Below are 72,089 nucleotides of genomic sequence, written 5' to 3' on the forward strand. Positions count from 1 at the left end.
TTTAGCTACTTGTGTAGTAAGATATTACGGTTTAACATAATTACAAATAAAATTTTACTAGACAGAATTAAGACTCGTGCTGATGTTAAGTCGATCCTATATACCTAAGGCGGGATAACCATAATCTAATTAGATTAAGACCCTAATAGGTGGGCAAGCATCGCGTATTGCACATATGACCATGATGAATTATATGAGTTGGTTCATTCGGTATGATTAGAATACTAGGTGCAGACCACGTGAATTTAAGACGTGACATTTACATTTTCGTTCGATTGCCCTTTGCAACTCCAATTTATCAACTTATTGAGAAAGAAGTTTCTTACTTAAAGTGCAAAAAAGAAATTGGAAAAACTAATGAAAAATTAATAGAACCATTTCTGATCATATTTTGCAATCTTGAAAGTACATTATTTTGTGGCAGAAATATGAGCCATCATCTACAATCCCCTCTCTCACACAATAGGCATATGACCTAATAGATATTAGGGAAAGGAAGTTAAACAAATAGATATGATACTTTAAATTGGCCAAGAAAGTCATATAATTAAAACTTTGCTTTTAAATTTTGCCAAGAAAGTCAAATAGTAAGATGTCAGTCCTTAAAGCTTATTAGTAGATATCGACATTAGCATTTAGCAGTTTTCTCTTTTTCTTTTATTAGCATCTTTAACGTTGGGTCCTCCGATCCACTTTACAACTCTTGTACGACAACAAAATGAAGAAATTAATTGCAAAAAAGAAGAAGAAGTTAGTAGTAACTAGGGATGGCAAAAGGGCTGATCAAGTCGGATATGGGCGAGTCAAAAATGAGTAATGCAAAAAACGGATAAATTATCCGACCCGATCCATATTTAATGCGGGTAAAAAACGGGTTAACCGGCGGATAATATGGATATCCATATTATACATGAATTCTTGAATATGATCATTGTGAGCACGTGATTTTTGCCCTATATATGAATAATTCCCAAAAATTCAAGATAAAACAATTTCTTTATTATTTCACAATTTTGTGAATTTTGTGCTATTTTCTGATAATTGTTTGCATTTATTTTTGCATTTTAATTCATATGAAAAATGCAAAAAATATATTTGCATTTAGGATCTAATTTCAGGTTCTAGGATTAATTAGGGGTTAATTTGTTTTAGAACAAAATCGGAAGAAAATAACCAAAAATAGTTCATTTTGTGTTTTACTTGTGAATTTGTCACGAAATAGTGTTAAATAATTTTGGGAGTTAATTAGTTAGCTTTGAAATACACTAGGGCTTTATTTTAATTTTTGCACCTTTTTAAAAAGTCAGAAAAATAATACAAAAGTTGCCTTTAATTGGAAAATCAAGTTGGGCCGTTTTGGCATTATTACCGTTTAGCCCAAATCAGCACCCCCGTCGACCCAGCCCAAGTAGTCCCAACCTGATCCAGTCCCCATCACATACGATACGACGTCGCACAATTTACATCCAAACCGGCCCAAATTTACATCGCACAATCCTCAGACCCCCTCACCCCTAATCCCCAACCAAAATCCCTCAAATCTTAGTGAAACTCAACGAATTGCGGATCTAGGGTTCATGGGTCGAGCCTGTTTTGGGAGGTTTCAAAGTCACTTGATGTTTGGTTAATGCTATATGCCTATTTCTGATGAATTAGGCAAATAACATCAACGGGAAATCAATTTCGACAAGGCGGCCTTATGGGGTCCGAACTCAGTGAGTGTTTCTTTTGTTTTTTATCATTTTTTTTGTTGGTTTCATGAGTTGTGGTTCTTGATAGTTTAATTAAATCTTGCTTTAAGTTTCTGGGTAATTCTATTTTTAGTCTAGCTTAATAATTCAATTGTCGTTTTATTTCTGTTATAATAAATGTTAGGAATAATTGTGATTACACATTTTTTTTAGTCAACTCTGTTTTCAATCTCTATATTAATTCTTTATTCGAGATTAATTCTATTTTGGGTCCTTATGTGTTTTTGATTTGGTGTTCAAAGGTTTTGCTGATTGTTGTTCGGTTATTTTAGTTCATGTTTGGCTTCAGTTTGATTAGTCGTCTAACTAGTTCTAATTAGTTTAGTTTGTTTTGGTCTGATTAAGGCTGAATTGGACTCTTTGGGAGACTATAATTGATTTGTAGTTAGGCTAACAGAGGGTTTGAGTCAGTTAGTTAGGGGTTTGAAGCTTAGCTTGTTTGGGTAGTAATTTCAGGGAGGAAATAAGGGTAGTTTAGGCATGGAAAAGGGTAGTTGTATTAAGAATAGTAATTTCAAAACTAAGATAAGGGTAGTATAGGTATTGTATAGGTAAAAGAACACCCTAGGACCTTCTAGAATAGGACTTTAGTGTAGATTTCAGTAAACTTAGGGCAGTAACTTGAGAAACAAGACAGAAATTGAAGGACTAATAGGGGAAATCTGAAATTAAAAGAGGAAAAATGTGTGAGTGCCATCTAGAACATTCTACCCTATTTGCGGACTATAAAAGGCAACCCCAATGCCTTCATTGAAGGGGACCCCTGAAAAATTCCCCAAGGAAGCTCCTCTCTGATTTTTCAGATCTGAACTTGAAGTTCAAAATATTCAAAAATTCCAAAAAAAAAAAAACAAAAACAACAGAAAATCTAATAGAAAAACCAAAAAAAATAGTTATTATTCCATTGGAATTTTCAGTTCAATTTCCAGTTTCCTAGTTTAAAATCGGATAGGCTGTGGTTTCAGAGAAATTTGAGATGGTTTCGCATGAGATTAGGTTTAATTAAGCTAAGTTTGATTGATCTTGGGTCTGGTCGAAAGTGTTGAGTTCATTCTGAGTGATTTTCAAGGTTATTTGGTCTGTTTTGAAGTTGATTCAAGTTTATCCATCACTTCGTCTGATTTTCAAACTTCTTTCTGGGCTATACTTCGATTTTCTAGGCTGTGTATTTGTTGCTGTTTGGTTATCTCAAAGTGTTGTTGCCTGTTATCCACTACTGCTGATCTTTTCTTCTTCTTTGAATCTTCATATCCAGGTACACGACTCGAGATCTCATGGCCGTAGGTTCACATGATTAGAACATGAAATAAATTAAGATTGGTTCTATTGTTGTAAATTCACTACTCCAGTTAGCTTTGCTATATTTGAAATGTCCTCTGTTGTGTTTTTTGTAGTAATTCGTTGACTGTAATTGGACTTAGACATCAGCTTAATTGTGTAGGATAAAATTAGTTCGGGTAATCATTTGAACTAGATTCGAACAGAGTTTGTTGTATATTTTGGACTGAAATGGGACTGTATGAACAAATGGACTTTTAAATTGAATTGGTTGTCTAAACTTGTTTTAAAATTCTGAAATTAGACAGTAGGCTGTAGTTTGAAATGCCACGATTCGTGATTAACTCAGTATGTTATCTAATTTAAGTGGATTGTTAGGCTAGTTATAATAGATATTTTCATTGGGCTTAGTTAATTCGGTTCAGGTTTCGTGCAATGCAATTGGTAAGATCAAAAGGAAAGCTAGCGTAAGAATTGGTTCTGAGTATTAATGCAGTGACATAGGCTAATCGTTCCAGTATTGTTGTTTGAGCTCGTCAATTAGTAGACTGTTTAGAATTTTAGACAAGTAATCACTGTTGTGGTAGGGAACTGGACATTGATCGTAGCCGCTGAAGGTATATTTGTTTTGCTGGGACTCGATCCCAAGATGGAAACACCACAGTTGTCTAAGTCATCATCCGCTCACGTTGGGCTTCAACTTTCAGCTAACCTGGTATAATTCAATGTAAAATTAAGTAGTTTTTTTTCAGAGATAAATAAAAATAGAAATTGTAGTCTCTTTTAGGTTGGCCTTTTAATAAAATGATGAGACGAGCCTCGCCAAATAAAATACGAAATGAGGGGTCCTCAATAAACGCTATGAATTTGGGAGGGCCGTTTAGCGAATTTCACGGCCTTCCCCAAAATAATAATACACAAGACTCTTTAAGCACGACTTTAATAAAATTACATTCCTAAAATCGGGTGCGCATTAATGCGACCCAAATCCAAATCTCAACGAAGTATAAATGTGTTGACAACTATGGGTGCATTGATTGTGACGTGGTTCGAGACGCATTTCCACAACGTTGCAATTCTTTTAAAATATAATGATAAAAGTGGTTTACGAATAAGCGGCACATAGGCTAGCATGTATTAAAATCAGATAAAATAAAATACAATAGGTGAGCGACCGTGCTAGAACCACGGAACCCAGGAATGCCTAACACCTTCTTCCGGGTTAACAGAATTCCTTACTCAGATTTCTGGTTCGCGGACTGTTAACAGAGTCATACGATTCCTCGTTTTGGGATACAACCGGTGACTTGGGACACTATTAATCTCCCAAGCGGCGATTATGAATAATAATAATAAATCCCGTTCTGATTGTTCTTTAATTGGAAAAACTCCTTTATGCTATTGCGGGTGTAGTGAAAAAGGAGGTGTGACAGCTCTGGCGACTCTGCTGGGGACATTTACCCAGAACTTCGGTTCAGGGTTTAAGAATTCGAGCTTAGAATAATTGTTGTGTTGGCTTTATCTGATCTCCTTACATGTTTCATGCTAAATGTGTTAAATGCTTTACCGCTTTGATATCATTTGAACTGTATATAAACTGTGTCGACACCCTTTTCTCTTCACCTCCAGGGATGTGCTTACTAGTTGAGACTCCCTATTCTATTAGTGTCATACCCTGAAATAAAAAAGAGTCTCGGATAAGTTGCAAAGCCGGACGATCTCGCGGGTCCCCGGTACGCTGCCCCTCCTCGACTCGAGTTGTCCGCTCGAGTGCACTGTTTAGAACACATACCCAGGTTTTGAACCTAGAATAACTTGACTTCATTCCGGATCCCTAGTAGGAGCGCTTAATTGCATCATGCTGCATTTGACTTAGGGGACTCAACACAGGAGTTGGGTCCGTCTAGGGCTAGCAACCTGAAATGAAAAGACCATCATGATGCATCGTATTTGTTCTGTACATATATTTGTTTCGAACCAGCATGTTGACCGGCTTTTGAATCTCGGGAATGTTGGAAAATTGAGAAAAAGAGGAAAAGAGAAAAGAGAGAAATAACAGTTAGGGGGTTAATTGATTATTTTAGAAAAACCAATGACCAAATACTGTCGAACCTCTGCTGAAATTTTGAGAAAATGAAAAAGAAAAATGCTTTATTTTTAATAGTCTATTTTACTAAAAGCAAAAGAAAAATAGAAAAAGAGTCTTTTATTGAAAAGGAAAAAAACGGTTTTTATTTTATTTTGGGAAAAATAGGTTGTTCATTGTTTGTCGAAAATGAAAAAGAAAAAAAGAGTCGTTATTTTGTCTTGTTTTCAAAAAAAAATAGAAAGGGAAAAATAGTTTGTCTTGCCATGGAAAATGAAAAAAGGGTCTTGTTTTCAAAATATAGTTAGTTTCTCGACCCGAACTACGCAGGTTTGATTCTCACAGAGCGTGAGATACGTAGACAACCCTCATCGGGTCCAACCTCCCCTTTGCAAAAAATAGCCAATATATATCAAATTTTTAATTTTCATCGTAAATGAGTTAGGTGATGCCGTTTTTGTCAAAAAATAGCTGAATGTTCCCGAAAGGGACGTCGAAAGGCTGACTTTGCAAAGACGACCATTTTTGGTCATTTTGATTTTTGACCTGTTGACTCTCACAGCCTGAAAATCTTTGTTCTTGGGAGTGCTGAAAGGTCGTGTTTGAAAACCGAGTCTTTCATTTTAAATTGGGAAAGGAAATAGTTAGTTTTGTTTTGAGTCAAATAAAAATTTTGTTTTTGCTTAAATCACTTATATAAATGTGTAGGATGAGCACGATGCAAAACGAACCTTTCTCTATAATGACTAAAATCTCTTTCGAGTTACGGCTATGGTGGAACGATTTAGGCAAAGAAGGACAAGACGAAGTCAAGAAGTATCTGAAAGGTCTTACGGGTTTATTAGAAATCAAGCCTCGGGGTGATATTATAAGAGCGTTGGTCACCTGCTGGGACCCGACGCACAATGTCTTCCACTTCTCAGATTTTGAGCTCACCCCAACTCTGGAGGAAATAGCTGGGTACATCGGAAATGCTGAGGTTCCGTTAAGAGAAAAATATTTGGTTGCTCCAAGAGCCATCACGGTCCATCGGTTAATAGATTCATTGAAGATACCCAGGACAGTCCATAATCTAGATTTGGAAAAAGGCTTCTGCACTCTGTGTTTCATATACGACATGTACGGCCACGTGGTAGGGTTTAACAAGACGGACATCAAGATATGCAGTAAAAATAACCGTAAAAAATGGGATGAGCACAGACGGGTGGCTTTCATGATAACCTTTTTGGGCCTCTTGGTGTTCCCAAGGAAAGACGAGAATATTGATATAAAATAGTCGGGGTCGTCAGTACCTTGCTTACTCAAGATGAAAGCACTCTTGCGCCTATGATCGTGTCTGACATTTTCCGAGCTCTCACTGCCTGCAAATCCGTAGGCAACTTTTTTGAGGGGTGTAACTTATTGCTACAAATGTGGATGACCGAGCATCTATGACATCGTTCCCAGCTCTTGAGTTATGGTTCGTCTGACAAAACCTGTATAGGAGAGTTTTACACAAGGATTGATGGGGTAAGTCTGCCTGAAGGAGTAACATAATGGATATCACACTTTTGTACTCTCACGAACAGTCAGATACAGTGGACGTTGGGATGGTTGCCTGTTGAAGAAATCATATACATGCCAGCAGCTAGGTCGCATTTTCTTTTGATGGGACTTAAGAGCATCCAAACTTATGCTCCATGTCGGGTTCTGAGACAACTCGGGAGATGCCAAACAGTGCCACGGGAGGAAGATCTTAGTGCTCAAGTAATTGAGATTAGCCCTGACGGACAGTTTCCCGAAGCAAAAGTCCGCGAGATTTGGAATGAATGTCAATATCTACAAGTAGATATTTGTGTGCAGGATCGGGCCAAAGGAGAAATGTCGCCAGAATACCTTGCATGGTACAGAAGAGAGCTTGAGCATCAGAGGTCAGCTAAAAGACCCCACATCCAGGATTTCACTGAATCATCACAAGAACAATGGGGTTGGCTAGCAAAAGAAGAAGGCTATCCGGCTGAAATCGGCAAGATAAAACAACAGATTAGAGCTCTGAAATTTGAGAATAGTGTGCAAGTTGCTGCTGATCAGGGAGAAAAGAACAGGTTGGCCCAAGAAAACGAGGCACTTAGGGCCCAAATCCAGCAAATGAGGATAGCTACCAATAACCAACAAAGGAGCCGGTCGGACGAGCGGTTGATAAAAGGGCTGAAAAAGGAAATTAGTGAGTGACGGGATGAGCTGAAAAAATCCGAAGGCACCATAGCAGAACTCCGGGCACAGTGGGTAAAAAGATAAGAAGAACGCACCCATTACATGCAACAATTAAAGAAGGATTATGAAAAGACCATTTCTAGTCTAAAAAGAAAAATGGTCACCCTTGAGGATAAGGCAGCTAAGCAAGCTAAAGCTTTTGAGACCGAAAGTGGACTATGCTATGACTTACTGGCCCAAATGGAAGTAGAAATACAGCAGCTGCAGGATCAGCATCTTCAGGATTCTCATATGTTGGAGGCTCGCAATAATCAAGTAAGGCGATTGCTTATAGAAAAGGGTCGAACAAGAGACAGGATTCAGACCATTGCCCACTCCATCCTCAGGAGATGTCGGGCATGTGAAGACATGACCTGCACTACCTTCTTTTTGGCAGTAATGATTTATGTCAAGCGAACCATGTATGAGCTGGAGTAACTTGAAAGGGATTTGGCACCTAAGCCCGCGGCGAGGCCGAACGATGCCCCGCAGGCACCCACTTTTGAAGCACTAATGTATGCATAGATCGAGTCTGTATTTTCCATTCTAGAGTTTGTTGTTTGTCAGTCTGTTTTCTTTTTGCGTCCAAGTATGCTAGTATGTTCGGAGTTTGTATTTGAGTATAGTTGGAGTCCGTTATTTTCCATTTCAAAATGTTTAGTTTGTAATAGAATGTTATGGTAATGAAAATTTGAAAATTCCCAAAAATTTGTTCCTTTATTTTGGCACTTATTTTCATGAACTACGCCTGGTTTGATTCGTGCGGGGTCACGATACGTAGGCAATCTCCACAGGATTCGACCGTAACCGAGTAAAGAAAAGAAAACAAAGAAAGGGAAAGAAGAAAGGGAAAAGATGAAAGACAAGAAAAGAAAATGAATGAAAATAAGAGAAGAGAGAAAAGAAAAGAGAAGAGCGGAAAAACAAGAAAGGAATAGAATAAAGGAGAAATGAAAGGAAAAAGAAAAAAAAGAGGAGAAAAGAAAGAGAGAAAATAAAAGAGAAAAGAAAACTAAAAGAAAAGAGAAAGCTTACAGTTGGAACTAAGGAAATGTCGGGATGACGCATGCGGTCGAACAAATGCATACTAGAAATGGTTAACTGTACAGGTGCATTCATGCCCAATGTGAGATTATCCAATCTGTTAAAGCCTAATCACTAACGGAATAGTTGTCTAAATGTGTGAGTTCAGGTAGGTGGTTAGTTGTTTGGCATTTTGGCAACTCATCCATACAACACCTGGTCTAAGGATAAAATGAACATGACTGGCCCAGAATCTGATACGTGTATTGTTGACCCATCGAAAGAAGTAGAAGAAATGGACGTTCGTGCAATGAGGGAGGAAATGTATAAATTGAAACAACATATGGTTGAAATGTACCAAGCCTGGGTGAAGGGTCATCCACCGCCAGTTTATCCCGCTAACCCCGCTTATATCCCGCCATTGGCTCAGCCTCAGGAACCACCCACCGTGAATTCATCTCCAGTATTTCCACTCTACCAACAATGACAAGGCACCACTTCTCATACATCACAAACTTCTCCATCCAAACAAGTCTCATACCCTCCTCCACCAATCACTCCCGTTTTTGTAGCACCTCCGCCTGCTACCCTACACCGATCCCCCAGCGAACCCCTGTTCCAGACACACGACAACCAGTATTATCCCCCTGAGCCTACCTTCAAAGTTCCAGAACCCTACTCTTTTACCCCTCATCTTGATCTCGCTGTAGGCACCGAGAAACCGCCCTAAAACCCTGAGCAGGAGGAGATGATCAGAAAGGTCAAAAGCCTGGAGCAATCATTCCGAGACATGAGGGGGTTAAGGGGCCAAGTAAGTGTGGCCTATAAAGATTTATGTTTGTTCCCAGATGTTCAGTTACCGGTCGGGTTCAAGATGCCTAAGTTTGATTTGTACGACGGGCATGGCGACCCAATAGCACATTTAAGGGGATTCTGTAGCAAGATGAGAGGAGCAGGAGGGATAGATGAATTGCTGATGGCATATTTCAGCCAAAGTTTGAGCGGATCGGCATTGGAATGGTACACTAGACAAGACCATAGCAGGTGGTACACCTGGGATGACTTGGCCCAAGCCTTCGCCTGTCAATTTCAGTATAATCTTGAAATCATCCCAGATCGACTGTCATTGACAAAGATCGAGAAGAAGCCCGGTGAGAGCTTTCGAGAATATGGGTTCCGTTGGAGAGAGCAAGTGGAGAGGGTTGACCCCCCGATGAAAGATAGTGAAATGGTTGATTATTTCTTGCAGGCTTTGGAGACCACCTATTTTGGTCATTTGGTGTCAGCAGTGGGCAAGTCCTTTAATGAAGTCGTGAAAATCGGAGGCATGGTTGAGGAGGGACTCAAATCCAATAAGATCATAAGTTATTCAGTAATCAAAGAAACCACCCAAGCCATTAAAAACGGCATTGGGGGTGTGCTTGGGAAGAAGAAGAAAGATGAGGTTGCAACTGTCGAATCCGGAGCATGGTCCAGGTATATAAGCCCTTCACCTTATTACAACCAACCCATACCCCACCACCCAAATTATCCGTATACCCCATATGGCCCTCCTCAACACTATTATCCACCACCAGAGCCACACTTTTCCATCCATCATGCCCAAACTTATACCCATCCTCCGGCTCACGCGCAATGGCGTGTGCCGGCTACCCAAAACACATACCCAGCTTCACATATCCACACCCGAGGGCTTATAGGCTAGGATCCGGCTTTCGCCCAAACCAAGCTTTTAGAAACGAGAGAATGCAGAAACAGAAAACATTCACTCCTCTGGGAGAATCCTATACCACTCTTTTCCACAAACTAAGACAGTTAGGCCTGTTGAACCCGGCTGAGGCCAAAATGCCAAATCCCCTCCCTAGAAATCTGGACCATTCAGTGAGCTGTGAGTATTGTTCAGGGGCTCCCGGATATGATACTGAGAAATGTTAGAGATTGAAAACTGCTGTGCAAGAGCTTATTGACACAAACAGGATCGAGGTTCAAGCCCCGGAGGCGCCCAATATCAACCAGAACCCATTGCCAGCTCATCATGAGGCCAACATGATTGAACTGATACATAAGGGAGCAGAGCTTAAGAAGCCCTCACAGACGGTCATGATGATCCGTTCTAGCGAAGCCTAAGTGAATGAAAAGTCAGCTAGTGTGAAACCAGCAGTTTAGTTGAAAAGCATAGAAAACAAGCCAGTTGTGGTGATGGGGAAAGGATCGTCCATTGTTGCGAAGAAACCAGAGTCGATCAAGGTAGTGGTTCGGGGAGTATCACGCACACCTGCGGTAGTCGTGAAAGGGGCTCACATAGAACCGGTTGTCATAAATCTAGTAAACCAGTTACCAGTAATTGACAGTAAAGTCGTTCCATGGAAGCATGAGCAGGTAGTTGTGACCTACAAGGGGAAGGAAATCAAAGAGGAAGTTTGTGAAACACAAGGTTTAACTCGCTCGGGACGTTGTTTTGCCCCCGAAGAGTTGAGAAAGGTTAGGGATCCCAAGGAAAATCCGGTGTCAGTTAAGAAAGCTGTTACGGAGGAAGAAGCAGAAGAGTTTTTGAAAAAGATGAAAGTGCAAGATTATTCTATTGTTGAGCATCTAAGGAAAACATCAACCCAAATCTCGTTGCTTTCACTGCTTATCCACTCATATGAACATCGCCGGGTTCTAATGAAGATATTGAACGAAGCTCATGTCTCCGATAAAATTTCAGTGAATCATTTGGAGAAAATCGCGAACAAAATCTTTGAGGTAAATAGAGTGACATTTTCTGATGATGAATTGCCCGTGGAGGGTACAGAACATAATAAAGCTCTTTATTTGACCGTGAAATGTGAAGATTCGGTAGTCACTCGAGTAATGATTGATAATGGGTCCAGTGCCAATATCTGTCCTTTGTCTACATTGAACAAGTTGAAGGTTGATAATGACAGAATTCATAAGAATAACATCTGTGTTCGAGGATTTGATGGTGGTGGTACAGACACACTGGGTGACATCATACTTGAATTGAAAATTGGTTTGGTGGAGTTTACCATGGCGTTTCAGGTGTTAGACATGGCGGTGTCTTATAATCTTTTGTTGGGGCGACCATAGATCCACGCTGCCAAAGCGGTGCCTTTTTCACTACATCAGATGGTCAAATTCGAGTGGGATAGACAAGAGATCGTAGTACATGGGGAAGACAACATGAGCACTGTAAGTGAGGCCATCGTACCCTTCATAGAGACTGATGATGATAAGGGGCCATGGGTTTACCAGGTTTTTGACATAGCCTCGGTACAAAAGTTTCCTGAAGGGAAAAGCATCCCAGTCCCTAGAATAATGGCTGCAACTGTCATTTTAGCCTCTGAAATGTTGAAAAATGGGTTTGTACCAGGCAAAGGGTTGGGTGCTGATTTGCAAGGTATTGTTCAGCCAGTTTATTTGCCCAAGAATCTGGATACCTTTGGGTTGGGGTTCAAGCCTACGACGGCGTATGTGAGACGAGCCCGCAAGATGAAGAAAAGAGTTTGGGTTCTTCCCAAACCAATTTCACGTCTGTCCAGGTCCTTCGTCAGGCCAAGTATCGGGAAGCAATTATTGGCAAAGGTGTCTGGTCCACTGATTGGTGCGGATGGGAACTTGGAGAAAGGGTTTGAGAGGGTATTTGCTGAGGTGAACATGGTTGAGGCCGGGGAAGGGTTGAGCAAAGAAGATATGTAGTACATCGGGCCACGTGCTAATGTCAACAATTGGGAAGCCACTCCTCTTCCATCTCGGAAGGAGTCGCGATAGTGGGTTTTGTTTTCCTTTTGTTCACCTGGATTATTCCAGGGTTTGTAATTCAGTTACTATGTTCTGTCCGTTTGGATGAGTTAAAACCCTGTTATCTTTACATTCAATGAAATGCAATTCCTTTTCTTTTCTTAATTCCTAATTCTGTTTCCATTTTTTTTCTTTTCTTTTTCTGTACAGTTCTTTTTATGTTGATATCAATGACATGACATGCATGAGGAATCTTCGGCCCAGTTTTAAAAGCCAATCTAACTCAGAAATAGTAGTACAAGAAATAGAGTGTGATGATGAGGTGGAATATGACGGTGACGAGGACTATAAGGAGATTAGTAAAGAATTAAATCACTTTGAAGAAAAACCCAAACCTAACCTAAATGACACAAAAGCAGTTAATCTAGGACAATGTCCATGAAACTAAAATAAGTGTTCATCTGGAGCCACAACTCAAGGAGGAGATAATCAAAGCATTATTTGAGTACAAGGATATTTTTGCATGGTCGTATGATGATATGCCAGGTCTAAGTACTGATTTAGTGGTTCACAAATTGCCCACTAACCCGGCATTCCCCCCTGTCAAGCAGAAGCTGAGAAAGTTCAAAACGGACATAAGTGTAAAGATCAAAGAAGAGATTACCAAGCAGTTCGATGCGAAGGTCATTCGTGTCCCACGGTATCTCACCTGGTTAGCTAATGTTGTGCCTGTGCCTAAGAAATATGGCAAGACCAGGGTGTGCATCGATTATCGGGATCTTAACAAGGCAAGTCCAAAAGACAATTTTCCGCTGCCGAACATCCACATATTGATTGATAATTGCGCCAAACATGAGATTGGTTCTTTTGTGGATTGTTACGCGGGTTATCATCAGATTTTAATGGACGAGGAAGATGCAGAAAAGACGGCATTCATCACGCCATGGGGAACATACTGTTATCGGGTCATGCCGTTTGGTTTGAAAAATGCTGGGGCAACGTATATGAGGGCAATGACAACAATATTCCATGATATGATACACAGGGAAATCGAGGTGTATGTGGACGATGTGATTGTAAAGTCTAGACAGCAATCTAACCATGTCAAGGATTTGAGAAAGTTCTTCCCAACGCTTCGCAGGTACAATCTCAAGCTTAATCCTGCAAAATGTGCGTTCGGGGTGCCGTCTGGAAAATTGTTGGGGTTCGTAGTCAGCCGCCGGGGTATTGAACTGGATCCATCAAAAATCAAGGCCATCCATGAATTGCCACCTCCGAGGAACAAGACCGAGGTGATGAGTTTGCTGGGGAGATTGAATTATATCAGCAGGTTCATCGCCCAGCTCAAGACAACTTGTGAGCCTATCTTTAAGCTATTAAAGAAAGATGTTGCGGTCAAGTGGACAAACGAATGTCAGGAGGAATTTGATAAGATAAAGGGGTATTTGTCAAATCCACCCGTGTTGGTTCCGCCAGAACCAGGGCGATCTTTGATTCTATATTTAACGGTATTGAACAATTAGTTCGGCTGTGTATTGGGTCAACATGATATCACTGGAAGAAAGGAGAAGGCCATCTATTACCCCAGTAAGAAGTTCACACCCTACAAGGTTAAGTATACTCGTCTTGAAAGGACATGTTGCGCCCTAACTTGGGTGGCACAGAAGCTGAAACATTATTTGTCATCTTATACTACTTACCTCATATCTCATTTGGATCCGTTAAAGAATATCTTTCAGAAGCCTATGCCCACAGGGAGGCTTGAAAAGTGGCAGATCCTGCTCACAGAGTTTGACATTGTCTACATGACTCGGACTGCGATGAAAGCACAGGCCTTGGCGGACCATAACGCCGAGAATCCGGTTGATGAAGATTATGAACCTTTGAAGACTTATTTCCCTGATGAAGAGGTGATGCATGTTGAAGAGTTGGAACAAGTTGAGAAACCAGGATGGAAACTTTTCTTTGATGGGGCTGCAAATATGAAAGGCGTGGGAATATAAGCGGTACTTATCTCTAAAACAGGGCAACATTACCCCGTTACAGCTCAGCTTCGTTTCTATTGTACGAACAACTTGTCAGAATATGAGGCATGTATCTTGGGGTTGAGATTATCTGTAGATATGGGTGTCCAGGAAGTCTTGGTCATGGGTAACTCGGACCTACTGGTACACCAAATTCAAGAAAAATGGGAAACACGGGACTTAAAGCTTATACTGTACCGACAATGTTTGTATGAGCTTTGTCAGCGGTTTCAGTCAATAGAATTCAAGCACATTCCAAGGATTCATAATGAAGTGGCTGATGCGTTGGCTACTCTGGCGTCGATGTTACACCATCCGGATAAGGCTTACGTGGACCCTTTGCCGATTCGGGTCCGCGATCAGCACGCTTATTGTAATGTGGTGGAAGAGGAACTTGACGATGATCCGTGGTTTCATGACATCAAGGAATATATCAGGATGGGTGTGTATCTGATACATGACACAGGTGATCAGAAACGAACAATTCGACGGTTGGCAAGCGGGTTTTTCCTTAGTGGAGGAGTATTGTACAAAAGAACTCCAGACCTCGGGTTGTTGAGATGCATTGATGCGAGACAAGCCACATCTATCATGACTGAGGTACATCCCAAAGTTTGTGGACCTCATATGAGCGGGTATGTTTTAGCAAAGAAGATTCTCCGAGCAGGTTATTATTGGTTCACGATGGAGCGGGATTGCATCAGCTATGTACGCAAATGTCATCAGTGTCAGGTGCATGGAGATTTGATTCATTTTCCATCCTCGGAATTACACACAATGACCACACCATGGCCTTTTGTTGCATGGGGCATGGATGTTATTGGGCCAATTGAGCCAGCAACGTCAAATGCGCACAGGTTCATTTTGGTACCTATAGATTATTTTACCAAATGGGTGGAAGCTAAGACATTCAAGTCTGTGACCAAGAAAGTTGTGGTGGATTTTGTGCATTCGAACATTATTTGTCGGTTTGGGATACCGAAGGTGATTATCACAGACAATGGGGCTAATCTTAATAGTCATCTGATGAAGAAGACATGTGAGCATTTCAAGATTACTCATCATCATTCTACTCCATACCGCCCAAAGGCAAATGGTGTGGTTGAGGCAGCCAATAAGAATATAAAGAAAATATTCCGGAAAACGGTGGAAGGATCTAGACGGTGGGATGAAAAGCTGTCTTTTGCATTGTTGGGATACCGCACCACTATTCGTACCTCGGTGGGGGCAACCCCTTACTCTTTGGTGTATGGCACGGAAGCAGTGATACCCGCAGAAGTGGAAATCCCATCTCTTAGAATCATTTCGGAGGCCGATATCGATGATGATGAATGGGTGATATGCCACCTTGAGCAGTTGAGTTGGATTGACGAGAAGAGATTGGCATCCATGTGTCATGGTCAGCTATACCAGCAAAGAATGGCAAGAGCATATAACAAGAAAGTGCGTCCAAGGAAGTTTGAGGTGGGACAATTAGTGTTGAGACGTATTTTGCCTCATTGGGCCGAAGCAAAAGGAAAGTTTGCTCCAAATTGGCAGGGACCATTCGTCGTAACCAGAGTGTTGTATAACGGCGCACTATATCTGACAGATGTGGAAGAAAAATGTGTAGAAATGGCCATCAATTCCGATGCGGTCAAGAGAAACTATGTATGATTTCTTTATTTTAATTGTACTTGCTTGTATTTGGCATATTTTAAAGATTGAAATGACGAAGGCATTTTGTTCTGCTATCTAAATACTTTTACCCCTTGTCATCCCCTTTGAGCCTTATTTATTCTCTTTCATATCCCTCTTTCGGAATCAATGGCACCATTAAGAAACACGAATGCAGAAGAAAAGAAAATGAAAACAAAAGTAAAAAAGAAAAACAAAGAAGAAGAAGGAAAAGAAAAGAAGAGGAAAATTGAAGGTAAAAAGAAGAAAGAAAAGAAAGGGAAAAGAAAAGAAAATCAAGAAAAGAAAGGAAAACAAGAGTAGAAAAGAAAAACAACAACGTAGTCTCTATAACGTGAACTATGTTTGACTTGATCCCGAAAGGATACATAGGCAGCCTCTCTGAGGTTCAGTCATACCAAGATAGAAATCCAAAAGTCCCCAAGCAAGAAACTGGGGCAGAAGTCGTGGTTGTTGTAAGAAATCCGATTTCGAAAGTTGTAATTTTAACCCATTTTGAAATTATTTTGAGCCTTTCATACCCTTTGTTTCTAGCCCCTTCCAAAGCCCACATTACGGTCCAAGAAAGACCTTCTGATCAATCTCTGAGAAATGCCAAGTCAAGCAGGTAAAGGTGATTCATGTTTGGGGCAACACTCTGGTTCAAGCAAGAAAAGCAAAAAGATAAAAATGAGAGAGTCTTATTGGTGAAAACCTGCACAGACACTGTAAGGCGATGGGAGTTAAGAGAAAGAATAAAACGAGAAAGTCTTATTAGTGAAAACCCTCGCGGGCACCTTGAGGCGAAAGTGAGTTGAGAAATGATTAATGAAAGAGGTATGCTAGTGAAAATCTTTCAAGGCACCGCAGGATGAACAAGGTTAAGGTTTGGGTGAAGTAATCAAGTGATGGAAATTCTGAGGCAATAAAGTATGGCAACTGAAAGCTGGTTAGTTGGACCGATTGGGCCGTTTAGTCCGAAATGCATGTCATGATCATTGGTACCAGTTGTTCCGGTTAGATAAGTTTCTCTTTTTTTTCCTTTTAACAGTCATCCGGTTTTGGATTCTTCTTATCCTTAATTCGTAAAATCATTGCAATTCATTTTCTTTTGGGGGTTTCGTCTATCTAAAATGTTCCAATGTTAGTTTTTGTTCAAAGCAAGAGGGAAAGGATTTCAAAGCTCACTACTAGCTTCCGAAAATGGTAATCATAATATGGTCAGAGCATGTCAATCACAACATGATGTAAAGTAGAATAGGGGAGGTCGTCGGGACTTTCATCGGTGGAATAATTGGAAAATGTTGTGGTAAATGTAAAGGTTCAGACCAAAGGGTCAGAGGTATGAAACAACAGCACGGGTACACGACGGTCGGGTTGTCAGAGGTTAGGGAATTTGAAAGTCAGTCAGAAAGTCAAGCGGTTCAGGGTCAGTTCAAGGAATTCAGTCAACACAAAGCAAGGCAGTTGAAGGATTTTTCAGCAAGAATGCCATCAACTAACAACCATTTTAAACTAACGAAATTTGCTTTGATTGAAACAGGGGCAGAAAAGTTGTTTGTTCAAGAGGAATTCTCCATAAGGGAAAAGCAAGTAGTAATCAGGTTTGACTGCAAGTGAGGTATGGTTAAAACACAAGATAAAGAAGAATAACATAGGAAAATGTAGGGTAGTCTCAAAGTTTGCATGTTTAGGACAAAATTTTAAGTTTTTAAGTGGGGAGCCCGCCCTTATAACAAGGGAATACATTTCAGTCTTTAAATTTTAAGTTTTGAAGTGGGGAGCCCGCCCCTATAACAGAGGAATACATTTCAGTCTTTAAATTTTAAAGTTACACTTCACTCTTATAGCAATTCAAGTTTTAGTTTTCAATTCTTATTAGTATATGGTAACATGTACCCAGTTTTCCAAACTGGGGAAGATATTTTTCTTTTTTCGGTTTATTTTGTGAAGTCAGGAGCCCGCCTGGATAACAGAGGAATACATTTCAAGTTTGAAGTCAGTAGCCCGCCTAGAGAATAGAGTTTTCTTTGTTGTGTCTATTTTGTGAAGTCAGGAGCCCGCCTGGATAACAGAGGAATACATTCAAGTTCAAGTTCAGTAGTTAGGAGCCCGCCTGGGTAAAAGAGGAATACATTCAATTTCAAAATTCAGAAGTCAGGAGTCCGCCTGGAGAACAGAGACATATAGTTCAAGTTTCAGCAATTGGGAGCCCGCCCAGATAATAGAGGAATACATTCGAGTTCAAGATTATTCAAGTTCAGCAATTTGGAGAGAAGGAATAACATCTCAGTTCACGATTTGAAGTAACAACAATGAGTTTCAACAAGAAAACACAAGACAACAAGGCAACAGGAAGTACAAGAGTAAGTTTGAAGAATTTAGATAGGACTTTTCTGTAATGCATAGTTCATAGTTTAGGCTAGCTTCTTTTGTTTTTGACACGATGTAATAAGGGAGGTCAACAAGCAGTAGCAGCAGCAATCGCAGTGAAATCACAGCTTCTGGTAGTCCCAGCTACCAGACACTCCCGAACTACACTGACCTGATTCCTATTTAGCCCAAGATATGTAGGCAACCTCTGAAGTAGGGTGCGGTCAAACGTTTCAAATATGCTTCACACAGAATTTTCAAACGGGCAAAAATCGCTCGTATTTGCTCACTTATCTTTGCCCGAAAACCTTTCATATTTCCGAGTAAAGAGGAGCAGCTGTGAGCACGTGATTTTTTCCCTATATATGAATAATTCCCAAAAATTCAAGATAAAATAATTTCTTTATTATTTCACAATTTTGTGAATTTTGTGCTATTTTCTGATAATTTTTTGCATTTTATTTGTGCATTTTAATTCATATGAAAAATACAAAAAATATATTTGCATTTAGGATCTAATTTTAGGTTTTAGTATTAATTAGGGGTTAATTTTTTTTAGAACAAAATGGGAAGAAAATAACCAAAAATAGTTCATTTTGTGTTTTAATTGTGAATTTGTCACGAAATAGTTTTAAATAATTTTGGGAGTTAATTAGTTAGCTTTGAAATACACTAGGGCTTTATTTTAATTTTTGCACCTTTTTTAAAAGTCAGAAAAATAATACAAAAGTTGCCTTTAATTGGAAAATCAAGTTAGGCCGTTTTGGCATTATTACCGTTTAGCCCAAATTAGCACCCCCCGTTGACCCAGCCCAAGTAGTCCCAACCCGATCCAGTCCCCATCACATATGATACGACGTCGTTTTGGCGTAGGGAAATCTGGACCGTCCATACCCCTCAATACAACCGTCCAGATGTGTTCAATCCTTTTAAATAAAACTGTAATAATTCACTTTACAAATTCAGAGACCAAACCTTCCATCCCCGTACTTACCACCACCCACCGTCAGGCCGCCATGGCCCCGCCATGGCCCCGCCATCCTCCGTCGTCCGCTGCCGGCCGAAAATCGCCTCACGCCGGCGGCGAAGATCCAAATGACCCAAAAAATTTCACAATCCTCTCCCTCCTCTTTCCAACCCCCATAACCCTCTCCAACCCCCATAACCCTTTTCCTCCTCTTTCCAACCCCCATAACCCTCTCCCTCGAATCACAATCCAAATTCTCGAATATTCGTTCGAAGTTCAGACCCAAATCGCAAACTCATCCAAACCGACCCAAATTTACATCACACAATCCTCAGACCCCCTCACCCTTAATCCCCAACCAAAATCCCTTGAATCTTAGTGAAACTCAATGAATTGCGGATCTAGGGTTAATGGGTCGAGCCTGTTTTGGGAGGTTTTGAAGTCATTTGATGTTTGGTTAATGCTATATGCCTATTTCTGATGAATTAGGTAAATAACATCAATGGGAAATCAATTTCGACAAGGCGGCCTTATGGGGTCCGAACTCAGTGAATGTTTCTTTTGTTTTTTATCATTTTTTTATTGTTTTCATGAGTTGTGGTTCTTGATAGTTTAATTAAATCTTGCTTTAAATTTCTGCGTAATTCTATTATTAGTCTAGCTTAATAATTCAATTTTCGTTTTATTTCTGTTAGAATAAATGTTAGGAATAATTGTGATTACATATTTTTGTTAGTCAACTCTATTTTCAATCTCTATATTAATTCTTTATTCGAGATTAATTCTGTTTGGGTCTTTATGTGTTTTTGATTTGGTGTTCAAAGGTCTTGTTGATTGTTGTTCGGTTATTTTAGTTCATGTTTGGCTTCAGTTTGATTAGTCGTCTAACTAGTTCTAATTAGTTTAGTTTGTTTTGGTCTGATTAAGGCTGAATTGCTAATAGAAAAACCAAAAAAAATAGTTATTATTCCATTGGAATTTTCAGTTCAATTTCCAGTTTCCTAGTTCAAAATCGGATAAGCTATGGATTCAGAAAAATTTGAGATGGTTTCGCTTGAGATTAGGTCCAATTAAGCTAAGTTTGATTGAGCTTGGGTCTGGTTGAAAGTGTTGAGTTCATTCTGAGTGATTTCCAAGGTTATTTGGTTTGTTTTGAAGTTGATTCAAGTTGATCCATCACTTCGTCTGATTTTCAAACTTCTTTCTGGGCTATACTTCGATTTTCTGGGCTATGTATTTGTTGCTGTTTGGTTATCTCAAAGTGTTGTTGCCTGTTATCCACTACTGCTGATCTTTTCTTCTTCTTTGAATCTTTATATCAAGGTACACGACTCGAGATCTCATGGCTGTAGCTTCACATGATTTGAACATGAAATAAATTGAGATTGGTTCTATTGTTGCAAATTAACTACTCTAGTTAGCTTTGTTATATTTGAAATGTCCTCTGTTGTGTTTTTTGTAGTAATTCGTTGACTGTAATTGGACTTAGACATCAGCTTAATTGTGTAGGATAAAATTAGTTCGGGTAATCATTTGAACTAGATTCGAACAGAGTTTGTTGTATATTTTGGACTAAAGTGGGACTGTATGAACAAATGGACTTTTAAATTGAATTGGTTGTCTAAACATGTTTTAAAATTCTGAAATTAGACAGTAGGTTGCAGTTTGAAATGCCACGATTCGTGATTAACTCAGTGTGTTATCTAATTCAAGTGGATTGTTAGGCTAGTTATAATAGATATTTTCATTGGGCTTAGTTAATTCGGTTCAGGTTCCGTGCAATGCAATTGGTAAGATCAAAAGGAAAGCTGGCATAAGAATTTGTTCTGATTATTAATGCAGTGACATAGGCTAATCGTTCCAGTATTATTGTTTGAGCTCATCAATTAGTAGACTGTTTAGAATTTTAGACAAGTAATCACTGTTGTGGTAGGGAACTGGACATTGATCGTAGCCGCTGAAGATATATTTGTTTTGCTGGGACTCGATCCCAAGCTGGAAACACCATAGTTGTCTAAGTCATCATCCGCTCACGTTGGGCTTCAACTTTCAGCTAACCTGGTATAATTCAATGTAAAATTAAGTAGGTTTGTTTTTTCAGAGATAAATAAAAATAGAAATCGTAGTCTCTTTTAGGTTGGCCTTTTAATAAAATGATGAGACGAGCCTCGTCAAAAAAAATCCGAAATGCGGGGCCCTCAATAAACGCTATGTATTCGGGAGGGTCGTTTAGCGAATTTCACGGCTTTTCCCAAAATAATAATACACTAGACTCTTTAAGCACGACTTTAATAAAATTACATTCCTAAACTCGGGTGCGCATTGATGCGACCCAAATCCAAATCTCAACAGAGTCGAAATGTGTTGACAACCATGGGTGCATTGATTGCGACGTGGTTCGAGACGCATTTCCACAACATTGCAATTCTTTTAAAATATAATGATAAAAGCGGTTTACGAATAAGCGGCACATAGGCTAGCATGTATTAAAATCAAATAAAATCAAATACAATAGGTGAGCGACCGTGCTAGAACCACGAAACTCGGGAATTCCTAACACCTTCTTCCGGGTTAACAGAATTCCTTACTCATATTTCTGGTTCGCGGACTGTTAACAGAGTCATACTATTCCTCGGTTTGGGATACAACCGATGACTTGGGACACCATTAATCTCCCAAGTGGCGACTCTGAATAATAATAATAAATCTCGTTCTGATTGTCCTTTAATTGGAAAAACTCCTTTATGCCCTTGTGGGTGTAGTGAAAAAGGAGGTGTGACAATCACTTTTAGAGAATTCCAAATCTTCCAAACTTGAGAAACCCCCGATTTGAGGCTTTACAGATATAAAAGTTAGAATCCATTAGTTATCTATTGGTTATCCATTTTCTAAGTGAATAATATGGTTCTTTATCCATATTTGTGTAATGACCTGAACGGTTATTTTGAGCATTTATACTTCGTTCGGTAGTTTGAGGACATGAGTAGCTCCGTCGGTTTTGGTTTCAGGTTATTCAGGATCGATTTGGAAGAATGAATTTCATGATTGAAGCTTTAAGTCGGAAGAGTTGACCAAGTTTAACTTTTTAGTATTTGACCTCGAATGAGAGTTTTGATGGTTCTGTTAGGTCCGGATGATATTTTGGACTTGGGCGTATGCACGAATTTGCATTTGGATATTTCTAGAAGGTTTCGGTGCGACTTGGCAAAAGTGAGAAACTTGAAGGTTTGGAAAATTAATATGTTTGACTGGGAGTTGACTTTGAAGATATTAGATTCGGATTGCGGTTCCGAAAATTAGAATAGCTTTTTTATGTCATTTGGGGCTTGTGTGCCAAATTTGAGTTCATTCCGAGTTGATTTGATATGTTTTGGCGCGAGCTTTGGTAGTTGAAAGTTTATTAAGTTTAATTTGCGGTGCGATTCATCGTTTTGACGTTGTTATGCATGATTTGAGGCCTCAAGTAGGTCCGTTTTCTGATATAGGACTTGTTGGTATATTCGGACGGGGTCCCGAGAGGCTCGGGTGAGTTTCGGACGAGGTGTGGATTATTTTGTTGCATGTTGCAAATTGCTGAGGCTGCTAGTTCTGGTATAACCACATCTGCAAAATATTGGTAGCAGAAGCGACTTTGCAGATGCGATGTAGTCTTCACAAAAGAGAAAATGGGATGTGTTTGGAGTTATCGCAGATGCGAAAGTTGGGGCGCTCTTGCGATCCCGCAGAGGCGAGGAAAGAGCCGCAGAAGCGACGAGATGCGCAGAAGCATGACTGGTTTGTCGCACTTGTGTGTGTGTGTAGCAATGAGGAAAGTTCCACAGGTGTGAAAGGCTGGTATTCAGAGGGCTTCGCAAAAGCATGATTTTACCGCAGATGCGACAATATGACCGCATATGCGGAAATGAAGGGCAAATACTACACATATCGAGGGTTGGCCATTTTTATCACATATTGAGCTATAGACTTCTAAGTTGGGAAATATTTTAGGCGATTTTCACCACATGGATAGGAATAAGTATTCTCTATTTAGTTTTTGTTATATTTCATGAATCTATCTTCGATTTTGGCATTTGGATTATGAATTTTAAAGATACATTTGGGGGTTTTGCCTAAAATTTTATAAAGCAAAATTTTGTGTTTTGAACGTCGATTCGGAGTGCATTTGTGTGAAACTAGTATGGTTGGATTCGTAATTGAATTGGTTGTCGGATTTTGTGAGTTTTGTCGGGTTCCAATGTACAAGCCCAGGTTTGACGTTTTGGTTGAATTTGGGTTTTTGATTAAAGATTCGACCTTTATCATTTGGAATTGTTTCCTTAGGCATTATTTCATGTATTTGAGTTGCTTTTGGATAGTTTTGAGCCGTTCGAAGTTCAACATGCGTGGGATGGTATTTTTTAGCATCGTTTGGCTTATTCGAGGTAAGTAACACTTCTAAACTTGGTGCTGAGGGTTTGAAACCCCGAATTATATGTTATGTGATTGATGTGAGGTGACATACATTCTAGGTGATGGGTGTGTGGGCGTAAACCGTAGGAATTGTGATTCAGTCGATTCCATAGAACTTTGTAGCTATCTTATCTGAACATTTTTACTGTAATCTATGTGTTAGTGCACTTGAGCTGTGATTTATGCTAGAAATCATGTTTATGCTATATGCTGGTACTAGGGGTGTACAAAGGAAACCGACAAACCACATCAACTCGATAATCCGAGTCAAACCGAGAAAAAAAACCGACTATGGTTTAGTTTGATTTGGTTTGGTATTGGAAAAAAAACCCGACCATAATTGGTTTGGTTTGGTTTTAACTAAAGAAAGTCAACCGAAACCAAACCAACCCGACATTACATATATAGAAATTTTAGATATTTTATGTATAAATATACTTATTGTGATGTAATTTATAAATATTTCTTAAAAGATTTCATAATTTTATCTTTTAAGATATTATTTCAAGGTTGGACTTAGAACTTTTGAATATTCCAATAAGTTTTATAGCCATTAACATTAGTAAATTATATAGTACTAACAAAATCCCAAACCAAAATCAAATCAATACTAATACTAACAAAATACATTCAATTCAATACTACGAACGGGAATGTATTGAATATCTATTTTTTGTTTTGCAATAATTTAGATAAAAATGCATAACCTATTTTTATTTTTTCTTTAGCGTTTAGTCATGTAATTAATACTCCCTTATTAGTCTACTTATTTTAGCATGACTTAGTACTTTTAGATTATGTTTATTTTTATTATGGCTTTTTAATTAGCAATATTTATATTACATAATTTTATTGTCTTTATTGTTGAATATTTTAGGATAATGCCATGACATATCTCATATTTTGTATTATTTTCTTGAAAAAAAATTTATATAGTTCTATCTTACTAGGAATAAATAAATATTTTGAGCACAATTTATATCTTTTGTTCTACGAAGATTTTACAGGAAAAAAAATCCCAAAAAACCCGAATAACCCAAAAATCCGAGAAAACCCGAGGGTGAAAACCCCGAATTTTATTGGTTTGGTTTGGTCTTTAGATTTAATAACCTGACATAATTGGTTTGGTTTGGTAATTATAAAATCCGAACCAACCCGATCTATGTACACCCCTAGCTGGTACTATTAAGACCACAATGGTCGTTCTTTGATGTTGAGTTATTTGCTTAATTGTAGTTATCTACTTAGTCGCATTCATCATTATATATTATATCTCAATCTCTGTTATCGTATATTGTTACATCTCTTATCTTTGATTTGGGCTGCTTAGCATGAGTGTTGTGAGCCTAAGAGACTGGAGAGATTGATGATTGAGTGAGGTCGTATGGGATCGGGCACGCCGTAGCAGACTTTATTTATTCATGCCAGGATTTGGCTTATTATAGCGCTTGTGATAGATCTATCCCTCCATAGTCTACATGCCCACAGTGAGTGCAATTGCTATTGATCTTTGGGCTGGATTTGCCCTGGATTCATTTGTATTGGGTTGGATCTACCCTGGATTTATTTACATTTGGACTGGATTTGCCCAGTACAGTATTGAGTGACTGAGTGTGAATATTTACTTATGTTTGGGTTGGATCTGCCATGTACAGTACTGAGTGACTGAGCGTGCTGAGTATTGAGCATAGTGAGTGAGAATACGAGACATTTTGAGTACTCTGAGAGTGTGAGTACATGAGTTCATCACTAAGATGCATTGCTTTTGACATACATACTTGAGATACAGGCATAGATATGCATTTCATAATGATACCCGGTTTTGGTGACATTCATGATTTCACTTGAACATCGACATGTAGGTGTAAAGATGTACTTTCCTCATGATATTTGAAAATGAAACACCTTAATTATTGTTGAAAGATTTTAGGGAAAAATCACAGTTTTTAGACTTACTCATATCTTTGGTGATTTGGTGAAATGAATTAAGTTTTACTAACATCTTTGAAAAACATGCTTATTTTCTCATAACTATGAACAAGTTGAGCATCATATTTTTGAGTTATTCCTTGAAAATTTTTATTATGTTATTATGAATTGTTGTTGGTTATTGGAGTTGGACTCTGACCCTTGTCCCAGCTTGTCACTACTTTCAACCTAAGATTAGGTCTGTGACTTATTGAGTACATAGGGTCAGTTGTACTCATACTATACTTCTGCACCTTACGTGCAGATGTTGGATGTTGATATGGCTGTGTATGACGGGAGTTGGATTTGACGATGTACCTGCATTCCAGCTATGGCTATCACTTGTCTTTGGTAGCATTAGATTCAAATTCTATTCATTTATATTTTAAACAAATGTTGTAATTATTTCAATTCAATTTTGTAAGAATCTAAATGTTAGAAGTCCATGATTTGTACTACATATCCTTGGAAAATGTGTAAAGGTTAAATTATTTTATCATTCATTTGTCTCAATAAATTTCATTAATTTGGATAGCTGTTAATTGACTTACCTAACGGGCTGGGTTAGGTGCCATCACGACTAGTTGGATTTTGGGTCATGACAAGTTGGCATCAGAGTCCTAGGTTCATAGGTTCTACGAGTAATGAGCAACTTTCTAGTAGAGTCTTGCGGATCAGTATGCTGACATCCATATCTATTGTCACGACCTTATCCTCCCTCTGTGAGATGTTATGACGGCATATAGTCACTACGACTAGGTAATCCAAACATTTGTGTAAATAGCCAAATTGAAAAAAAAAATAACAACTAACAGCAAGAAATATTTAAATAACTGATATAATGTCGCTCGGCATGTACAATAACCAACTCTCGGATATACACAAAATTTCCCAAAAACCGGAACATCATAAGTCACAAGCTTCTAAGAATTTGTCTAACTATTTTTATACATCAGTAACTAGAAGAAGTAAAGGAGGAACAACATAAAAAGGATAGAGGGGGTTTCTAAGGTCTGTGGACACAGACAGATATAACTTGAAGTTTCCGGAGCAACAGTAAGTACGCAACTAATAGCGGGACTGGTAGGAGGTACCTAGATCTGCATTCGAAAAATGTGCAGAAGAGTAGTATGAGTACACCACAATGGTACCCAGTAAGTGCAAAGCCTAACCTCGGTAGAGTAGTAATGAGGTCAGGTCAGGGCCCTACTGGTATATATAAATTAAATAAGGCAGAATAAAAATATTCGCAGTATAATAAGAGACTGGATTTAACAAAAAGGAAATCACACAATAATAATAGTACATTACAGAAGAATAATACAACAAGGGATCTCCCGAGATACAGTCTCGAAGTCCCAAAAATAAATATGTAGAGGGATATCCCGGGATACCGTCTCGTAGCCCCAAAGTAAATATGTAGGCGAATATCCCGAGATACCATTCCGTAGTACCAAAATAAATATGCAGGGGGATCTCCCGAGATATCGTCCCGTAGTCCTAAAGTAAATACGCATCTCAAAACAATGGATATAACATTTACAGCAAAAAAATCCTATAGTTTAAACCAACTACACGTCAAGTAAAAAGCAAGAAAACCACTAAACATGTCGCATAGAGTTCAGATAAGTATTTAAGGCACGTAGACATCCGATACTAGGCTAAACAGGATAACTACACATGCTAGTATAACTGAATTAAGATGAAACAGGTTATTATTCAGTAAAAATCGAATTTTACAGCAAATAGCCTACGTACGCACTCGTCACCTCATGTACACGGCACTCACATATCACAATAGTACCAAATCCTATGGGGAGTTTCCCCACACAAAGTTAGGCAAGCCACTTACCTCGAACCAAGCTCAATCAATTGGTAACAATGCCTTTTCCATGATTTTCCAACTTCGAATGGCCCAAATATAGCCAAAAGAAATTACATACCATAAATACAACTATAAGATACTAAACTAGATAATGAAATCAAGGCTTAAGCAAGAAATCATAAAATCACCCCAAAACGTTGACCCGGGCCCACGTCTCGGAATCGGGTAAAAGTCACAAAATATGCACACCCATTCACTCACAAGTTCACCCGTACCAAAATTATCCAAATCCGATTTCACAATCCGAATCAAAACGCAAAAACTTACTTGAAGAACTTTTCCCATTTTTCACCAAATTTCTCAACCAAATTCTTTAGTTAAATGATGAAATCAACTATAGATTAGTGGAATATAATCATAAATGGGTTAAGAATCGTTACCCAAAACCTTCCTCTGAAAATCTCCCAAATTTTCGCCCAAATCTAATCTCTCAAATCCCAAAATTGAAAATGGGATAAAACCCTCGATCTTGAACTTTTTCTGCAAGTGATTCCGCTTCTGCGGGCTTCCAGTCGCACCTGTGGAATTTCCATCACATGTGCGGATTCCACTTAAAGTCCAAAATCCCTTTCTGCGGTCATTTCTCTGCATCTGCGAATGCGTAGATGCGGCTCCTTTTTCGCGCCTTCTCCTACAAGCCAATTCCTCTAGACCGCACCTGTGGTCCTTCTCTCGCATGTGCGTTCCCGCACCTATAGTCTCCCCACCGCAGGTGCAAAAATACCAGAAGTTAGAAAGATTCAGCAATAGCACAAGTCCAATTTTCGATTTGTTAAGCATTCGAAACTTACCTGAGGCCCTCGAGATCTCAACCAAATATACCAATAAGTCTTAAAACACCATACGAACTTAGTCGAGCCCTCAAATTACATCAAATAATGCTAAAACCATGAATCACCCCCCAATTCATACTTAATGAACTTTGAAACTTCAAACTTCTATAACTGATGTCGAAACCTATAAAATCACGTCCGATTGACCCCAAATATTGCACACAAGTCATATTCAACATTACGGGCCTATTCCAACTTCCGGTCAATATCAAAAAGTCCACTTCCGTTCAAAATCTCCAAAAATTCAATTTTTGCCATTTTAAGCCTAAATTAGCTACTTACCTCCAATTCATAATAAGGACACACTCCTAAGTCCAAAATTACCCAACGGACCTAATGAAGCCGATGAAACTCCATTCCGGAGTCGTCTTTACACAGTTCCAACCACAATCAAAGTCCTAAGACTTAAGCTTCTGTTTTAGGGACTATGTGTCCCGAATCACTTCGAAACCACAAACAAAACCTTCTGGCACGTCGCATAAGTAGAAAAAGATACGGGGAAAGCAGTAAATAGGGGATTTGGGCTATTACTCTTAAAATGACCGGCCTGGTCATTACACCTATCTTTGAGAAGCTACAAGGAATTTAAGATAAACTTTTCATCATTTTTTTCCTTATTGCGCGGCATTGATTCAGCTTAAAGCGTAAATTTTTGAATTCCTTCCATGTATTCTTATATGCATATGAGCGCTCGGTATTCGTTGTGCATCTACGTCTTGTGATTCCATAGATGAGTTGCGAGATATAAATTCTATGTGTTGATGATGGGCTAGTCTAGAGGACTTGAGGCCAGGTTTTGACTGTAGCTTGAGCACGTGGATTTCAATTATGTGAGCATGTGATTTTAGGCTTATATGTCCGGTACTTTTCTTATGTGTGGAATTTGAGGCTCGACGTATGGTTGGATGGCTATATGATGGGTAAGATGTGATTGTGGGAAGCGTTCAGATGGTTTGAGTGTGACTAAAATAGTTTGCTTGAGATGTAAAAAGGACTATTGGGTGCTTGATTTCTATCTTGATGTGATGTATAGTCTCGAGTTATGAGTGAGTCTAAGTGTCTTTCATGTTGCCTAGTTGTGGAACAAATTAGATTCTCAGGCCTTTTTGATTATTTCACACTCAGGAAGATTAAGTGAATGCATAGTAGTTGTGACTGTGAAAAGTGTATAGAGAGATGTCAGTTTGAGGCCAAGCATGTGGGTTACAACCTACGGGATAATCTACGAATGTGTGATCCTTATGATGTTGTGTGGAGGTTTTCTTTTTACCAGTGGGTTATATTTGTGCGATTTAAGTTTGGATCAGTTGCAATAGTTGAATTGTCCGTCACGAAGAGGAATGCGAGATTTGCATATGATTTAAGGTATTAGATGGTTTGTATTACCTGAACTTATGAAGAATTTAGTTGAATCTTACTGCGGGATTATGGTAGTAATGGGGTATGGTTATTGTAAGTTATCAAATATTTTATTCCATGGCTTTGAGCCAAGTGGGGGAGTCTGCCATCGACGAGTACGGTTATGTGTTGTGTCACTTTTGGCCTGAGGCGCACTTATGGATCAGTTATGACTTGCAGAATCTGATTTTGAGGATGACTTAGGCAAGGAAATACTTGGATGCATGATGTATTACACTTTATGGGTATATGGTAATCATGGAATGATTGAGTTGTTATTCCTGAAGGATGTAGTGCACATGTATTAGGAATTTGCTCGGTTACTTAGAGGTGTGGATCACATTTTGGGTGTCGTCGTGCTAATAGGACACAGTTCGTTTGGTCCCTTTAGGTGGTGCAATTGAGATTTAAGTAGAGTGGATGACAGTCAAGGAGGTTCTAAAGAGTTTAAGATTCATATGTGGTATTTGAGGATTTTTCAGATGTGTATATGGCTAAGATTTGAGATTTGCGTTGGATGGTGTCGGAACTTGTAGTATGTCTATATCACTATGGATTATATGTCTCTGTATCAGTTAGGTAAAGCTAACAACTTTAGATTCATAAGAGGTCTCTGTCACACCTCCTTTTTACATACCCGAGAGAGTACAAGGGAGTTTTCTCCAATTAAAGAACAGTCGAAACGGGATTTGTTTGTTTGTTTTAGAGTCGCCACTTGGGAATTTTAAGGCGTCCCAAGTCACCAATTTTAATCCCTGAATCGAGGAAAATATGACTCTGTTTATTATTCTGCGAACCAGAAATCCTGAGTAAGGAATTCTGTTAATCCGGAAGAAGGTGTTAGGCATTTCCGAATTCCGTGGTTCTAGCACGGTCGCTTAACTGTTTTTATTCTTGGCTTAATTATCTCGATTTTACATTTTTTTATTACATGAATTTGTTATCGCTTCTGTTTAGATTGTTTATAATTAAAGATCCTTCTTCGAATCGAATCACGCATACGTGTATCCGTTTTATATATTATATATTTTTTAACATGAAAAATCGTGTCACGCGTACATATACACAATGATATTGATAATATAATAATTATTTTTTTTTCAAATTTTTTTTTATTATAAAAATAAACTTAAGTTCGAAATTGTGCTTAAAATAAAATTAAGAACGCATGTCGCTCTTGTATGATTAAATAGTGAACTGCACATCTCGGGTTATATGAAATTAATTTGATATTCTCCGAAGAACCCCCTTTTTATTAAATGTTTGCTCGAAGTTGCGCGAACGCATAATCCGAATTGCCTTTAGAAATATAATCAGGCCACGCGAACGTATCCCTAATCACACAAGATATTCTTGATGGTAGTATAAATTTTCCACAAATTGTTTATTACATCCATACATTTTTATGTGAAAGTCATAAGAAATCACTATTTGAGATGCCTCTAAATTCCTTGAAAAGAATTCACAATTCATTAAGTGTTGACCGCAAATTATATTTTTGCGTGGGAATTATATTCCTCAAAAACCATTCGAGTTTAAAGAGTAAAAAATAAACAACGCGTGTGATTAATACTACCATTTGTAGTGAATACATTATTTGCCTACCCAAATAAACAACGTACGAATTACATATAAACATTGGGAAAGAATTGATGTAAGAAAGGAAATGATATTTTCCAAGAATTTTCATTATTCTATTTGAGGCGAATACTATTTTTTTATATTTTTTAAAATGTTATAATCTATAAACCCAATCACCTTCTACATTACTTGTTTTTAATCCAAAGTTGTAATCGTTTGGTTAATTTGTTTACGATGGTAGATATGCATCAAGTTGATAAAAAAATTATTATACAAATCGATTCAATAAAATTGCATTACATGCAACATAGTTGTACGTCTGAACCGTTCATAACATTCTAACATCGTAACGAGCTATATCAACTCACCTTCCACATATGATTATATATATACTCATCATCATGCCATATATGAACATACAACTTATATCAATCTAAACCAAAATCAGATTTTTTACAAGATATACTAATAATGTAATTTCTTGATACTTCCATTCTACTTTACATTTAGCTAACAATATTACGGGATGTAATTAATGGCCCATTTTATGCCATGTTCCCTACCTTGATAATTCAATCATGACTTCACTTAATGAAAATTCCGAAATAGGTGATATTATTACAACACTTATACGAACTTTAAGATGTAACAATTATCTTATATTCATTACGTCAAACGTACTACTATATTAATCAACTGAAACAAAACCAAATTTTAAACTAATGAACTTGCACGAATGGAAAACAGAATTATAATTCCCGAACTTCATTAATTTGTCATGTTGAAGCTTTTCATGACATGAATTTACAGATATGTACCTGATATTGGAAGCAAAAGAAAATGAAGATGAGAATCAGCAGCAGTAATAACAGTACAACAGCAACAACTGCCCAGCAACAGTAACAACCCAGTAACAGACCGGTAGAGTAGTAATCTCAAAAACAAAAGCTTTAAGCTTTGAATGAAACAACAACCATTGATACTAATTTCAAACAAAGAAAGAAAGCAGAAGATTTTTTAGTTTTTATTTTTATTTTGAAAGCTTAAATAATTTTCGGAATTTTTCTTTCTCTTAAATGTTCAGCCCTTTTTTTTTCTCTCTTCTATTCTCTGTCCGTTTTTTTCTCTCTATCTGTCTCTCCTTAAATCTGATTTCAAGACTTCCTATATATAACTCATCCCATAAATCTTTCAATTAATTAAAATCAATACTTTTTCTCTACCCAACCCATTATCTTCCCACTCATCCTCATTACATTAAATAAACATAGCACACCACCCCATTATATTTTGTCCCCCATGCCTAACATAAAATAATACAAGATTCCCCCACTAAATTTTGTCTTGTCCTCCCCTTTATATTAAGCAACTATATCACAACCCACCCCATTTTATTTTGTCCCCCATGCTTCATATAAACAATTACAAAATGTACAATTCCTAAACTACCCCTCCGACCCTATTGCAAATTACTATTTTACCCCCCGAAAGTACTATAAATTACTAAACTACTCATCAGCTATAACACATCAATTAATCAAACTTAACCAAAATATAGGCAATATGATTAATTTCTAACAATGTTCAAACAACAAATTTCATGAACATGATTTCTTCAACATTTCAACAACAAATCACATGAACATGATTTCAACAACATTTCAACAACAAATCACATGAACACAAATTGAACAACAAAGAACAACTAAAATTTGATTGATCAATATTTTAGCAACAAACAATCCTATTTTCGGATTCAACAACAACAACAAACAAGTATATTTAGATTTCTAAATTCAATAATATTGAACTTAAAATCAACTCTAACAACATTACAACCAACAATTCCTATATTAAACTTTAAACAAGATTATGAAACAAATTCAAGAAATAATCATAAATGATAAACAAGAAATCAAACTATACAAATTTCGGATTCAAGATCATCCAAACAAAGTATGAACATGAATGAATCTATTTTAACACAACAAACATGACGGATTAAAACGATTAAATCAATATATTTCCTTTAACACAACTAAATTCTTTTTAGACAAATAACAAGATCGACGAATAAACAATTATGAACTTAAGCTTGAACTTAACAATATTAACAATTTCTAACAATACATAAACACATGAAACAAATTGAAGAAATAGTTAATTAAATTTCAATTTGAATCTAACAAACATCAAACTAACAAATATTCACTTAAACAATAATACAAACATGAAATGAATATGAAAACAACTAATTAAACTTCTATTTTGAAATCTGAAAATTAATTTTAACAAAGCACATGAACATGAACAAACTAGAAAAATGATTTCAACGATGAACAACGAACAAAACAAGAATTGAATTCTTTAACGATTTTGGATCCGGAAAATATCAAACAAAAATATGGACAAAAATAAAACTCAAAAACAACTAACCGGAGATGAATCAACGACGAACTTTGATTGTAAACAAATCTGTCCGAGAACGAATCTCGCACCAAGATAACTTGACGTCGAAGACGACTACGAACGGACGACCAAAGAAGGTGGTCGTTTGGCATCGTTTAAAACGAACAATGGCAGCCCGCCACAAGCAGAAGGCAGCAGCAGCACGGAACAGTAGCAGCAGCAGTGTCGGAGAAGATGCAACGGCAGCCATGGGAGCTCGAGTTCGAGCTCGATGAAGCTCGTCCATGGCTGGACGCGGCGGGCAGCAGTTGTGGTGGTTTGTTTGGACGACACAGCAGCAACATGAAGGATGAAAAACGCAGCAGCAGCAGTGTTGGAGAAGAAGAAAACGCAACAGCAGGAGGAGAAGCAACTACGGGCAACAATGGTGGCGTAGAAGTTGCTCGACGAACTTGAAAAACGCAGCCATGGCAGCGAGGGGATGTCGTGGGGGTGAGAGTGGTTGTGTTGTGTGTGTGTTGACGTGAGGGGGGCAGGGGTGTGAGGGGGGAAGGTCTGCCATGGGAGGAGCTTGGGGAAGCTTGAGGAAGAAGAAGAAGATAGGAGGGGGCGGATGGATTTCTTAGGGTTTTCTTCTTCTTCTTTTCTTTTTGGTTTTGTTTTTGTTTTGTGTTTTGAAAAATGAAGAAGGGTGTTGGGTATTTGGGTTAATGGACTGGGTCGACCCAGTTCGAAATGGACTGGGTCGTAGGGAAGATTGGGCCATTTTTTGGGCCTATGGCTTGAAATCGAAGAAGAGGCCCAATTCCGACTTTCTTTATATTTTCGCTCTCTTTTCTTCTTTTATTTCTCTAAAACTAAATTATAAAAATACTTAAACTATTATTAAGAATTAAATTAAGTTATAAAAGCGCAAATTAACTCCCAATAACAATTAACGCACAATTAAGTAATAATTAAGCATAAAATTGTATATTTGGACATTAAATGCTAAAAATGCAAACGATGCCTATTTTTGTAATTTTTAATTTTTGTAAAACAAATTTAATTACTAACAATTGTAGAATTAAATCCTACATGCAAAATGCGACATATTTTTGTATTTTTTATTAATTTAGCAAATAAACACGCACAGACAAATACAAATAATTATTCAAAATATCACAAAATTGCACACCAAAGAAAAATCATTTTATTTTTGAATTTTTTGGGAGTAATTCTCATATAGGGCAAAAATCACGTGCTTACAGCTGCCCCTCTTTGCCCGAAGACACGAAGGGTTTTCGTGCAAAGATAAAGCGAGCGATTTTTGCCCATCCGAGTACTCCGTTGAAGCATTTTTTGAAAAAGATTTGACCGAACCTTTGCTTCAAAGGTTTCCTACATATCCTGGGCTAAACAGGAATCAGGTCAATGTAGTTCGGGAAATTTTGGTAGCTAGGACAGACTTGCTCTGATACCAAGTTTGTCACGACCCAAACTGAAGGGCCATGACTAGCACCCGACCACACTTGCCGAGCACCAACGTACATTTCATCTAACCTTCATTATTATCTTTTAAGGCTAAAGAGATCAATATAAATGGTAGACCTAGATCATGGACAACCAGCAATAAAATATGACGGCATGAACATACATAGCAGGGGATGACCAGACAATCAAGAAACTACATATAAGGTATGAGCTACCACGCTACTATGAAAGACTATACAACAAAAACTAGCCGACAAGGCATACCAAACTATACATGAGCCGACACTTGTCTATGAGCCTCTAAAAGAACATAAGTGTTGCAACATAGCCGGAACAGGGCCCCGACATACCCATAATGTCTATAACAAAAATTGCATACCAAGACCAAGGCAAGTCCGGAGAAGGGATCTCGCCAATCACCGCTGAACTGGACAGTCTACTGTGGTGGGGGAGCTGCACCTGTCTGTCTATCAGGACCTGCAGCACGACATGCAGCGTCCACAAATAAAAGGACGTCAGTACGAATAAAGTACTGAGTATGTAAGGCAAGGAACCATAAATACGATCAGTAATGTAAGCAAGGATAAAGAATATACCACCTGTAACATCTTAGTACCTCTGAGGGCTACTTACATGAAATGCATGATACATATGTATAAATACATAAACCTTTAAAGCATTCGCCTCTGTGGGCATCATCATCATCATATCGTACCCGGCCATAATAGGCTCGGTAGAATCGTACCCGGCCACGTGGAGCTCGGTAAAACCCAACTGATCAGTGGTTGCACAATAGGTGCCGTACCCGGCCAACTATAGCGTGGCTCGGTAGAGTAAAATAGATACATATATATAATGCATGCTCGACTCATGGAATCACATTCTAAACCTTTCGGAGTGACGTAAGGTCGGTATCCTCTGTACACGTTATTAGGACTAACTCTTCACTATGAACCTTATAAGAATCAGGAAGTACCAATAACATTGATAACATAAGAATAAGAGAAGCAACATTAACATCAATCGTTCCATAAGAGGGAAAACAATGTAAGTACTGCTAGCTTCTAAGAGTGGAGTATCTTTGAAGATCGTTCATTACATTATGTGCAATCGGAGTCGTGCAAAAGAAGGAAAGGGATAGCCTCACATACCTTGTATATACTTCCCCAATCTCAAGCTATGCAATTGTCAAAACTCCTTAGTCTACAATAAGAGAAACGATACTATCGTTATCATTTAAGCGTCATAACTATTATGTATCGACCACAACCTATTTTACGATGAAACGGACAGCACCTCCCCTATATATATGACCTCACACCATTCAAAATAGTCACCAAACAGCCCAAACAACATCAATAATAAACATATTGAGCCTCCCAATATAGTCCACACACAGCCTAATCACTCCATACATACGACGACCACCATAGTCGTGTCAAACAACCTGGAAATGTTACGAATAACTATCAGCCCATAAACCTACATATATATGGTGTTTCTCCACACCCTTCCTCCTCCAAAACTCCACAATATAGTAGTAAAATATGCAGCCCAACAACAACGCAAAACAGTCCACAAAACAATAACATTACTACCAAACCTTTCGATATAAATCTCACAAGTTCTAGCTTCAATGGCTTAGCCGCAACTTGGATAATCTTAAATACATATAGAGTAAGAGGTTCCTTACCTTTATACAGAAAGAACAACTCCAATTTGACCTTAAATTTCCAAGAAATATCCCTCCAATGCTGCCACAACAACAAAACAATGAAACTAGCGATCAATTAGTGTTTTTCGGCACTAGAATCACTTTAGAAGGCTTGAAATCACCTAGGATTGATATTAAGAACATTAGGGAGTATTTACAGAACATAAACCCTTTAAAACAACCTCCCACACGAGCTGGAACAACACAAAAATGAGCAACAACAAGAAGAACAAGAGACTTACTAGCGCCACGGAATTCCCGACACTTGATTTGTGTTGTTTGCCCTTTTTTTGGGTCTTGAATCTTGAGAGAACCTTGAGAGGATGTTCCTAGGGTTCTAAGGTCTGAAAATAGTGAAAAGAAATGACTTAAAACGGGTTGTAGTCATCCTATATAGGTCCAAATATCTTAAACCGACTTAGTGGGCCCCATAGAGAGGTGCTTGGCGCAGTCTCGCGAAAACGCGAATATCTCTCTACTCCGAGATCGTATCGATGAACGGTTTAATGCGTTGGAAACTAGACTCATAGATATTTAATTTGGTGGGTAGATCACCCCGTAATTCCTTGTAAATTATGAGAAAAGATTAGAAACATTTGACCTAATGTTTAAGTAAAATTATGAACCTAAGTTGCGACAACTTTTGTCGACTTTTGTTTCATAACTCGTTTGACTTCAAGACTTATGATACGGATATTATATGATTAAAATACCTTAATAAATGACCTCTTGAGTGTATTAAGCACCGCTAGATTACCTGAAAATACGAGTTACAACATCCTTGATTCGTTTAACTTCTAATACTGGTTAATCACCCTTATACACTCTTGTATCACTTAAGACCAATAGGATTGACTTCTTATCATCTCAAAGATAATTCCTTCTTGGATTTATGTTAACTAATATATGGCATGAACTAACACATGTGGATATGGGTTGTAACACCCTCCCCCCCTTAGGAACATTCGTCCTCGAATGTAAGGGTTTATGGGGAGTTTAAATCACCGTGGATTCCAATGGAAATTTCCGATCAATTTTCCCCTATAAAATGATCACTAGCAAAACTTGCATGTAATTAAGCCCAACATATGGCTTCACAAGGCTACACAAAGCATTATGCGTATTTACATTATCTACATATCACCATTTTGTATTAAGGAGGAGTATTCTCAAATTATTGCTTACCTCATAGAGCCGTTTCTTCTTCCAATGTATCCTGTCTTCCACCAGCATCCTTGTTATCTTCATTCTGGAATAAGTAAGGGTATTTTGACTTCATCTCCTTTTCTGCTTCCCATGTCATTTCTTCCATATTTTTGTTCCTCCATAATACTTTGACGGAAGCTACATCTTTTGTTCTCAGCTTGCGGACTTGCCGATCTAATATCGCCACTGGCACTTCTTCATATGATAGGTCCTCTATAACTTGTACATCTTTGATAGGGACGACTCGAGAAGGGTCTCCAATACATTTTTTCAACATAGATACATGGAATACCGGGTGGAAAAATTCCAATTCGGATGGCAATTCTAACTCACAAGCAACCTGTCCAATCCGTCGAAGAATTTTATACGGCCCGATATACCTTGGACTCAGCTTACCTTTCTTCCCAAAACGCATAATACCCTTCATTGGTGAGATCCTCAGGAAAACCCAATCACCAACCTCAAACTCTAGATCACGACGTCGGACATCAGAATAAGATTTTTGCCTGCTTTGTGCCGTCCTCAATCGCTCCTGTATCACTTTCACCTTCTCAATAGCTTGGTGAATCAAATCTGGCCCATATAATTCTGTTTCACCGACTTCGAACCATCCAACTGGTGATCTACATCTCCTCCCGTATAGTGCCTCGTATGGGGCCATTTTAATACTGGAATGGTAGCTATTGTTATAGGCGAATTCTATGAGTGGAAGATGATCATCCCAATTCCCCTTAAAATCTAGAACACATGCTCGTAGCATATCTTCCAGTGTCTGAATGGTACGTTCAGCCTGTCCGTCAGTCTGCGGATGAAATGCAGTGCTGAGATTTACTTGTGTGCCTAAACCCTTCTGGAAAGACCTCCAAAAGTTAGCCGTAAATTGAGCTCCTCGGTCTGATATAATAGATATGGGCACACCATGAAGCCTAACAATCTCCTTGATATACAACTTCGCATAATCTTCAGCCGTGTAAGTTGTCTTCACTGGCAGAAAATGGGCACATTTTGTAAGTCGATCAATTATCACCCAGATGGAGTCAAACTTATGATAAGAGCGAGGTAATCCAATAATGAAGTCCATATTAATCACCTCCCACTTCCAGGTCGGAATCTCTATATTTTGAAGCAATCCACCGGGTTTCTGATGTTCTATCTTTACTTGTTGACAATTGGGACACTGGGCTACAAATTCTGCAATAGACTTCTTCATATTATCCCACCAATATTGCTCCTTGACATCATGATACATCTTTGTCGAGCCGGGATGGATGGAATATCGGGATTGATGAATCTCATTCATAATCTTCTCTCGCAACCCTGCCACATTAGGCACACACAATCGGCTCTGGTATCTCAGTGCCCCATCTTTTCCGATCCTAAAAGCCATACTTTTACATTGTTGAATGCTTTCTCTTAATCGTACTAAGATAGGATCTTCATATTGTCGTGCTTTTACCTCTGCTACCAAAGATGATTCTGATGTATTCTGTACAGTAACACCTCCATCATCAGAGTCTAACAATCTGATTCTCATATTGGCTAGCTGATGAAGCTCTTTAATCAACCCCCATCTACCTGCCTCAATATGTACTAAGCTTCCCATTGATTTACGGCTGAGAGCATCTGCCACAACATTGGCTTTACCGGGATGATACAATATCTCGATGTCGTAGTCTTTCAATAATTCAAGCCACCTACGCTGCCTCAAATTCAACTCTTTCTGCTTGAAGATGTATTGTAAACTCTTGTGATCTGTGTAGATGTCAACATGGACGCCGTATAAGTAGTGCCGCCATATCTTCAAAGCATATATTACTGCAGCCAATTCCAAATCATGGGTTGGATAATTCTTTTCATGCTTCTTCAATTGTCTTGATGCATAAGCAATCACATTCCCATGCTGCATCAATACGCACCCCAAACCTATACCTGAGGCATCACAATATACCACATAACCTTCTGTTCCTTCAGGAAGAGTGAGCACTGGTGCAGATGTCAATCGATTCTTCAGCTCCTGAAAACTACGTTCACAAGTGTCAGACCACTGGAATTTGGTAGCTTTTTGTGTTAACTTAGTCAATGGTGATGATATAGAGGAAAATCCTTCTACAAACCGCCTATAATATCCTGCTAGCCCTAGGAAGCTGCGGACTTCTGATGGTGTTGTAGGTCTCGGCCAATTCTTTACTGCATCGATCTTCTGAGTGTCGACACTAATACCCTCATCAGATATCACATGGCCAAGGAATGCTACTGAGTTCAGCCAGAATTCACATTTGGAGAGCTTAGCATATAACTTACGATCCTGAAGCGTCTGTAATACTATCCGCAAGTGGCCCGCATGTTCCGCCTCCGAACGAGAATACACTAGAATGTCATCAATGAATACAATCACGAACACATCAAGATAGGGCCTGAATATAGTATTCATGAGATCCATAAAAGCTGTTGGGGCATTTGTTAGCCCGAACGACATCACCAAGAACTCAAAGTGCCCATATCTTGTCCGGAAGGCCGTCTTTGGAATATCCTTCTCCCTAACCCTCACCTGATGATACCCTGAACGTAAATCAATCTTAGAGAAATACTTGGCACCCTGGAGTTGGTCAAACAGGTCATCAATTCTTGGAAGTGGATACTTGTTCTTTATAGTAGACTTATTCAACTGTCGATAGTCGATACACATCCGTAACGACCCATCTTTCTTCCGCACGAATAGGACTGGTGCACCCCAAGGTGAAGTGCTAGGCCTAATAAAGCCCTTATCCAGCAAGTCCTTCAACTGCACCTTCAACTCTCGCAACTCTGCCGGGGCCATTCTGTATGGAGGAATAGAGATCGGTTGAGTGTCAGGCAACACATCAATGCTAAACTCAATCTCCCTTTCAGGAGGAAGGCCCGGGAGTTCATCTGGGAAAACATCTGGGAATTCGTTAACCACAGGGATTGATTGTAAAGTAGGCGGTTTCGCCTCCGCATCCCTAACGCGAACGAGATGATAAATGTAACCTTTTGAGATCATTTTCCTTGCCTTAAGATAGGAAATAAACCTACCTTTCGGTGTAGCAATGTTCCCTTTCCATTCAATGACGGGTTCACCCGGAAATTGGAACCTAACCATCTTCGTACGACAGTCAACATTTGCATAGCATGAGGCCAACCAGTCCATTCCCATTATCACATCAAAATCAACCATTTCTAACTCAAATAAATTTGCCGAGGTTTGACGACTACAAATCATCACAGTGCAACCTCTATATACCCTTCTAGCAATCACAGAATCTCCTATCGGAGTAGATACCGCGAGGGGTTTACTTATCAATTCAGGTTCAATGCCAAACTTATTAGCCACAAAGGGTGTAACATATGATAATGTAGATCCCGGATCAATCAACGCATATACATCATAAGAAAACACAGATATAATACCTGTAACAACATCTGGAGACGACTCGAGATCCTGTCGACCTACTAGAGCATAGGTTCGATTTTGAGCACCACTCGAACTCGGCACTGCACCTCTACCCCTACCACGACCTGTCGACTGCTGAAAACCCCGTGCTGGAGGTCGAACTGATGAGGAAGAACCAGACACAGATCCAGTCGGCTGAGCCATACCATCACCTCCTCTATTAGGACAATCCCGCATCATATGGCCAGGCTGCCCGCACGAATAGCATGCATCAGAACCTCGACGACACAGTCCAAAGTGGGCCTTGCCGCACTGATCACAATGTGGTGTTGGGGGTCTCATCTGACTAGTATCCCTGTGATGTTGCGAGCCAGATGCCCGTGAACTCTGACCTGGACCAGAATAGGATCGATCATATCGAGGCCTCTGAAACTGTGGAGGAGCACTAGCTACAGGTGGCGCCGAACTCCTCGAAAACTGTGGCCTGATGCGGCCTCTGAAGTCATCAGAATACCCTGCAAATCTCGCCCTCTTATGCTGGCCTCTATCCTGCTCCCTAACTGCCCTCTGCTGGCGCTTACGATCCTCTAGGGTCTGGGCATAAGCTTGAATACGAGAAATATCCATGCCCTCCACCAAGGAGGCTGTCGTACACTCATTTATTAGATGTGGTCCCAACCCATTCACGAACATATGCACCCTATCACTCATCTCGGCCACCATATGGGGAGCATACCTTGCCAAAGAATCAAACTGCATACTGTACTCTCGCACACTCATATTACCTTGTCTAAGGTTCAAGAACTTATCAGCTCTAGCTCGTCGTATCTCAACTGGCAAGTAGTGACGAAGAAAGGCCTCAGAAAATTCCTTCCACACAGCTGGAGGAGGGTTCGGACCCCTGGATCTCTCCCAACTATCATACCAGAGAACCGCTAAATCCCGTAGCCGATAAGAAGCCAAATCTACTGCCTCTGTATCACTAACATGCATAACCCGAAGTGTACGATGAACCTGGTCAATAAAAGTCTGTGGGTCCTCCTTGGGGTCTGATCCGGTAAACACTGGAGGGTCTAAATTAATAAAATCACGAACTCTTGTACTAACTGGTTTCTCAGCAGCACCTGTATTCTGCCTCTGAGCCTGAGCAGCTACCAAGCTAGTCAATAACTGCAAAGCACTCTGCATATCCTGGTCTGGAGTGCCAGACGGAGGAACTGGAGGCGCTGGGTGCCTTCTAATATCCTCTGGAGGAGATGGAGTAGATGAGGTATGAGAGGGCATCTCACTTTGAGCCTCACTTTGTCCTGCTCTGACTTGGGGCACCTGACTGGTACCCTCTCCCGCTGCTGTATCAAGCCGTCTACTAATCGTTTGCTTCCTAGTCGAAGGCATCACTGAAAAAAACAAGGTGAATATTAGAGACAAACACTTACGACTCAACTCTACGCACGATCTAGATTCAGGAAGAAGGTAACAACCCTAGATGTCATGTAGCCTCCTGATTATAAATGTGGCGCGCTACACATCCATAATCAAGACTCTACTAGACACGGCTCATAGACAACCCCTAGGACAGACTTGCTCTGATACCAAGTTTGTCACGACCCAAACTGAAGGGCCATGACTAGCACCCGACCACACTTGCCGAGCACCAACGTACATTTCATCTAACCTTCATTATTATCTTTTAAGGCTAAAGAGATCAATATAAATGGTAGACCTAGATCATGGACAACCAGCAATAAAATATGACGGCATGAACATACATAGCAGGGGATGACCAGACAATCAAGAAACTACATATAAGGTATGAGCTACCACGCTACTATGAAAGACTATACAACAAAAACTAGCCGACAAGGCATACCAAACTATACATGAGCCGACACTTGTCTATGAGCCTCTAAAAGAACATAAGTGTTGCAACATAGCCGGAACAGGGCCCCGACATACCCATAATGTCTATAACAAAAATTGCATACCAAGACCAAGGCAAGTCCGGAGAAGGGATCTCGCCAATCACCGCTGAACTGGACAGTCTACTGTGGTGGGGGAGCTGCACCTGTCTGTCTATCAGGACCTGCAGCACGACATGCAGCGTCCACAAATAAAAGGACGTCAGTACGAATAAAGTACTGAGTATGTAAGGCAAGGAACCATAAATACGATCAGTAATGTAAGCAAGGATAAAGAATATACCACCTGTAACATCTTAGTACCTCTGAGGGCTACTTACATGAAATGCATGATACATATGTATAAATACATAAACCTTTAAAGCATTCGCCTCTGTGGGCATCATCATCATCATATCGTACCCGGCCATAATAGGCTCGGTAGAATCGTACCCGGCCACGTGGAGCTCGGTAAAACCCAACTGATCAGTGGTTGCACAATAGGTGCCGTACCCGGCCAACTATAGCGTGGCTCAGTAGAGTAAAATAGATACATATATATAATTCATGCTCGACTCATGGAATCACATTCTAAACCTTTCAGAGTGAGGTAAGGTCGGTATCCTCTATACACGTTATTAGGACTAACTCTTCACTATGAACCTTATAAGACTTAGGAAGTACCAATAACATTGATAACATAAGAATAAGAGAAGCAACATTAACATCAATCGTTCCATAAGAGGGAAAACAATGTAAGTACTGCTAGCTTCTAAGAGTAGAGTATCTTTGAAGATCGTTCATTACATTATGTGCAATCGGAGTCGTGCAAAAGAAGGAAAGGGATAGCCTCACATACCTTGTATATACTTCCCCAATCTCAAGCTATGCAATTGTCAAAACTCCTTAGTCTACAATAAGAGAAACGATACTATCGTTATCATTTAAGCGTCATAACTATTATGTATCGACCACAACCTATTTTACGATGAAACGGACAGCACCTCCCCTATATATATGACCTCACACCATTCAAAATAGTCACCAAACAGCCCAAACAACATCAATAATAAACATATTGAGCCTCCCAATATAGTCCACACACAGCCTAATCACTCCATACATACGACGACCACCATAGTCGTGTCAAACAACCTGGAAATGTTACGAATAACTATCAGCCCATAAACCTACATATATATGGTGTTTCTCCACACCCTTCCTCCTCCAAAACTCCACAATATAGTAGTAAAATATGCAGCCCAACAACAACGCAAAACAGTCCACAAAACAATAACATTACTACCAAGCCTTTCGATATAAATCTCACAAGTTCTAGCTTCAATGGCTTAGCCGCAACTTGGATAATCTTAAATACATATAGAGTAAGAGGTTCCTTACCTTTATACAGAAAGAACAACTCCAATTTGACCTTAAATTTCCAAGAAATATCCCTCCAATGCTGCCACAACAACAAAACAATGAAACTAGCGATCAATTAGTGTTTTTCGGCACTAGAATCACTTTAGAAGGCTTGAAATCACCTAGGATTGATATTAAGAACATTAGGGAGTATTTACAGAACATAAACCCTTTAAAACAACCTCCCACACGAGCTGGAACAACACAAAAATGAGCAACAACAAGAAGAACAAGAGACTTACTAGCGCCACGGAATTCCCGACACTTGATTTGTGTTGTTTGCCCTTTTTTTGGGTCTTGAATCTTGAGAGAACCTTGAGAGGATGTTCCTAGGGTTCTAAGGTCTGAAAATAGTGAAAAGAAATGACTTAAAACGGGTTGTAGTCATCCTATATAGGTCCAAATATCTTAAACCGACTTAGTGGGCCCCATAGAGAGGTGCTTGGCGCAGTCTCGCGAAAACGCGAATATCTCTCTACTCCGAGATCGTATCGATGAACGGTTTAATGCGTTGGAAACTAGACTCATAGATATTTAATTTTGTGGGTAGATAACCCCGTAATTCCTTGTAAATTATGAGAAAATATTAGAAACATTTGACCTAATGTTTAAGTAAAATTATGAACCTAAGTTGCGACAACTTTTGTCGACTTTTGTTTCATAACTCGTTTGACTTCAAGACTTATGATACGGATATTATATGATTAAAATACCTTAATAAATGACCTCTTGAGTGTATTAAGCACCGCTAGATTACCTGAAAATACGAGTTACAACATCCTTGATTCGTTTAACTTCTAATACTGGTTAATCACCCTTATACACTCTTGTATCACTTAAGACCAATAGGATTGACTTCTTATCATCTCAAAGATAATTCCTTCTTGGATTTATGTTAACTAATATATGGCATGAACTAACACATGTGGATATGGGTTGTAACATGTTGCATGCTATTACTACTACTTACCGATCTCCTTGTTACACCTTGCTTAAAAGAAAACAAGAAGCTAGGCTAGAGTACAATTTGTTTTTGTTGCCTTGCTTCCTTGTCTGCTTGCATTTCTTCCGGTGCTTTTCTTCTTTTGACACATGTACTTGAGTTTGTACTGTGACCTCTTGTTGCAACCTTCTGTTTCCCGGTGCCGGGGAATTTTATTGTTTCCTGCTGGGGATTCCTATTGTAACCCTCTGTTTTATTGTCCTCTGACTTGATCTTGAAATGTATGCCTCTGTTCTATGGGCGGGCTCCCAACTTCAATACTTGAAATTAAAGACTTGAAATGTATGCCTCTGTTATCTGGGCGGGCTCCCAACTTCAATGCTTTAAATGTAAAGACTGAAATGTATGCCTCTGTTATCTGGGCGGGCTCCCAATTTCAACACTTGAAAATTAAAGACTGAAATATATGCCTCTGTTATATGGGCAGGCTCCCAACTTCAATGCTTGAAATGTAAAGACTGAATGTATGCCTTTGTTCTATGGGCGGGCTCCCAACTTCAACAACTGAAATGTAAAGACTGAAATGTATGCCTCTGTTATCTGGGCGGGCTCCCAACATCAATATTATCTTGGGAGAAAAATTTCATCAGACCAAGATTTTGACTCTAGGAGATAAATCGTCAGACTAGGTCCATTTTGTTGTGATCTTAGGAGAAAGATTCATCCGACTAAGATTTTATTATATTATCTTGGGAGAAAAATTTCATCAGACCAAGATTTTGACTCTAGGAGATAAATCGTCAGACTAGGTCCATTTTGTTGTGATCTTAGGAGAAAGATTCATCCGACTAAGATTTTATTATATTATCTTGGGAGAAAAATTTCATCAGACCAAGATTTTGACTCTAGGAGATAAATCGTCAGACTAGGTCCATTTTGTTGTGATCTTAGGAGAAAGATTCATCCGACTAAGATTTTATTATATTATCTTGGGAGAAAAATTTCATCAGACCAAGATTTTGACTCTAGGAGATAAATCGTCAGACTAGGTCCATTTTGTTGTGATCTTAGGAGAAAGATTCATCGGACTAAGATTTTATTATATTATCTTGGGAGAAAAATTTCATCAGACCAAGATTTTGACTCTAGGAGATAAATCGTCAGACTAGGTCCATTTGTTGTGATCTTAGGAGAAAGATTCATCCGACTAAGATTTTATTATATTATCTTGGGAGAAAAATTTCATCAGACCAAGATTTTGACTCTAGGAGATAAATCGTCAGACTAGGTCCATTTTGTTGTGATCTTAGGAGAAAGATTCATCCGACTAAGATTTTATCTTGGGAGAAAAATTTCATCAGACCAAGATTTTGACTCTAGGAGATAAATCGTCAGACTAGGTCCATTTTGTTGTGATCTTAGGAGAAAGATTCATCCGACTAAGATTTGATATCTTATCTTGGGAGAAAATTTCATCGGACCAAGATTGTATCGGGAGGGAAATTCATCAGACTAGGACTTTTTATCCTAGGAGAAAAATGTAAAGATCAATGATTTGAGAAACTTACCTTCGTAATTCCTTCTTTTCTTTTCTCCTTCCTTCGCGCTGCTTTGTTCTTGCTTGCTGGGGATAATACCACTGCGGTAGTTTTCTTTCTTCCCCTCCTTCAAATTCAATTTTTTTTCTCTTTTTTTTCTCTCAACACTGCTGGGGATAAAAGTGTTATCTTCTTGGGATAACGTCGTTGAGGATAATGCTGCTGGGGAATTTTATCCCTTCAAATCGATGCTTCATTCTTCTGGAAGCTCCTAGGGATGATAATGGATTTTGTTTTTCTGAGCACAAATGTCATTCCTTTGTTCTGTCTGCTGGGGATCAATTTCCTCCATTGGAAACTTATTATGTTGGGGCAACCCTGGTTCAAAGACCACTTCCTTGGTGCTATCTTTATTCTTCCCCAAATAGGTACCTGATTTTCCAGAAAATTTTCTAACTGAAAAGAAAATTTTCTGCCCCAGTTTGACAATCTTTCTTGTGGCATGCATTTCCGACATCAATGCCTTTCCTTTACCTGTTTTAAATCAAACAAAATTTGTTAGCTTAAAGCGTGGTAGTTGGTTGTGATACTCCACTGGGATGGCTTTTCCCTTTCTCCTTCCTTGCTCTGCATTCCACAAGGGATGATATTATTTGCTGGGGATAATCCTTTTCTGCTGGGGATATCCCTCTTCTTTCATGGCATGGCTCGGAGACTTGCATTTTCCCGACCTTTTAGTCTCGCATGAATATTCCAAGTCATGTTTATTGCTCTCATTGTTTGTCCACGGGCCTTGGCCTTGAGGTTTTAATAACCTCTGACTTTGGCAAGGATATCTCTCTTGACACTCGTTGATCTTTTTGTCAATTCCCTTTTGCTGGGGATATCTTTCTTGACACTGGCCTCGCGCTTGTTCCTTGCTGACTATACCATTTGGATGTACTAGTCAGATCTTATTTTGTATAATTGGAAAGCTGATGGCATATTTTGAAGTCAATTCACACTTGTTCTGACCAGACAGACTCTATTGGGGAGTTTTTCTATGAAAGGAAAAAGATAAAAGGGAACAGAATAAAAGGACAAAGGAAAAAGATGACTCTTTAACAAAAGAAACTATAAACAAAAACCTATCAAACGCAGACACCGATTCTAATGGTCATGACATGCACATGTGGCCTATCCTCCGCAGGCAAACATCTTTCAAGATCTTCAATTGGCAATTCCCCATCTGATTCTCAATCCTATTCGACTTGTAGTGCCCGAAGGGTTTTCACTCTCAAGTCTCTCTTATTTTTGGTTTGTCTCTCAGCTTTCATCGTCTTATGGTGCCTGTGAAGGTTTTCACCGATAAGACTCTCTCATTTGTATCACTTTTCAGCTGGGGATTTGGAGTGTTGCCGGTATGACTCTCTCTGCTGGAGATTAGAGTCCTTCCTGCTGTGGAACAGAATGTTATGTTCGCCGGTAAGACTCTCATTTGTCTGACTTGGCATCTTTTGAAGATTGGTCAGAAGGTCTTTCTTTGGACTGTAATGTGGGTTTTGGATAGGGCTAGAAAAAAAAAGGTATTAAAGGCTCAAAAAATGCATTAATTTTGGGTTATTAATTACAACCTTCGGAATTAGATTTATTTACAACACGCAACCTTTGCCCTAGTTTCTTGCTTGGGGATATTTTAATTGAATTTTTTTTTCATTTTTTCAAAACTATGACCGAGCCGTGAAGCGCCTACGTATCCTCTTTGAGGAATCAGGTCAAACGTAGTTCCCAATTCCTCTTTTTTCTTCTGACTTTATTTTGTTTTTTTTTTTTTGTTATCATTTTTCTTTTTCTCTTCTTTTTTTCTTTTTTTTTTTTGATTTTTTTTTCTTTACCTTCCAGGCTCGTATTTCCTAGTCGTTGCTATTGATTCCGAACGAGGGGTATGAAAGAAAATAAATAAGGCTCAAAAAGGGGTAACGAAGGATAAAGTGTTTAGGTAACAGAACAAAATGCCTTCGTCATTCCAGTCTTTAAAACATGGCAAGTGCAAACAACACAATTGAACATAGATTTATAGTCTCTTCCGATGGTGTTGGACTTGACAATTATGTTAAACACTTGCTTTTTCAATTGTCATTTCTAAAGCACTGCTGGGCGACACTCTCATTCTCATGAACGACCCTCAAGCCAATTTGGCGAATCTTGCATTTAACGATTTTCTTTACTCGGGCTTCAAATAATCTCAAACTGTTCTTATTTCCCTTAAATGCTTTGATAACCTCTCCAGGTTTTTATGATTAACTTTAAAGACCAAGCCCAAACTGTGTGCACATGTCATGTCACTAGAATCGGCGTTGAATAGAAGCAAAACAAAAGGGTAAAGAAAACTAAACAAAGAAGATGAAAAAGACCGGAATTTACTTTTAGACAAAAGGTAGAACCGTTTAAATGACAAAATAAACAGTTACAACCCTAAAACTAAACCAGATAACACCACATTAGGTACTAGACAAATAAAAGGATAAGGGAGTTTGACCACAAGACAATATCCGAATTACAACCCTGAAATAATTCGGACGACAGAAATGACAACAAAATAAACCACCAAAACTCCTCTCTGGATGACCAGGAGATGGAGCGCCTTTCCAATTGCCCAATACAGTGTTTTAGCCATCATCATTGCCAAGACCGTTACCAACTTCAATATCATTATCATCAGTTAGCGGGTTTCCAGGATGACTCTAAAATCCCATGTTACTAGGCATCCTCCCCATAAAGTGTGCATCATGATGTGCAGGTAAAGGATTTTGCGCGACATTCTGGGTGTCATTACCTTGGATCACAATCAGATTTTCCTGGATCAACCTTTCTATTTCTCTTTTCAAATCCCGACAACTTTCAACATTGTGCCCCTGGGCATTGGAATGGTATTCACACCTTTTAGAAGGGTCAAAGCTTCTTGCACGTGGGTCCAGATGATTTGGAGGAATAGATGCAATCATGTCGTGATGCTTTAACCTCTCAAATAAGCTTTCATAGGACTCTCCTATTGGTGTAAAATTATCTTTCAACCTTCGTTCCCCTTTATACTTCTGGCTTGGATGTGGGTTATAGGGCACCTGAAAGTTATGTGGAGGCTTCTGGAGATTTTGTGACGCTCGTGCTCGCCTTCTGGGGCGTTTTTGTGGCCGGGCAACATACTGAGGTGGAACAATAGAGTGTTGTGGGTTCTGAGGGGGATAATCTTGCTCAGGGGATTCATAGATAACTTTAGGAGGCTGCTCATACCTTCGAGATGTTCTCCTAGGACCTCTTCTTGACCCTGATATCATCATGATTTCTTCAGTCTTCTCATTTGTGTCGCAAAAATTATCAGACTCAACCCGGACAGCGTGAGTTGCAGCTTTAAAAACTGCTTGACTTATAATTTTTCCTGTCTTAAGACCGCTCTCTATTATTTCTCCCATTTTGATTGCTTCCGAGAAGGATTTGCCAACTGCGGACATCATGTTCTGAAAGTAATCTGGCTCTTGCTCTTGAAGGAAGACAGTTATTAGCTCGTGGTCATCCATGGGTGGCTTAACTCGAGCTGCTTGCTCTCTCCATTTAATGGCATATTCCCTGAAACTTTCACTTGGTTTCTTCTTCAGGTTTGAAAGGGAAATGCGGTCTGGGGCAATGTCGATGCTGTATTGGAACTGTTTGACAAATGCTTGTGCCATGTCGTCCCAGACATACCAGCGAGACGTGTCTTGATCCATAAACCATTCGGAAGCTACTCCCGTAAGGCTTTCCACAAAATAAGCCATCAACAATTCTTCATTTCTTCCCGCACCTCTCAGTTGATTGCAATACCTTTTCAGGTGGGCAATGGGATCTCCATGTCCATCGTACTTTTCAAATTTGGGAGTCTTGAAACCAGGCGGCAAGTGGACATCGGGGAACATACATAGATCTTTGAAGGCAACACTCTTTTGACCAGACAACCCTTGCCTGTTTTTCAACCATTGTTCTAAGTTTTTCACTCTTTGGGTCATTTCTTCTTGTACCATCTTTCGGGCAGGCTCTTCAATCTTTGCAGGAAGATCAAACGAGTACGGGTGGTACTTAGGAGAGTGGTACTGCTCTTGTTGTGTCGCAAATTGTGACTCATGACGAGGCTGTCCTTGCCCACTGGCCCATGCTTGACACCCTCCGGTCATTTGCTGTTTCAGTATTCTATTTTTCCCGGCACAGTAGACTCTTGTTGAACCCTCTGAACAAACCGACCAACTCAACTTTCTTCACAATTCAAAACAAAACATGTTAGAATGGACTCAGTCGGTTCTTATTACTAGCAACATCTTTTTCCTTCTTTTTTTCGATTTTTTTTCAATTTATTTTTTCAGTTTTTGTTGTGGTCGAATCTTATGGAGATTGCCTACGTATCATGACCCCGCATGAATCAGACCTTGCGTAGTTCGGACCAATAAAAGATAAACAATACTAAACATTTTTTTCAATTTAAAACACACTAGGTTTCAAAGGTTTGAAGATGACCTACAAACTCGAAAATCAAACAACCCACATATTCTAATTAAAGATTTATAACCTCAAAATAAAAAGGCTAGCTTCCTTTCCCCGTTTGACAAATGCAACCAAACGGCTATTTTTGCAAATGTGGCCCCTTCCAAATCTCACATGAATTTTGAGGCCGGGGAGGATTATTTTGTGACACTTTACACACTTGTTTGTTCTTTTACGAAAACAACCTTTTGACAATTGAAAGATACTCTAAGGCTATTTCGGCAAGAACGGTTTAAAACGTGGCCGAAGCTGGCTCGGCTTATTATGACAAAATTCAAACGGTATTCACCTGACTGCCGACTCTTTGTTTTTTTTTTCAAATTACAAAAAACAACTGGTGTTGCAAACACGGCCCTTCAGCGCCTCGGGGGCGAAGATTTTTAAGGCTGTGTGGGTTAACTGGACAAAAATACTACACAAGACCCAAAGGTGGCTGTTTATGCAAAGTCAGCCCTCCGGCGTCCCTTTCGGGAACATTCGGCTATGTCTTGATAAAACAACGTCACCCGACTTCTTAGAAATTTGACATATATTTTTTATTATTTGTTTTTGTCTTTTTCAGCAAAAGGTGGGTTGGACATCACCAGACTCATTTATGACGTGTTTTTTTTTATTTATTCGTTTTTGGCTTTTTAGCAAAAAAAAAGGGGGGTTGGACCCGATGAGGGTTGCCTACGTATCTCACATCCGGTGAGAATCAAACCCGCGTAGTTCGGGCAAATTAACCGAACTATTTTAAAACAAGATATATTTTTTTTTTCTTTTCATCCGCAAATAACAAAACCACTTTCAAAGCACGACTCTTTTCATTTTCATTTTGGAATTTTAGAAACAAATAAATAAAACTATTTCAAAAGTAAGACTCTTTTTCATTGTCATTTTCAAGGGAAGACAAACTATTTTCCTTTTTATATATTTTTTTATTTTTTTGAAAAAATAAGACAGAACAATGATTTTTTTTTTTATTTTTCTTTGCTTTTATTAAAACAAACTAATAAAACATTTTTTTTTTCTCGAAATTTCGGCAGAGTTTTGACAATATTTGGGCATTGGTTTTTTTTTTCAAAAATAAACAATCAATTCCCTAACCGCTATTGCTTTTTTTTCATTTCAAAATATTGTTCTTGATATTCAAAAGTCAGTCAACACACAAGTCCGAATCAAATAAATGCGCAAGTAGGAGCAAGTAAGATGCATCAGGATGGTCATTTTCATTTTTGGTACACCTGTCCTAGACAGACCCAACCCCTGTGTTGAGCCTCCAAAGTCAAATGCACGTGATGCAAACAAACGTTCCTACTAGGGATCCGGCATGAAGCTGAGTTATTCTAAGTGAAAAAAAACCTGAGGCATATTGTTCTAGCCCTGGCTTACCCAAGTGGACAGCTTGAGCCGAAATGGGGGCAACGTACCGGGAGCACGAAAGTCTGCCCGGCCTAGTTACTTGTCCCAACTTCGTCTTATTTGGTATGACTTCTAACAGAAAGGTGGGCCACGCGCACGTGTACACCATAAATTCAGAAGACTCAGAAAGAAGAAGGGTTTCGTAGCAGTTTTATATACACAATTCAGATAATATTAAAGCGGTAAAAGCATCATTTAGCACATTAAGCATATATCATGTAAAAATCAGATAATAAATAAAGCCAACTATAACAGTTATTTTAATCTCGAATTCTTGAACCCTGAACCAGTGGTTCTGGACTCAAATTCCCCAGCAGAGTCGCCAGAGCTGTCGCACCTCCTTTTTACATACCCGAGAGGGTACAAGGGAGTTTTCTCCAATTAAAGAACAGTCGAAACGGGATTTGTTTGTTTGTTTCAGAGTCGCCACATGGGAATTTTAAGGCGTCCCAAGTCACCAATTTTAATCCCTGAATCGAGGAAAATATGACTCTGTTTATTATTCTGCGAACCAGAAATCCTGAGTAAGGAATTCTGTTAATCCGGAAGAAGGTGTTAGGCATTTCCGAATTCCGTGGTTCTAGCACGGTCGTTTAACTGTTTTTATTCTTGGCTTAATTATCTCGATTTTACATTTTTTTATTGCATGATTTTGTCATCGCTTCTGTTTAGATTGTTTATAATTAAAGATCATTCTTCGAATCGAATCACGCATACGTGTATCCGTTTTATATATTATATATTTTTTAACGTGAAAAATCGTGTCACGCGTACGTATACACAATGATATTGATAATATGATAATTATTTTTTTTTTCGAAATTTTTTTTTATTATAAAAATAGACTTAAGTTCGAAATTGTGCTTAAAATAAAATTAAGAACGTCTGTCGCTCTTGTATGATTAAATAGTGAACTGCACATCTCGGGTTATATGAAATTAATTTGATATTCTCCGAAGAACCCCCTTTTTATTAAATGTTTGCTCGAAGTTGCGCGAACGCATAATCCGAATTGCCTTTAGAAATATAATCAGGTCACGCGAACGTATCCCTAATCACACAAGATATTCTTGATGGTAGTATAAATTTTCCACAAATTGTTTATTACATCCATACATTTTTATGTGAAAGTCATGAGAAATCACTATTTGAGATGCCTCTAAATTCCTTGAAAAGAATTCACAATTCATTAAGTGTTGACCGCAAATTATATTTTTGCGTGGGAATTATATTCCTCAAAAACCATTCGAGTTTAAAGAGTAAAAAATAAACAACGCGTGATTAATACTACCATTTGTAGTGAATACATTATTTGCCTACCCAAATAAACAACGTGCGAATTACGTATAAACATTGGGAAAGAATTGATGTAAGAAAGGAAATGATATTTTCCAAGAATTTTCATTATTCTATTTGAGGCGAATACTATTTTTTATATTTTTTAAAATGTTATAATCTATAAACCCAATCACCTTCTACATTACTTGTTTTTAATCCAAAGTTGTAATCGTTTGGTTAATTTGTTTACGATGGTAGATATGCATTAAGTTGATAAAAAAAATTATTATACAAATCGATTCAATAAAATTGCATTACATGCAACATAGTTGTACGTCTGAACCGTTCATAACATTCTAACATCGTAACGAGCTATATCAACTCACCTTCCACATATGATTATATATATACTCATCATCATGCCATATATGAACATACAACTTATATCAATCTAAACCAAAATCAGATTTTTTACAAGATATACTAATAATGTAATTTCTTGATACTTCCATTCTACTTTACATTTAGCTAACAATATTACGGGATGTAATTAATGGCCCATTTTATGCCATGTTCCCTACCTTGATAATTCAATCATGACTTCACTTAATGAAAATTCCGAAATAGGTGATATTATTACAACACTTATACGAACTTTAAGAGGTAACAATTATCTTATATTCATCACGACAAACGTACTACTATATTAATCAACTGAAACAAAACCAAATTTTAAACTAATGAACTTGAACGAATGGAAAACAGAATTATAATTCCCGAACTTCATTAATATGTCATGTTGAAGCTTTTCATGACATGAATTTACAGATATGTACCTGATATTGGAAGCAAAAGAAAATGAAGATGAGAATCAGCAACAGTAATAACAGTACAACAGCAACAACTGCCCAGCAACAGTAACAACCCAGTAACAGACCGGTGGAGTAGTAATCTCAAAAAAAAAGCTTTAAGCTTTGAATGAAACAACAACCATTGATACTAATTACAAACAAAGAAAGAAAGCAGAATATTTTTTAGTTTTTATTTTTATTTTGAAAGCTTAAATATTTTTCGGAATTTTTCTTTCTCTTAAATGTTCAGCCCTTTTTTTTTTCTCTTCTATTCTCTGTCCGTTTTTTTCTCTCTATCTGTCTCTCCTTAAATCTGATTTCAAGACTTCCTATATATAACTCATCCCATAAATCTTTCAATTAATTAAAATCAATATTTTTTCTCTACCCAACCCATTATCTTCCCACTCATCCCCATTACATTAAATAAACATATCACACCACCCCATTATATTTTGTCCCCCATGCCTAACATAAAATAATACAAGATTCTCCCACTAAATTTTGTCTTGTCCCCCCTTTATATTAAACAACTATATCACAACCCACCCCATTTTATTTTGTCCCCCATGCTTCATATAAACAATTACAAAATGTACAATTCCTAAACTACCCCTCCGACCCTATTACAAATTACTATTTTACCCCCGAAAGTACTATAAATTACCAAACTACCCATCAGCTATAACACATCAATTAATCAAACTTAACCAAAATATAGACAATATGATTAATTTCTAACAATGTTCAAACAACAAATTTCATGAACATGATTTCTTCAACATTTCAACAACAAATCACATGAACATGATTTCAACAACATTTCAACAACAAATCACATGAACACAAATTGAACAACAAAGAACAACTAAAATTTGATTGATCAATATTTTAGCAACAAACAATCCTATTTTCGGATTCAACAACAACAACAAACAAGTATATTTAGATTTCTAAATTCAATAATATTGAACTTAAAATCAACTCTAACAACATTACAACCAACAATTCCTATATTAAACTTTAAACAAGATTATGAAACAAATTCAAGAAATAATCATAAATGATAAACAAGAAATCAAACTATACAAATTTCGGATTCAAGATCATCCAAACAAAGTATGAACATGAATGAATCTATTTTAACACAACAAACATGACGGATTAAAACGATTAAATCAATATATTTCCTTTAACACAACTAAATTCTTTTTAGACAAATAACAAGATCGACGAATAAACAATTATGAACTTAAGCTTGAACTTAACAATATTAACAATTTCTAACAATACATAAACACATGAAACAAATTGAAGAAATAGTTAATTAAATTTCAATTTGAATCTAACAAACATCAAACTAACAAATATTCACTTAAACAATAATACAAACATGAAATGAATATGAAAACAACTAATTAAACTTCTATTTTGAAATCTGAAAATTAATTTTAACAAAGCACATGAACATGAACAAACTAGAAAAATGATTTCAACGATGAACAACGAACAAAACAAGAATTGAATTCTTTAACGATTTTGGATCCGGAAAATATCAAACAAAAATATGGACAAAAATAAAACTCAAAAACAACTAACCGGAGATGAATCAACGACGAACTTTGATTGTAAACAAATCTGTCCGAGAACGAATCTCGCACCAAGATAACTTGACGCCGAAGACGACTACAAACGGACGACCAAAGAAGGTGGTCGTTTGGCATCGTTTAAAAACGAACAATGGCATCCCGCCACAAGCAGAAGGTAGCAGCAGCAACACTGCTGGAGCAGCAACACGGAACAGTAGCAGCAGCAGTGTCGGAGAAGATGCAACGGCAGCCATGGGAGCTCGAGTTCGAGCTCGATGAAGCTCGTCCATGGCTGGACGCGGCGGGCAGCAGTTGTGGTTGTTTGTTTGGACAACACAGCAGCAACATGAAGGATGAAAAATGCAGCAGCAGCAATGTTGGAGAAGAAGAAAACGCAACAGCAGGAGGAGAAGCAACTACGGGCAACAATGGTGGCGTAGAAGTTGCTCGACGAACTTGAAAACCGCAGCCATGGCAGCGAGGGGATGTCGTGGGGGTGAGAGTGGTTGTGTTGTGTGTGTGTTGACGTGAGGGGGGAAGGGGTGTGAGGGGGGAAGGTCTGCCATGGGAGGAGCTTGGGGAAGCTTGAGGAAGAAGGAAGAAGAAGAAGATAGGAGGGGGGCGGATGACTTCTTAGTCTTTTTAGGGTTTTTTCTTCTTTTTTCTTTTGTTTTGTGTTGTAAAATGTAAGACAAAGGGGTTTGGGTCTTTTGGGTTATGGACTGGGTCGACCCAGTTCGAAATGGACTGGGTCGTAGGGAAGATTGGGCCATTTTTTGGGCCTATGGCTTGAAATCGAAGAAGAGGCCCAATTCCGACTTTCTTTATATTTTCGCTCTCTTTTCTTCTTTTATTTCTCTAAAACTAAATTATAAAAATACTTAAACTATTATTAAGAATTAAATTAAGTTATAAAAGCGCAAATTAACTCCCAATAACAATTAACGCACAATTAAGTAATAATTAAGCATAAAATTGTATATTTGGACATTAAATGCTAAAAATGCAAACGATGCCTATTTTTGTAATTTTTTAATTTTTGTAAAACAAATTTAATTACTAACAATTGTAGAATTAAATCCTACATGCAAAATGCGACATATTTTTGTATTTTTTATTAATTTAGCAAATAAACACGCACAGACAAATACAAATAATTATTCAAAATATCACAAAATTGCACACCAAAGAAAAATCATTTTATTTTTGAATTTTTTGGGAGTAATTCTCATATAGGGCAAAAATCACGTGCTTATAGTCTCTTTAGAATAGGTGTCTCTATTATGGTACTTTTGGGATGCTTAAGAAGGAATACGGTGGCTTATGGGCCTTAGAGCGATGTGATGTTATGCTAGGATACCTTGTGGTGAGCTTTGGGTGAGTCACGGTGATTTTTTGGCAAGGGGAAGTGTCAACTTGAGGATAATTTAGAAGGAACTTAGAGAAATAAGACAATTAAGTAGTAGGTTAGATCAGCACAGTAGTAGATATGATCAATTCTTTGGGTACCTGCGATATGATGAGTCTCTATAGGTGTTTTGTGGCAATACTCTTGGGTTTGGTGACCCGCGTGGCTTGGTTGAGTTAGAGACATTTAGTTTTGATGTCTTGGTTATGTGCAAATGGACTTTAAGGTGTTCTCAATAATTTCTACCATGGTTTGAGACGGATATTTCCTGCCGATGTGAGGAACATGTTGCGTATTGTGATTTTCTCCTGGATGAGATCAATGGAAGGTTTCTGACTGATCGGGTATGTGTTCTTCTGGTGACTCAGAGTTGATTATGAGGTTCTTGTACTTTCATATGATGGCATGATAGATGCGGTGTATTGTGTGGGATTAAGATTTGAGTGTGCAAGGTCACAGTTTAGTTTTGAAGGAAAGGTCATAAATTCTTAGATGGCTTGGACGGTTTTCAATGTTTTAGAGAAATGTTATAACTACTTGGTATTTCCTAAGAAGGGTGCGCATATCAGAAAGCGCATTGTGTCTTGGCTTACGGATGCTTCATTAGTATTGTGGTACTCGCCTTGTTGATCGACTGCTAATATTCAGAATTTTGCTATGTGGCGCGGAAGAATTAGAGAAGTATTCCTCGCAGGATGATCGCGTATGAGAGACATATTGGACATTATGCGTTGGAGTTGGGATCAGATATGATGATTTGTGTATTCTATGGATTTGGAGACCGGGAATTATCAGAAGCAGATTGTTTCGTGATTGTGGACTATAAAAATGTGGCCCAAGCTAGCCCGAGGATGGTATGTGTCACGACCCAATTCTATTGTATGTCGTGATGGCGCCAAGCGCCCCCACTAGGCAAGCCAACGGTGAACTAACCATGTGATTTCTCTTTTAAATAGATTTCCAAGTAATTAAACTTTCCTTAATTTAAAAGATTTAAGAAATAACATATTTAAAATAAATAAAACAAAAGAAACTGAGTGCAATCATAACCATAGAAATAAACTAAAATCACAAGTCTACTAGTGTGTGCCAAGACCCGGTGTCACAAGTGTAGGAGCAACTAGTAGAATATACAAAAGAAAACATCTACTGTCTGAAGTGAAATAGACAGAAAGTACAAGAAAAATAAAGACTCTGGCTGCTGCAGAATGGGCTCAGAAGGGCAACTCACCGCGAAGTCTCGGGAATCAGGGATGCGCGCCGGACTGATATCCCGATGCACCTGCCTCAGATCCTGCACATTTAGTGCAAAAGTGTAGTGTGAGTACATAAGCAACATGTACCCAGGAAGTATCTAGTCTAACCTCGAAGAAGTAGCAACGAGGGATCGACTTCGACACTTACTATGGGCCAACAATATAATAATATGAAATTCTAATTAAACGTGATATATATAGATGATAATAGAACTCAGAGAAAGAAATAAATAAACAATTCTTTCACCGTTAGTAAGAACCAAATCATTTGCCTCATTTAACCATTTAACCTCTCAAGCCAATGAAACAATATCAGATATAACAGGGTTTCTAGTAATATTACACACGAATTATGCCGAGAGCGTACGGCCTGATCCAAATATACATATACTGTGTGAACTGCTGAGGGTCAAATAGCACAAACCATAGATGCATCTATTAACCTACCAAAGCGAATGGCCCGCTCCCATGAGATTAGTGGAAATTTACCCCGCTTGCGGAATATACTTGCGATACGGTTGAACATAGATTTCTCAAGTTATCATAATATCCCTCAATTCTTTCCAAAACAAGAAATTCGACTAGGAACTTTTAAAATCTTGAAATCCTCAACCTCAGCTCTATTTAAGGCAATTAATAAGCATAATCAAATAACGGTGTCAACAAAGCATGTTGTAAACCTAAAACTACCCGGACATAAGGATAAATAGTAGCTAAGTACGGATGATCATCATCTCGTGTGTACGTAGCCCCCACAATTAGGAAGACATATTAATTAAGTTCACCTATGGGGTTAATTCCCTCTTACAAGGTTAGAAAAGAGATTTACCTCGTCTCAAAGCTTACTTTCCGGTCCAAGATTGTGCTCACCTCAATTTGGTGTCGAACAGTCCAAAACTATTCAAATGGTTTAATAATAAATCAATACATGTTCAAAAGTTCATATTCCAACTAATAAAGGGATTACCCAACCCCAAATGTAGGATTCCTAAAATTCACCCCTCGGACCGACGTGCCCGGATTCCAAAATATTTCAAAAAACGTTGTTACCCATAACCTCATGAACTCAAATATATAATTTGTACTAAATTCCATAACAAATTTCGAGGTTAAATTCCATTTTTATCAAAACCCTAGGTTTTCATTTAATGCCATAATTTTCACTAATTTACATTTTATAATCTACCCATAAATTATGTATTTAACTCACATTGTGTAGAAATTACTTACCTCAAAACTTTAGATGAAATCCCCTCTCTAAAGGCTCCAAGAATCACCCAAACAATGGAATAAATGAGCTAAAAATGTCTAAGTCCCGCATAAAATGAAGGTTCTGTCTTCTGCGATTTTTGTACCTGCGGACGGACTTTCGCTTCTGCAGAACCACTTCTGCAATCAAAAGACCACTTATGCGGAACACGCCAGTCCTCTGGCCTGTTGATAACCAATTTTTCTCTCATATTTTTAAAATATATATATATATATATACTTTCAAAAATAGTATATTTGCATCATCATTGTAACGACCCAGCCGGTCATTTTAAGAATTAACGGCCCGAACCCCTATTAACCACATTCCCCATGTTTGTTTCTGCTATTGTGAGTTGTCGGGAGGATTTATTTGGTATTAGTGAGCGTTTTGGTACACTTAGTCCATAAATAATAGCTTAAGCTTTAGCATTTGGACCGTAGTCGGAAAAATGTGAATACGGCCTTGGAATGGAACTTTGTTGGTTCTGTTAGCTCCGTTGGGTCATTTCAGGCTTAGGGGCAGGTTCGGATTGTGTTTTGGAGGTCCATACCTTATTTAGGCTTGAAATAACGAAAGTTGAATTTTTGAAGTTTCCGATTCGATAGTGAGATTTTGATATCAAGGTCGGAATGGAAGTTGGAGTAGCTCCGTAGTGTTGAATGTGACGTGCTAGCAAAATTTCAGGTTATTCGGATGAGGTTTGGTAGACTTTTTGATCGAAAGCGTAATTTGAGAGTTTTAGAAGTTCTTAGGCTTGAATCCGATGTTAAATTGGTGTTTTGATATTGTTTTGAGCGTTCTGAAGTTTGGAACAAGTTTAAATGATATTTTAGGATTGGTTGGCATGTTTGGTTGAGGTGCTGGGGGTCTCGGGTGTGTTTCAGATGCTCATCGGGGCATTCTTGGACTTAGAAAGATTGCAGATTTTTCTGTTGTTGGGTTGTAGAGAAAACTTTCATCGCGAGAGGGTTCTCACGTTCGTATAGAACATCTGGGTGAAGCAGCTGAATCATGCTTCGCGTTCGCGATGATGTCCCGCATTCGTGAAGGTATGTACCATTTGGTCTTCGCGTTCGCGAAATGGTCCTCGCATTCGCGTAGGGTCTTCCAGGGTAAGCTACGCGTCCGCAAGTGGGCCCTCACATTCGCGAAAGAAGAAGACTGGCCAGTAGATTTTTGTGCATCGCGTTCGCGAAGAAGAACGCGTCTGGGCAGAACATAAATTTCAAAATCGAGGGTTTTGAGTTCATATCACAAAATTGAATTGGGGAGCTCAGTAGGAGACGAATTTTGGAAAGATTTTCTGAGGGAGTTTGCGGGTAATGATTCTTAATTTCTTTTTGCTTATAACCCATTAATCTAAACATGAATTCATCATCTAATTTCGGATTTGGGGTGAGAAATTGACGAAAAAATTCGAAAAGTTCTTAGACCTAATTTTCGAGTTTTGATTGGGGATTTATCATCGAATTTGGATAATTTTGGTATGGTTAGACTCGTGAGTGAATGAGGGTTCATAATCCGTAACTTTTACCCGATTTCGAGACGTGGGCCCGGGGGCGTTTTGATCATTTTTCTTAATTTCGCGTATTAGCTTAGAATTTATTTGTGGAATCAGTTACTTGAAGTTATATTTACATTATGCAATTGAATTTAATAAATTTGGGCCATTTGGAGTCGTGTACTCGTGGCAAGAGCGTGGTTTCAGGTTGATTTTGAGTTGATTCGAGGTAAGTGGCTTACCTAACCTTGTGGGGGAACTCCCCTTAGGATTTGGTATTGTTGATATTTGAGATGCCTTGTATGTGAGGTGACGAGTGTGTACTTGTGCTAATTGTTGAAAATCCTATTTTCATTTAAGTTAGTTATAATTGTGTCTCCTTTCCTGTTTATGCTACTTGCAATTTAAGCCTACTATTAGTTTAGGGAAGCATGTCTAATTGACTTAATTGCTCTACTTGCTCAAAATGCCTTATTTGGATTATGTGCAGCATGCTAGGTTAGATTTACCTGTTTTATCTTGGTATGAAATTTGAATTGAATTGAGCATGCTTCGTGTTTCTACTGTGTGTTTACTTTGGGACTACGAGACGGTATCCCGGTAGATCCCTCTGCATGTTTACTTTGGGACTACGTATTTGTATTCTGGTAGATCCCTCTGCACATTTATATTGGAACTACCGGACTGCACTCAGTAGATTTCCCCTGTACTGGATATTTACATTTGGGACTACGGATCAAATTTTTGGTAGATCCCCGAGCATTATGAGTTGGACTACAGGACTGCACCCGAGAGATTCTCTAGATATTTATATTTGGGGACTACAGGACGGTATCCTAGGAGATCCCCCGGTTGTTATCTCTGTGTTGAGCTGTATTCCTTTTCGTGATTATTTTGTCTCTGTTATAGTTGTTGTTGTTCTTCATATACTGTGTTACTCCTTACTGTTGCACTTAATTATACTGTCTTATTCTATACTGTTATACCTTGTATTTCATTTAATCTTAGTAGGTCCCTGACTTTCCTCGTCACTACCTGACCGTGGTTAGGCTTGGCACTTACTGCGTACTACTGTGGTGTACTCATTCCCTTTCCATGCATGTTTTTCATGTGCAGATCCAGGTACTTCCACTTAGTTTTACCACCCTTGAGGTGAGGTAATTTTTCCAGAGACTTCGAGGTATATCTGCCGCATCCACAGACCAAGGAGTCCCTTTCTATTCTCTCTTTAAGTATTAGCCCTTCTGTATTTTCTTTTGTTAGACATTCTGGAGTTAGATACTTGTAGACATTCAAAAGCTTATGATTTCATGAGATTCCGGGTTTTGGGAAATGTAGTTCCAGTTTGAGAGTTGTATTGTATATGCCGAGTGGCATTTTGAATACTTCATTTGATATTCTTCTACTATTTTGGCTAGTTTTATCCTGTTGTTTTCTTTCCGCAATTTGCTAGGCTTACCTAGTAGTAGAGACTAGGTGCCATCACGACAGTTCACGGAGGCGAACTTGGTCGTGATAAGTTGGTATCAGAGCTCTAGGTTCCTAGGAGGCATGAATCACAAGCCAATTTATTAGTCTCATGGATCGGTACGGAGACTCTGTACTTATTTATGAGAGGCTATGTAACTGTTAGGAAATTCTACTTCATTTGATTTCCTTATCGTGTGAGATTTTGACTTCGAAATTCTAAACTTCGTTCTTCTATTCTCTCATAGATGGTGAGGACATGTGCTACCGGAGATGATCAGGCACTCGCGCCCCTTGCTAGAGCCGCCAGAGGCCGGGACTGAGGTAGAGGACGAGGACGCGCACGTGGTGCAGCTAGAGCACCCGCACGAGCTACCACCGAGGTGCCACCAGCAGTTCCAGCTGGAGTCCAGGCACCTGATACGCCTACTTCTACTACTACTCCAGCACTTCAGGAGACTTTAACACATTTCCCAAGCATGTTTGGTACATTGGTTCAGGCGGGATTGAGTTAGGTTGTATCAACTACTTCACAGATTGGGGAAGGGACCCATACTTCTACAGCCCCCACTCTAGAGCAGAGAGTTTTCATTGGTAAGGCTCCAGGTGTCATGGCGACATTGCCTGTGGTCCCAGTTTAGCGGGTGGAAAGGACCTCTCGCCGTGTAGAGGACAGGTGGGTCCAAGAAAGAGAGGACAGACAAGGTCAGGGAAGAGAGTATAGAGAAGTGAAGAGACATCGTAGACTGAAGAGAGCCACTGGTCCTTATTTAAGTGGAAGAGTACGGCATAGTAGAGGTTTTGTGGGTCGGCCAGCTCAGTTTGCATTTCTAGCTTCGCACAGTGTTTCGGGTGTTCAGGGGTCTTAGAGTACCCATACCGCACAGGTTCCACCACCATGTCCTCCTAGAGCTTGTTTTGAATGTGGTGACACACACCATATGGTGAGGGATTTCCCTAGACTTAGGAGGGGTTCTATAGACTTATCAGCTGCAGCGTGCCCCGCAGAGTTCTCAGACTATGGTTACAGCTCTAGTTGCTACCCCACCTTCTCAGCCAGCTAGAGGTGGAGGTTGGGGAGGTAGAGGTCGCCCTAGAGGGGGAGGCCAGGCCAAGTATTATGCTTTTCCTTCTCATACCGAGGTTGTTGCCTTTGATTCTGTCATCACATGTATTGTCATAGTTTGTCATAGAGATGCATCGGTTTTATTCGATCCAGGCTCCACTTATTCTTATGTGTCCTCTTATTTTGCCCCGCATTTGGGCGTATCTCGGGATTCTTTGAGTTCCCCTATTTATGTTTCTACTCATATGGGAGACTCTCTTGTTGTGGACCACATTTATCGGTCGTGTTTGATTGCTTTAGTGGTTTTGAGACTAGAGCCGATTTGTTATTGCTCAGCATGATAGATTTCGATGTTATCTTAGGCATGGACTGGTTGTCGCCCCATTATGCTATTCTTGATTGTCACACCAAACCTGTCACGCTGGCTATGCCAGGTGTACAACAAGTAGAGTGGAGGGGTACCTTAGATCATACTTCCAGTAGAGTTATTCCATTCCTTAAGGATCAGCGTATGGTTGAGAAGGGGTATGATGCGTATCTAGCTTATGTGAGAGATGTCAGTATTGATACCCCTACAGTTGATTCTGTTCCGATAGTGAGGGACTTCTCTAATATATTCCTGGTTGACCTTCTGGGTATGCCACCCGATAGAGATATTGACTTTGGCATTGATCTATTATTGGGCACTCAGTCTATTTCTATTCCTCCTTATCGTATGGCCCCTCCTGAGTTTAAGGAGTTCAAGGAGCAGTTGCAGTAATTGCTTGATAAGGGTTTCATTCGGCCTAGTGTATCACCTTGGGGTGCTCCTGTCTTATTTGTGAAAAAAGGATGGTTCTATGCGCATATGTATTGATTATCGTCAGTTGAGCAAAGTTACAGTGAAGAATCGTTATCATTTGCCTTGTATTGATGATTTATTTGACCAGCTATAGGGTGCACGAGTGTTTTCTAAGATTGACTTGCGTTCAGGTTACCATCAATTGAAGATTCGGGAGCCAGATATCTCGAAGACTTCTTTTAGGACTCGTTATGGTCATTACGATTCCTTGTTATGTCATTTGGGCTAACCAATGCCCCAATAACCTTCATGTATTTGATACATAGTATGTTCCGGCCATATCTTGACACATTTGTCATTGTCTTTATTGTTGATAATCTGGTGTATTCCCGGAGTCGGGAAGATCATGAGCAGCACCTGAGGATAATACTTCTGACTTTGAGGGAAAAGAAGTTATATGCAAAGTCCTCGACATGTGAGTTTTGGTTGGATTTCGTGACATTCTTAGGCCATGTGGTATCGAGTGAGGGTATTCAGGTGGATTCGAAGAAAGTGGAAGCAGTGCAGAGTTAGCCCAGACCATCCTTAGCTATAGAGATCCGCAGTTTTCTTAGCTTAGCGGGTTATTACTGTTGATTTGTTGAAGGATTTTCATCTATTGCAGCACCTATGATCAGGCTGAACCATAAGGGTGCTCCGTTTCAATGTTCTGAAGAGTGTGAGGCGAGCTTTTAGAAGCTCAAGACAACTTTGACTACAGCCCCAGTTTTGATATTGCCTACAGGTTTGGGGTCTTATACTGTTTATTGTGATACATCGAGGATTTTCCTTGGAGCGGTATTGATACAGGATGGTAGGGTGATTGCCTACGCTTCCAGATAGTTGAAAGTACATGAGAAGAATTATCATGTCCATTATCTCGAGTTAGCTACTATTGTTCACGCCTTGAAGATCTAGCGTCATTATTTGTACGATGTTCCTTGTGAGATTTATACTGATCATCGGAGTTTGCAGCACCTGTTCAAGCAAAAGGGCCTTAATTTGCGCTAGAAGAGGTGATTAGAGCTGCTGAAGGACTATGATATCACTATTCTCTATCACCCATGCAAGGCCAATATGGTGGGCGTTGCTTTGAGTCGTCGGGCAGAGAGTTTGGGGAGTTTGGCTTATTTACCAGCAGCGGAGAGGCCCCTGGCGATGGATGTTCAGGCCTTAGCCATCCAGTTTGTGAGATTGGATCTTTCGGAGTCCAGTTGGGTTCTAGCATGTGTGGTTTCTCAGCCTTCATTATTTGAACGTATCAGGGAGCGTCAGTTTGATGACCCTCACTTGCTTGTCCTCAAGGACAAGGTTTAGCACAGTGATGCCAGAGATGTGACTATTGGTGATGACGGGATGTTGATAATGCAGGGTCGGATTTGTGTACTCAATGTTGATGGGCTTCGGGAGTTGATTTTAGAGGAGGCCCATAGTTCGCAGTATTTCATTCATCCAGGTGCCGCGAAGATGTACCAGTATTTGAGACAGCACTATTGGTGGAGGCGGATAAAGAAGGATATAGTTGGGTTTGTTGCTCGGTGTCTCAATTGTCAACAGGTGAAGTATGAGCACTAGAGACCGGGTGGGTTGCTTCAACAGATAGAGATTCCGGAGTGGAAGTGGGAGCGGATCACCATGGACTTCATAGTTGGACTCCCACGGACTTTGAGAAAGTCTGATGCCATTTGGGTGATCAAAGTACGCACATTTCATTCATGTGTGTACTACCTATTCTTTGGAGCGATTGGTGGAGATTTATATCCGGGAGATTGTTCGTCTGCATGGTATTCCAATTTTCATCATTTCAGATAGAGGTACTCAGTTCACATCATGGTTTTAGAGGGTCGTACAACATGAGTTGGGTACTTTGGAGGAGTTGAGTACAGCGTTTCACCCTCAGATGGACGGACAGTCCAAGGGCACTATTCATATTCTTGAGGATATGCTCTGTGTGTGTGTGTGATTGATTAGGAGGGACTTGGGATCAGTTCTTGTCATTGGCGAAGTTTGCCTACAACAACAGTTATTAGTCCAACATTTAGATGGCACCGTATAAGGCTGTGTATGGTAGGCGGTGTAGATCCCCGATGGGTTGGTTTGAGCTGGGTGATACTAGATTATAGGGCGCAAACTTGGTTTAGGATGTTTTGGAGAAGGTTAAGGTGATTCAGGCTAGACTCCATATAGCCCAGTCCATACATAAGGGTTACGCGGATCGGAAGGTTTGTGATGTTTCCTATATGGTTGGAGAGCGGGTTCTGCTTCAGGTCTTGCCTATGAAGGGTGTTATGAGATTCTGGAAGGAAGGGAAGTTGAGTCTGAGGTTTATTGGTCCTTTTGAGATATTGCGATATGTTGGGGATGTTGCTTATGAGCTTGCCTTACCTCCCATTTTGGCAGGAGTTCATCCAATATTTCATGTTTCAATGCTCATGAGGTATCACTGTGATCCGTCGCACGTGTTGGATTTTAGTTCTATCTAGTTGGACAAGGATCTATCTTATGTTAAGGGGCCAGTGGAAATATTAGACATGTAGGTTCAAAAGCTGAGGTTAAAGAACATTGCATTAGTGAAGGTTCGGTGGCGGGGTCAGCCGGTCGAAGAGGCGACCTTGGAGACCGAGCAGGAGATACGCAGTCGTTTCCCTCATCTTTTCACTACTTCAGGTATGTCTCTTTCCTCATTCGAGGATGAATGAATGTTTAAGTGTAGGAGGATGTAACGACTCGGCCGGTCATTTTTAGAATTAACACCCTGATCCCCTATTAATTGTGTTCCCCGTATTTGTTTCTGCTATTGTGTGTTGCCGGGAGGATTTATTTGGAATTTCAAAGCATTTTGGGACACTTAGCTTAAGCTTAAGCTTTAGAATTTAGACCGTAGTTGAAGCAGTGTGAAGACGACCTCAGAATAGAACTTCGTCGGTTCTGTTAGCTCTGTTGGGTGATTTCGGGCTTAGGGGCGTGTTCGGATTGTGTTTTGGAGGTCCATAGCTTATTTAGGCTTGAAATGCCGAAAGTTGAATTTTTGAAGTTTCTGGTTCGATAGTGAGATTTTGATATCGGGGTCGGAATGGGATTCTAGAATTTGGAGCAGCTCCGTTTTGTTGAATGTGACGTGCTTGCAAAATTTTAGGTCATTCGGACGAGGTTTGATAGACTTTTTGATCGAAAGCATGATTTGATAGTTTTTGGAGTTCTTAGTCTTGAATCCGATGTTAAATTGGTGTTTTGATAATGTTTTGAGCGTTCTGAAGGTTGGAACATGTTTGAATGATGTTTTAAGATTAGTTGGCATGTTTGGTTGAGGTCCTAGGGGCCTCGGGTGTGTTTCGGATGCTCATCGGGCCATTTTTGGACTTAGAAAGATTGTAGATTTTTCTACTGTTGGGTTACAGAGAAAATCTTCATCGCGTTTGCGAGAGGTTTCTCGCATTCGCGTAGAGCATCTAGGTGAAGCAGCTGAATCGTGCTTCGCGTTTGTAATGATGTCCCGCATTCGCGAAGGTATAGACCCTTTGGTCTTCGCATTTGCGACATGGTCCTCGCGTTCGCGTAGGGTCCGCCATGGTAAGTTATGGGTCCATGAGTGGACCCTAGCGTTCGCGAAAGAGGGAGACTGACCAGTGGAGTTTTGTGCATCGCGTTCCCGAAGAAGAACGTGTCTGGGCAAAACATAAATTTCAAAATCAAGGGTTTTGAGTTCATATCACAAAATTGAATAGGGGAGCTCAGTAGGAGATGAATTTTGGGAAGATTTTCGGAGGGAGTTTGCGGGTAGTGATTCTTAACTACTTTTTTCTTATAACCCATTAATTTAAACATGAATTCATCATCTAATTTCGGATTTGGGGTGAGAAATTGAGGAAAAAGTTGGAAAAGTTTGTAGACCTAATTTTCGAGTTTTGATTGGGGATTTGTCATCTGATTTAGATAATATTGGTATGGTTAGACTCGTGAGTGAATGAGGGTTCATAATCCATAACTTTTACCCGATTCCAAGATGTGGGCCCCGGGGTGTTTCGGTCGTTTTTCTTAACTTCGCGTATTAGCTTAGAATTTATTTGTGGAATCCGTTACTTGAAGTTATATTTATATTTTGCAATTGAATGGAATAGATTTGGGCCATTTGGAGTAAAGTACTCGTGGCAAGAGTGTGGTTTCGGGTTGATTTTTTAGCTGGATTGAGGTAAATGGCTTGTCTAACCTTGTGTAGGGGAACTCCCCTTAGGATTTGGTATTGTTGATATTTGAGATGCCTTCTACGTGAGGTGACGAGTGCGTACTTATGCTAATTGTTGAAAATCATGTTTTCATTTAAGTTAACTATAATTGTGTCTCCTTTCCTGTTTATGCTACTTGCAATTTAAGCCTACTATTAGTTTAGGGAAGCATGTCTAATTGACTTAATTGCTCTACTTGCTCAAAATGTCTTATTTGGATTATGTGCAGCATGCTAGGTTAGATTTACTTGTTTTACCTTGGTATGAAATTTGAATTGAATTGAGTATGCTTCGTGTTACTGTTGTGTGTTTACTTTGGGACTTCGGGACGGTATCCCGGTAGATCCCTCTGCCTGTTTACTTTGGGACTACGGGACGATATCCCGGTAGATCCCTATGTCTGTTACTTTGGGACTGCTGATTTGTATTCCCGTAGATCCCCCTGCATATTTTTATTAGAACTACGGGACTACACCCAGTAGATTCCCCTTGTACTGGATATTTATATTTGGGACTACGGATCGGATTTTTGGTAGATCCCCGAGCATTATGAGTTGGACTACGGGACTACACCCAGGAGATCCACTGGATATTTATATTTGGGGACTATAAGACGGTATCCTGGTAGATCCCCCGGTTGTTATCTTTGTGTTGAGCTGTATTCCTTTCCGTGATTATTTTGTCTCTATTATAGTTGTTGTTGTTGTTCTTTCTATCCTATGTTACTCCTTATTGTTGCACTTAATTATACTGTCTTATTGTATACTGTTATACCTTGTATTTCATTTAATCTCAGTAGGTCCCTAACTTTCCTCGTCACTACCCGATCGAGGTTAGGCTTGGCACTTACTGAGTACCGTTGTGGTGTACTCATGCCCTTTATGCGCATGTTTTTCATGTGCAGATCCAGTTACTTCTACTCAGTTTTACCACCCTTGAGGCGAGGCGATTTTTCCAGAGACTTCAAGGTATATCTGCCGCGTTCGTAGACCGAGGAGTCCCTTTCTATTCTCTCTTTAAGTATTAGCCCTTCTGTATTTTTTTGGTTTGACATTCTGGAGTTAGATACTTGTAGACATTCAAAAGCTTGTGATTTCATGAGATTCCAAGTTTTGGGAAATGTAGTTCCAGTTTTAGAGTTGTATTGTATATACCGAGCGGTATTTTAAATACTTCATTTTGATATTCTTGTACTATTTTGGCTAATTTTATCCTGTTGTTTTCTTTCCACAATTTGTTAGACTTACCTAGTCGTAGAGACTAGGTGTCGTCACGACAGTTCACGGAGGGCGAACTTGGGTCGTGACAATCATTCAGTTTATAAACCTATACAAGCATTATTTTATAATTTTTAAAGGCTTTCAATTAATTTTTTCTGCATTTTATTATATAAATATCTAATAGTTATCCTTGAAATTATTTTCAGGATGATTTAATCATCCAAACTTATTATTTACACTAACATGTATGTTTTTAAATATTTTACTTCATTTTTCATAATTACATTTGTATTTTTAGACAAATTGCACATTTTTGCAAAACAATAGCCTATATTCATGTATAATTACATTATTTATGCCAAAATAACTTTTTACATTATGTTAAGTTTTTATTTTTAATCATTTTAGTGCACAAATAATATTTTTGTTATTTATGAATTACTTTTATAAATTATTTTCTGATAAATATTGGGCATTTAAAAACTATCCCCAATTTCTAAACAATTTTGGACCAAATAAATGGCCCAAAACCCCCAATACTCTAGCCTAATAACCCCAGCCCAAACCAAATAACCATTCACCCAAAAACCCGGTCGGTACCCATTTATTTAACCAGCCCCAGTCCCTTTATAAAATCCTGGTCGTTGATCTCTAAGACCAAAGGCCAAATATTTAACTCCCCTTTTAGTTACCCCTAGCCCGAAACCCTAACCCACCGCCCCTAAACTCTCTCAACTTCCCCTTCTCTCTCTGAAGAACCCTAGCCGCCGCCCCCTAAATCCTCTCCTAATCCCACCTGATATGGGATTCCATGGCTACTACTTGCCATATACGACCTCCTTCTGGCTACTCTCCTATAGTGCTTGCCTAAACATGGCAAGCAGATCTCATTAAAATCAAACTAAAATCGATTCAAATTCATAATCTTTTTGCTATTCTGTCTATA

The 72,089-nt window shown here is 39.0% G+C and overlaps 1 protein-coding gene across 1 annotated transcript; it reads left to right on the top strand.

The window, feature by feature from the left end:
• The first annotated feature begins 10,569 nt into the window (after positions 1–10,569).
• Positions 10,570–17,411, top strand: LOC138877190 (uncharacterized). The gene is made up of 8 exons (XM_070156781.1): positions 10,570–11,076; positions 11,284–11,412; positions 11,500–11,912; positions 13,157–13,281; positions 14,410–15,002; positions 15,120–15,470; positions 16,940–16,997; positions 17,113–17,411. The coding sequence occupies exons 1-8, from the start codon at positions 10,570–10,572 to the stop codon at positions 17,409–17,411; spliced, it is 2,475 nt and encodes an 824-aa protein (XP_070012882.1).
• The last annotated feature ends 54,678 nt before the right edge of the window (positions 17,412–72,089 follow it).

This window comes from Nicotiana sylvestris, chromosome 9, assembly GCF_000393655.2.
Source record: "Nicotiana sylvestris chromosome 9, ASM39365v2, whole genome shotgun sequence".
In the NCBI taxonomy this organism is placed as follows: Eukaryota; Viridiplantae; Streptophyta; class Magnoliopsida; order Solanales; family Solanaceae; genus Nicotiana; species Nicotiana sylvestris.

What these genes read in the sequence shown, in the direction of transcription:
- LOC138877190 (XM_070156781.1), top strand. Translation starts at nt 10,570, where the DNA reads ATGGGGAAAGGATCGTCCATTGTTGCGAAGAAACCAGAGTCGATCAAG. An exon ending in ATGTCTCCGATAAAATTTCA is followed by an intron (nt 11,077 to 11,283) that starts GTGAATCATTTG and finishes AACAAGTTGAAG; the next exon opens with GTTGATAATGACAGAATTCA. An exon ending in CAAGCTTAATCCTGCAAAAT is followed by an intron (nt 13,282 to 14,409) that starts GTGCGTTCGGGG and finishes TTCATAATGAAG; the next exon opens with TGGCTGATGCGTTGGCTACT.